The sequence below is a fragment of the Primulina eburnea genome, chromosome 8, assembly GCF_022965805.1.
Source record: "Primulina eburnea isolate SZY01 chromosome 8, ASM2296580v1, whole genome shotgun sequence".
In the NCBI taxonomy this organism is placed as follows: Eukaryota; Viridiplantae; Streptophyta; class Magnoliopsida; order Lamiales; family Gesneriaceae; genus Primulina; species Primulina eburnea.
In genome coordinates this window covers 40197215-40268150 of record NC_133108.1, presented here as the reverse complement: position 1 = coordinate 40268150, position 70936 = coordinate 40197215, and the positions used below count along the sequence as shown (strand labels likewise).

Here is a 70936-nt window from a genome sequence, read left to right as displayed (position 1 = left end):
TGATTTTCACAGGCGATTTAGAATCAGGAGATTTTTTTAAGAATTGTGAAAATTTTTACAAACCAATCTGTCTTGCTTTGTCCAACGAAGGGATGAAACCGATAAGCTCGGTTTATCACCACTTCAGAAAGTTTTGACTACGATCCGACTGCTTGCATTGATGTTTCAAGCGATGTTGTGGATGGAATACCTGAGGATGGGTGTATCGACAACTTCGGAATGTTTGAAAATATTTTCAGGGGTGTATGATATATTTACCGAGTAATATTTGAGGCGACCAACACATGTGAACGTTGCTTGAATAATTGCTAAAAATGCTGAAAGATGATTTCTCGAGATGTTTGGAAGCCCATGCACTGGCTTGGAAGAATTGTCCAACAGCTTGGGCAAGACAATATCAAAGTGGACACCGAAAAGAACATTCAATCATACCACATACTGTTGCGTCGAGAGATTTATGGGTCTGACATGCATATTTCGGCTTACCAATATGAAACAATGACATCAACGTGGTGGAGAGGTCCAATTTGTTCTTAAACCTTGCAAAGAGTGAAGCTTCTCCAGTGCTGTTTGAGGTGAACGGGAACAAGTAAAACATGTGTTACTAGCTCGCCGGTAGTAGTTATTCTTCTTGAACTGCCTTTGTGAAAACCATATCTCAGCCTTTTTACAAAAAACATAGGATTTTTTCACGGTATTAAGAGAGAGTGAGAAAAGATGTTGAATGAGTATTTGATATACTCCAAGCATGCTGGCATATAGTGAGAAGTTCAACTTGCATGTGTGATATAATTTATTAAGATTATATAATGAAAACTTGTATGATTCTCCATAAAACGAGTGTTGATGACGAAATGAATAATATGTTGAAAGATCATGATTTCATAACTCGAGATGATGAATATATACCCTCATATTCAACGCCTTTATGGAGCGACATGTCAGCATTCAGAACCGAGAATTACACCATAGACTCTAAAAGGAATTGGTCGAATATAATTGAGTACATGGAGATGCATAGTTGAATTATTTGTAATTTTTAATCACGAGTAATTGTATTCTTTTTATTATGTATTAAATTTTAGTTATGTGTAATTGTATTTTTTAATTGTGTGCAATCGTAATTTTTTTCAATTATATGCAATTTCATTGTGTTTTTTTTAAATACAAAGTAATTAAGTGGAATAAAAAATAATATTTCGATATCAATTTTGCAACATTATCTCACTATTGTAGAAACATACAATATTATCAACACTGTATCAGCATTATCTCATCTTTAAACATGCACCGAAGAATTTAATCAAGTGTCTAACACAAACACACCAATAATAACACAATGTTTTTATTCCTTTAATTCGATTTAAATTATCGGATTCAATTATAAATGTGTAAACTTTCTAAAAATATATTCTAAATCTCCGACTAACAAATATTTTGCAATTAAATTAGATTTAAATTCAGACTTCAATTAATCATTATTTTATTATGAGTGGGTCTCATGTGAGACCGTCTCACGGATCATAATCTGTGAGGCGGGGTCAATTTTACTCATATTCACAATAAAAAGTAATACTCTTAGCATAAAAAGTAATACTTTTTCATGGTTGATCCAAATAAGAGATCTGTTTCACAAATACGACCTGTGAGACCATCTCACACAAGTTTTTGCCTTTTATTATTATTAGATGTATACATCATCTCTTGGTAAACCCAAACAAAGTTTATTTCTAAAATAACTCTTCAAATTTAAAAAAAAAAAAAAAAAAAAACCCCCACATGCATGGAGAACAGGAGAAGACACTAAAGTGGATTCAACGATATTATAAATTATTTAACATGTCACAGAGAGAATTTTGATGCATCAGAACTTAGAAGTCAAGCATTCGATCCAAAATATAATGAATTCACGAACTTTTTCATACCTATCGAGGATTGAAGTAATATATAACTTATGATCATTCCATTTCTTACAAATTCAGGCAAAATTTTCTAATAATCTATTACATTTTTAGGATGCTAAACAAAGCGAGAAGAATATTTGAAGAATGAGTATTTATCCATCTTAGATTAAATACGACCTTACCATTGCGCTGGCTGAAATATATATTAAACACAAACTTATATAAAAATTTAAATATGACATATAATAATTTTTATATGATATATAATTTATAAGATGTATAATTTATTATATATACTATTACACAGATGTAGTGTTGCATGCTTATACAAAATAATTCATCAAGGTAAAATGAAAAAAAAAATATAAAAATATATAGAAATATATGATAAAGAACAGTTTGGAAAAGTGACGTTTTGTAAATTAATAGTCATCAAATGACAATAGATGTACAAGAATTTTACAAAAGTGGCATTTTCACAAATAAATAGTAATCAAATGAGAAAAAAAATGGAAACTGACGATACGAACATACTAAACCCTCCTCAAACTTACCGGAGTATTTAGATAGATATGTATTCTATGATGGGTGATGCGATTCGGGTGAATCGAGTGAGCGGAGTCGGGGTAATCCACCGGATCTGATGTGTGTTATGTTTAAGGAAATGAGCGAGGAGATGAATCTCTGAGCTATAGCTTCTACTATGACCTGCAGACTAGGAGATGAACTCGTGAAAGGGCGTCAGAGGGGTGTCCGGCGTGATCACTCTGATGTTTAAGTCAGCAGGTGAAGATGATAACCAGTGTGGTTTTCAGAGAAATCAAGACTACTTGTATAAATATGTGTGAGGGTGAATTCTCCAGAAAACCAGAGAGGGATCCAGAATCCAACCCCTTAAATGAGAAGTATACCTGTAGGTACCTTGTTTTCAGTGTCTACTTGCTAAGTATGGTAGGGCGGTTGCCCATACCTGATTTTGATGACTTCTCTGACACGTCAAACTTATGTTGTTCTGACAGATAATATTGACCATATCAATATACTCGAGTGTGGTGCGCTTCTCGAGGTAGCCCGGGTAGAAGTTTTCGGGAACTTGCATGAGAGCCCGGGCTTTTGGTTGCCCGAGGAGTAGAGCTCGGGCTTCTCCCTGCCCAGTTGCTGAAGAAAGCACTCTGCATATTGACCTTGTTTTGGGAATCCATTTAATATCTCAGGTAATTCATAACCCGGACTTTTATGGATGTATCAATGGAAATGTGTATTTTCTTATGCGCAATCGATAAACTCTGGATATATAAAATAGTTTGCAAAATGCAAACCCCACTTTAGATAAACATATCTAACACCAAAGAGATTAAAAAAAACACACACACACACACTTTTATGTTGCATTTATATGAATGAATTTAAAATATATGAATTTTAATTATGTATATTGTTAACGATGAATAATAGATGAAATCTTAAATCCATAACTTATTTATTTATACATTATTTACACAAAATTATGAATTTCAATTGCTTTCATAATTAACACGAAACATTATATAAACATAAAATTTATTATCTTGTTTTTTTAAAACTAAAAAATATATATTTAAAATCAATAAATTTAAAATACATTAATCCAAAAATATCCTGATAGAATTCGATTTGGAATTTTGGTCTCAAATTAACATTCTCTGCCGACATTCCTATGTTCCAAAAAAAAAAAAAGCACTATACTGGAACATTATGATATTATTATAATTATATAGACGTGATTTCATTATTCAAAAACCCCGTCTACTTTACGGGTACCACTCGGCCACTCCCCTCCCCCGCCGAACAGCACTCCACCGACGCAGAAGCCATGTGTTCCGGCAAGGTATGCAGCCACCACAAGAACGAGCAGCGCAATTCCGTGTTGCGGTGCTGCGCCTGCCTCCTTTTCTTTATCTTCCTCATCCTGCTCACAGTCCTGCTCATCTGGGCCATCCTCAAGCCAAAGAAACCCCGATTCACCCTCGAAGACGCCACCATCTTCACTCTCAACGTCTCCGCACCCAACGTCATCTCCACCTCCGTCCAAGTCACCATCAACTCCCGCAACCCCAACTCCAGAATCGGCATTTACTACGACAAGATGTACGTCTACGCCACCTACAGCAACCAGCAGATCACCTTCTTCACCGTCATCCCACCGGTCTACCAAGGTCACAAGGACGTCAACGTATGGTCGCCGTTTGTCTACGGGAGCGACGTCCCCATCGCGCCGTACAATGGAATCGCACTCTCCCTGGTACAGAGCAGCGGTGCCCCCATCGAGATGACGATCAAAATCGACGGCCGCTTGAAATGGAAAGTCGGGTCCCTTACAACGGGTCGGTATCATATCCATGTGAACTGCCCCGTTAGCATTAAGCTTGGAAATAGCAATAGCACGGGAATCATAGTCGGTCATGGAGTTAAGTATCAGATTTCACAGCGCTGTAGCGTTAGTGTTTGATCACAAACAATTTATATAATATCGTAAGTGAGAAAAATAATTTTAAACCTTTATTCTTTTTGGTGGTGTGATTTGATTTTCTTTGGTTTTCTTGTATATTATGCACAAGAATAAATTTCCCAGAGTATAAAATTTGTATGAATCAATTATTTATTTTAAAAAAAACTTTTTGATTAATATCGTTATTATTTGATCGGTTCTTAGAAGATGTGAGCTGGTTTTATCATTATGAACATTTGTTTCGAACGAAAATGACAATCCATGTGAGGGCATTGGTTCAAATTTAAGGCAAAAATTTGTGTGAGACGGTTTCACGGGTCGTATTTTGTGAGACGGATATTTATTTGGGTCATCTATGAAAAAAATTAATTTTTATGCTAATAGTATTACTTTTATTGTGAATATTAATAGGGTTGACCCGTCTATCAGATTAAGATCCGTAAGACAGTCTCCAATGAGATTCACTCCCAAATTAAATACGGTTATAATGACAAGTAAATTAAAGAAAAATTATAATCGATTTTAACAATTTCTTTCAATTATAATAATAATCCATCCTATTTAATTAATTTAATAATCATCCGTTTATGTCATGCTTGTGTACATAAATTTATCTATCTTGTTTGCACAAAAGGTCAAAAAAAAGGAAGACGTCAGTTTTTGTATCTTTTGACATTGCAATTTTGTTTTCAATCGGCAGTCGATCCACTTACGTAAAATAAACCATGCATTGGCAGCATAATTAATATACATTAATTATTGAAAAATGAAAATTTACCCCCAAAAAATTATGTGATTATTGTTTGTTCTAACAAGAATGATGAACGTTATCATAGTCCAATAAATCGCATCCAAATTCTACATTTATGTTTCGAATTTTTGTTTCTCATTATTTTTTTTTCAGAAAAAATATATATATATATATATTGATTTTGCGTGGTAATATGTCATCACATGCAGAAGACAAGACATTTGAAGTTGACTTGTCTATTATGTGGAGATGTAGGGGCCATGGGACTTGCTTCGATTCGTATAGAGGGTGGTGGGTTCCAATTTCACATGGCAACCTGCTGATATTTTTTGTTTTATTATTATTATCTTGATTATATATTGTCCACCTTCAATTTAAGATCCTGGCATATCTGAAAATGTTCTAAAATTTTAAAGCTATTATATATATATATATATATATATATATATATATATATATATATATATATATATTGTTGTGTTAAAATTTATCGACGCACGTGATGTTAAAATGGTCAAAATTATTATTTTTTAGCTGCTGATCAAATGATGATTCAAACAACGATATCCTCTCTTGATTACTTACTATTTTATTGTAGAATATAATTTGTGTTTTTATAAGAGTCGTTTGCAAAATATAGGTTTTATGTTTTGCTAGATGCACTAATTGCCATGTTCGAAAAGCAATCAAAATGTGACGTTTAGTGGATGAGCTGTTTAAAAAACTTGAATTATAATTTTATCACGAACTATATTTTTTAGTAAAATGAGAAAAGTTCGATTGTACAATAGAAAATATTATGTGAGTTTTAAAAGACGTGATGAAGAACTTCCAAGAGATATCGATGAACTCCACCACCAATTAGAAGTAAACATTTTCTTGTATTTGTTTGTATATAGGGGCGGAGATAATCCTTGGGTTAGGGTGAGCTCCAACCCCACCTATTATTTTTTTATAAAAAAATTAGTAAATTTAAATTTTAAATTTATGTCAACTCATCTTAAAAATAGAATAAGTTTTTTATTAGTTTTTTTAGTCTCGTATTTAAAAATTAAAAATAAAATAACTCTTACAAATCATAATTCATTATTGTGTATTGGTTATTTTATTGTCATATGTTATGAAATTATACAATTTTGAGATAAAAATTCAACGACCATAAAATTATATTGAGTATTTAGTTGTGATTATTCGAGTTGCAATAATATTGTTTTATGATATATAGGAATTTTAGAATTTGAATTTTTACCATAAAAATCTATTGTTGTATATTTTTGAAATAATAATCAATTAGTTGAAATATTTGATGATTATTGATGTGCAATTAATTATTATTGGGTTTGTTTTGTAATTTTTTATTTATAATAACCGAAAATTGAAGAAGTATGAAATTTGAAAAAAAATATTTGTTGTAAAACTTTTAGAATATTAATTTTTCTAGTTAAGTAACTCACGGAATGAAAAAAATAAAAACTATCAAGTTATTTTTAAACCAAATGAGCATATATCAACAAATAACGAGTACACATCAATTACATTTTATTAGTGAACAAAATATCGGTTTCAACCAAAATAATAGAATAAAATGAATTAATTTGAAAATTCGATTTGGTGTTGAGGTGCACTAATTGTCTTTACTCAATCGAGCGATCGAATCATTATGTTTGGGCTGATGTGCGATTTAAAATATTTGAGTTGTATCATCACCACCAGCTATAACTTTTGGTAAATCGACAAATATTTGGTCCTACATTCGGTTTATTCGAAAGTTCAATTTAAATTTTTGAAAATATAGGTTAGTTTGGTTCAATTTCAGTTTTTAATATAAAAGTTCGATTAACATAACAAACTACACTTTTATAATAAAATTAATATTATTAAATTTTTTAATAAAGTTTATAAAGATATAAATATGACCATTTCTAAAAAAAATTGTTAGATAATAGTATTATACTCCAAATTATTTTTAAAATAAATAAAATTTAAATTTATTTAATCCAATTTTTGTATTGCATATTAGTTAAAACATAATTATTTTTTAAAAAAATTCTAAAATTTCAGTTAATTTTGTTATTGACCGAAATAATCGATTTTTTCGATTTGATTTGTTATGTTTTCGTAGTAAAGTTCGGTCAGTTTAGTCTGTCGAAAAAAATTTCGGTTAATTCGATTTTAGAAAATTTGGTTCGTTTTTAACTAAACATATTACTGTCTAACACAAGATGGAGTCAATCATATGTACTTATGAATCATGGCTCCGCACGTGTTTGTATATATTCATGTTTGATGTATATATATACCGAAAATGTAAAGTTTGAAGCTCTTGATTTATTATTATGGAGATATTTGTTGCATCCGTTTTATGGATTTATCCATATACTTCTCAAGTGCACCTTAATAAACATTCTTTCTAAGTAATTGTATATGTAACAATCTATAAGAATCGAACACACAACATACGCGTGATACCAGATGTTTTCATTTATTAAAAGTGTTTTTTTACGAGATTATCACATTGATATTATCAATTGGGGTATGAACTTGTCGGGAATTTTTTGTTTTCCGATTAGAATTTTTCCGGCTCGTTTTAATTCATTTGATTTGTTTCGATGAAGTTGATGAACTTGATGACTCTGTTCTCATCGTTCATACTTCATTGGATTGCACTTATTCTGATATTTTACGTTAAATTTTTTAAAAATGGAAATTAATTTGTACATGGTTACGGACCAGCCAGCCCAAAACCAATTTAAAGGCTCTGGTCCACAGAAGCCAGCCCGATAAACCGGTCCTGATCCATTCGTTTATGCGAGGTTATGCTATTATCAAATATTGTTTATATTGTAATGTTACATTAAGATGGAGTCGTTGGATTTGATGTGGTATTTTAATTTGTTAAAATAGAATAAAAAATTATTATTAATATTTTCTTAATTAATTTTCAAAATCAATTTGTTTTTGTATAAATAAATCAGTATTCATGATGACGTATGTACTGATAACTACTGCTTACCGGGAGGACCTTTAACTGCTGTGAATATGGTTGTAAATGAACCAAACTGTTTGTGAGCTATTCGAAGCTCGGTTCGATAAAAAGCTCGTTTGAGTTTGTTTGTTAATCATATCAAGCCAAGTTTAAGTTCGATATTGATCTCGAAAATTTAATTAAACCAAACTCAAGCCTAAAAATATTCGGCTCGTGAACCAGCAAACATGTTTGATAATGAGCTCGCGAACTCGAGCTCGGCTCGTTTAGGTGGCTCGTAAGCTTGAGCTTGGCTCATTTGTTGAGTCGACAAATAAAAATATTAGTACTAATGTCAATGGAAGGAATTGAACACAAGACAAATAAAAATATTAGCAAGAATGTTATTATGAACTTTGCATGATAGTTGACTAGCTATTATTGAAGATTATTTTATAATTCCCGATTTTAATAGATTTTCTAACGTCCTTCATACTTTCTCACCAGACTTAGTTGAAGTATTAAAGGGGTGGAATTATTTCATTATTATTTTATGGTGATATCAGTGTATGATGAATATTCTAGATGTATTATTTTGGAATGTTCAATAATATACTGATTTATGTTTTTTTAACTCTCGTTTGTGTCTTTTTGGTTATTTATGAATGACTTTACATTTTTTGCCTAATTTAAATTATTTTATAAATATATTTAATTTTTAATAAGCTCGAATCAAGCTCAAACTGAAACTCAATTCAATGTTTTACGAGCTAGAAAACGAGCCTAGCTCAAGCCATGCTTGTTAAACATGCTAAACGAGCTATTAATGAATCAAGCTCGAGCCCGGCTTGATTAACATGCTAAACGAGCTTTTAACGAGCCGAGCTCGAGCTTTCCCGAACTTGGTAATTTCAAGACAAACCGAGCTCGAGCCTGATAATAAAAGCTCGAATCGAGCTCGAGCCGAAAACAATCTTAAACGAGCTAAGATCAAGCATGATACTATTTGGTTTTGTTTAGATCATTTACATCTTAGCTGTGAACATAAATAGAAACTTGAGTTTGAGTTCTTTCATTCATTCATTAAATAAATTTGAACATTCGAGTAAAATTTTTAGCAACAGATATTTATTTTCAAATTTTTTTGACTCGAACACAACAAACTTGAGCTCTAATTCGAACAACAAATTTTAAACTGCTCGATTTTGGAACAAATATGTAGCTCGAATATATCAATTCAAGCAGAATTTGAGCCTTAAAATTTCATTCATATTCAGTTCGATTAACTTTATCTACACATCTAATGCCCACTAAAGCAAAATTACAGACCAAATAAAAACACTATTTTTTTTTTGGATTTGAACAAAATTAAAAACACTACTTGGATCTAAACGATGCCGTTCTACGTCTGCTGATTAATCAGTTGACCAACTATTGACCACTTCGTGAGCTGGGGAAGCAGAGGGGGTGAAATACATAGGGGAAGCACAAGGAGTGGAAAACGGCGTCCTATCATCAATCTCCACCACTACCGCCGCCGGATCTTCCACCTCCTCCAAGCTTACCCTCACTTCTTTCTGTTCAGATGGCGAGTCCAAATCCTCCTCTTCTTCTTCTTTAATGGTGAACAAAAATCTCGGCGGCCCAAACACACTTTGTGTTTTCAACATATCAATGTCGATGAGTTCGATATCTGATTGCTGCTTCGAATCATGATCGCTGGTGGAATCGGTGGGAGTTATGGAGCTACGATCGAGGCGGTAGTTCGATCTAAGGCAAAAGAAGTAGAGCAGCTCCTTAGAGGAAGCCAACGAGGACGATAAAGCCTTGCCCGACGAACATCGGATGAGATTATCTCCGCCGGAAACTTCACTCACCGTGTTAGTTTTTTTCCTGAAGACACGGCGGCGCCATAAGAAGTAGTAGAGTTCGGCAAGGAGAACAACAAGCGAAACCACGAAGATTACAGTCAGTGCAGCACCTATCTTGCTTAACCCGCTGCCGCCACCCATTTCGGTAAGCTGAGGATATAGTTATCCCTCCGGTGGGTGGTTGAATGGTACTATAGTAGTGGTGTGCAACGGACTAGTTTGAGTATAGGTGGCGAGTGACGTGACATGCAGCCGTTTAAAAAACTTCAAATTTAATGCGCGCTTTCAAATTTATTAACAAAGAGACCAATTACACCAGTAGGTCAATAAAGACCGACAGGAGGTAAGGTGAGATTGATGTAAGCTAGCCCAAAAACCAATGCAGCCAAATTTCAACTGGTGAAGTTTTTAGTTTGATAATTTGCTAGACCAAGGGCCTGAATAAAGCCCATGAAAAACGGATCATTGAATTGTAGTTCTCAAGGGGTCCATAATTTAGTGCACTTCGAAAGGTGAGCAAGAAAATGTGTCTGGGACTGTGATAGTTTGCACTTGCGAACATAGGGCCTGCTATCGGCTACGACAGGAGCTTCGATCGACAAAGGAGCAAAGTTTTCAATGGCATGAACCACGTTTATGGTATATGTTTCCACGATCCATTGGTTCCCTCTCCAAAGCAAGCATCTTCCATGCATGAGACTTGCCCTGACAACACACACTTCAAATAGAAAGACCGAGAATCGTCCCGGTAAACAAGAGGCCTTCGCAAACAAAACCACCCCCTGGGAATCCCGAACCACAATTCCTACCCTGAACGAGGGAGTAATTTTTTTTAAATAAATCAAATTTTTTTTAAAGGAACAATTATTATTCAGAAACAGAGTAATTATCATTTCGTCATCTACTATGTTTTTTTTTTAAAAAAAAATTATAAATATTTCTCATATAATATAATATAATATAATATAATATGAAATTTAAAAGTCATTAGTTTATTAGATATACTAACGATGTTGTCAGTCAAATATATACATGAATATTATGTATTTAACATATCATTTTTCTCAAATTTTGATTTAGTTGTGATATACGATATGGGTAATTTTGGAAATAAAGAAAATACTTCGACAAAATTAATCAAGTATTGAGGTCTCTCTTCATTAATTGTATAGAATTAGACAATGACTAAATTGTCTTTTTAAATTATTAATATTATATATTTTTTATTATTAGAAGAATATATCACAAATTTTTTAGTTTTTTTTAAACACCATTCAATATAACTAGTAACACAAAAAGTATCATGAAACAGTTACTTTTAATTGTAAATATGGATCGAGTCGATCCATGAGAGCGTATCAGAATATACCTATAATTACCAAGCGATTTACTCACATTCTTTTTTTCTTCAGACAAAAACTTGTGTTAGACGGTCTCACGGGGTCGTATTTTGTGAATAATGCAACTCTTCATTGAAAAAGTACTACTTTTTATGCTAAAAATATTACTTTTTATTTTAAATATCGGTAGGGTTGACCCGTCTCACAGATAAAGATTCGTGAGACCGTCTCACAAGAGACTTACTATTTTTTTTCAGGCGGGTTCTCAAATTAAACTACTCACCACATACTCAATATATCTCGCAAGCAAAAACAAAAAAACTAGATATTTTTCTATTGTTTATTGTAGATTGAAGTGCATATATACGGGATCATCTAAATTCATTAAGCACTAATTTTTGTGATATAAAGTTGAAGACGATTAATTCACAATCTTTATTAGGAAGTAGGAACATGAGAGACTCACAAATAGGTGAGTACTAGTATTTTCACTCCTAATTAATTAATTAATTATTATTATTATTATTATTATTATTATTATTATTATTATTATTATTATTATTATTATTATTATTATTATTATTATTATTTGTTTTTTTTGTTAAATTTTTTGTTTTTGCATGAGAAAACCATTACTAAACTAATCTCAATAAGCTTGTTTCGCGACAAATTACTGTCTGAGTAATGTAATTGGTGTACACAACAGGATATCATCAATCATATCAACTTTATATGGGGAAATTGCAATTTGGTTTTGTATATGTCACTACAAGAAAAATGACTTTCCGCAGCACGTCATCAACAGCGTGCATTAAAAGCACGCTGCGAATACGACTTTTCACGGCGTGCACCGACCTGTGCGCCGTTAATAGTGTTACACTTGATACTATTAACGGCGTGCTTTAAAAGCACGCTGCGGATAGTACTATCGACGGCGTGCATATAAAGCAAGCTGCGGATAGTAACTTGATACTATTAACAGCGTGCATTAAAAGCACGCTGCGGATATTACTATGGACGGCGTGCATTAAACGCACGCTGCGAATAGTAATATTTGCAGCTTGCAATTTTGTGCGCTGTTAATAAATTATATAAAAGACAGCTCACAATAAACGAACGCCGTTAATAGAATTATTAACGACGTGCAAGTTTATGTGTGCTGTTAAAAATAAATAATTTTTTTTAAAAAAAATCGTGTTCAGATATTAACGGCGTACATTAATCGCACGTCGTTAATAGTATTATTCACGGCATGCATATTATTAGCAGGCTGCCGAAAATGAGGGAATTTAAGGTCACAATTAGCGACGGTTAATCTATAACCGTCGCCGCCTTACACGATTTAATGCCACATTTAGCGACGGGTTATCAACGACCGGTACAGCGACGGTTAACTGATAACCGTCGCTAATAGAGAGAAATCGGTGACGGTTTAATTAATAACCGTCGCAAAAAAGCTCAAATTATCTATTTAATCCGATCTCCGTTTCATTTCCTCCACACTATTTAACAACACTTAAAATTTTTCTATACTTATATGATTTTAGTTTCGATTTTAGTTTTTGTTTCAATTTTTGGTTAATTTTTTAATTTTTATTTGTTAAAATTTATTAAATTATAAAGTAATTTTTTTTTATATTTACACAAAATTTAGCGACGGCTTTTATAACCGTCGCTAAATTTTAACCGTCTTTTTTTTTTTAAATTCCGTCGCTATTTTAGCGACGGTGTTTAATTTATAAACCGTCGCTGATAGGAGACGGTTTTATCCAAAACCGTCGCTAATATTTTGTTTTTTTATGTCTAGTAACGGCGTACGCATGCACGCTGCGGAAAGTTGTATTAACAGCGTCTATATGCACGCCGTTAATAATAGTTTTAACAGCGTACGCTGCACGCCGCGGATAATTTTGAACTTTTAACAGCTTGTAACTTTGTAGCGTGCAATGCGCGCTGCGGAAAGCTCATATGCGCGCTGCGGAAAGTCATTTTTGTTGTAGTGTGTCTTTTTACGATTTTAGCTCTCTCTATCGATAAATTTTGGTTTTGATCATGTATATTTCAATATTTAATAATTTCAGTCATTTTTTTTTCTTGTGACACTATATACAGGGGCGTAGCCAGAATTTCAAAATATGGGGGCTAGAAAATAAAAAAATTAACTAGAAACCAATACAATATTTTTCACATGAAATAAAAATTATGTACAACCCACGATTTTCGCAATATAATCATCAAATCTGGATAAATATTTTTCAAAAGTTCAAATCTTAATCATATAATAGAGTACGCATAACAAAAAAAAAATACAACTTACGCCAAAAGAGGGTAAGTTTGAGTTTTTTGGTTTTCAATATAGATTTTGAACTTGACGGAAGAGGATCATTTGAAGTTTTTGATAACTGCTCATTGTCTTTTTGGATGAAATAATCATTAATGCTTCTTTTTTACATTTTGATTCATCTATAAATAAAAAACCTATAAACGTAATTTTATTTCACCTAAAAGAATACTCTTCATTTAAATTAAAAGATTGAAAAAAAAAATAATTTTGTTTATCTTTTGAGTAATCAAACATCAAAAACACTAAACTGATAATTCATGGTGATAAGATTTCATAAAAGAATACAATTAATTTATTACAAGTTTTTAATTTTGAACCCAGAATAGACCAAACTCATATGCAAAAACACTAGAAACAACAAGAATCTTGAGAAAAACATAAACCAATCAATCACAAATAATCTAAACTCGAAACCTAGCAAGAATCAAGAAGAATTATGCTTAAAAAAGATTAATTAAATTATTAGAAAGATACTTGACAAGTATCAAGAATTTAAAAGTGACGGGTAAAAAGAGTATAAGAAAGAAGGAGAAAATTGGGGGAAAAAAAGAACAAGGGGCTGTGAGAGAGTTTTTTTACTCCAAGGAGATACCTGACAAGGATCGAAGGAGGTTGATAATTGGAGAGGAATTCCAATTTCCACGCCTAAACTGTGAAAAGAGTTTTTTAACTTTTTTTTTTCCTTATTTTGTAATATATGGGCTTATGGCTATATATATATATATATAAACCAAAACTTGGCTGGGCTTGAGTCCATCCCAGCCCTTACTGTAGATACGCCTCTGACTATATACATCAGCGTCATCTCAATATAATGTCAAATATTATCATATATTACGGTGTGAAAAATGCTAAAATTGGAATACTAAAACAAAAATTTGGTAACAAAGATAACCAAAACCACTAAGAAACAAATATATATGTCCAAAATTACAATTTTCAGTTTATATATCTAAAAGGCATACTATCAATTTCCCAGTCTCACATCTCATTGCTTTTGTTATGGATTATTTGTTACAAAATATACCTAACATTCCTAAATATATTTTAAAACAATCTGATTTCAAGAGCTCTGTCAAGTTTAAAATTGAGAAAGTGCATGTACTTTTATGTGATTCTAAAATATGAGATAAAGTTTTATTAAAAAAAAAAATAAAGAAAAAAGAATAAGATAGAATGGCGCCCATGTGTTTAATCAATTGTTTAATTAAAGATTAAGCAAATTAGGTGTGAATCATGTCATATGTTCCCACCATGCAACTTCTTATATATATTACCCAAAAAAATTTATAATCTCAACAATTGTGGAATTTGTTTTTTAAAAGGCAAATGCTTTTAAAGGTACAAAAAGTTGTTTGGATTAAAGTTGTCTTTTTTTAATTATAATCCACGAGTTGCCAAAAAAAAAGTATTAACTTTGTGTTAAAAGGGCTGTCCACTTTCTACACTTGTTGCAAATTTTAAAGAGTAATCATGGAGTATCTTCCTTCCTACTTTTGAGGGAAAATTAGATTCCAAATGTCTTCAATTATATTAATTATTTAAAAATCGAACTATTCTTTCATCCTTTGATAGGTTATAATAGTTAAATTCCCATTTCTAATATTCTACAAGATAATAATTTAGTTAACCAACACAAAAATAAAAGTCTACAATGAATTAATATTTAAAAGCCCATACTCATATTTAATTTTTCCTTATTTAAATTTTTCCTCTAGTTTTGAGGTGATTTGTAATTCAAATTACAATTTAACATCAACGAATATCATGAGTTTAATTTATTATTTATATCTGATGTAATACTCACTTAGTTAGATATATATCCATCTCAAACAAGCTGAGTTTGAGTTGGATATCTGTTTTACTAGATCCATTGACATCCCTAAACGCGTCGCGACGACCGAATTTACTAACAAACAAAGAATTGGCTGGATGAAGTAGCGCATCTCTTTTCACTGGAAATTTCTGGTAGTTCATCCATCGTATTTTTTTCCCAATATTATATTGATGTTATTTTGAGAATAATATAATAAAAAAAATTGTATTAAATTAAATATCAAAATTTAAGAATTGACAAATTCCCTACTTATGCTTACATGTTATTTAAAGTCCCAATGTAGTAATCTTTTGGAGATTCTAAAGTAATGCTCATCTTTTTTAAGGTTTAAAGAATAAAGACAGATTCTTTATTCATGTTTTCCCTCGCTACATATTCTTTTTTTTTTTCAAAAAAATTTAAATTTAAACCCGTTTTTCATTTGAATTCGAAGTCTTGTTCTTTTTATCAGCTTTGTTATGCTTTTGCTATAGATAAGAATGTCGAGTTTCGAAAATCAAAGGGAAAAAAGTAATTCTTTTGGGAAAACATATAACAACGCGGAAGCATAAAAAGTAGTGCTTTCTTTTGTTATTTTCTTAGGGACGATTTTGGAAGTTTTTTTTTACAAAAAATAAATTATTCTTTTTTATAAATCAATTGTTTTTAATTTATTTCCCTCCTAATTCTAAAGTAAAAAAGTACTTATTTCTCGGTTTCTCCTTTCCACAACGGACATATAGGATTTGGATTCTCTACTGTGTTGAAAACACAACACTTGGTGTTGTGCACTTTTTACACGAGATGATCACATGATCATCTCGTTTAATATGACAATTTTTTAAATTTACCTCATATGGTGTGATACCCACAAGATGATCACGTGATCCTCTCGTGTAAAAAATGCACAGCACTAAATGCTGTGTTTTCATCACAGTAAAGGATCTAAATCTATATATTATGGGATTTTCATTCGTTAAATTTGCATTATGTGATCCGCCAATACTCTTCTTTTTCTTTTCTTTTTTCTTTGAAGAAGTGACTAATTAATTTTTATTATTATTATTTTATGAGCCTAAACAATTTCACTGGCTCATGAAAACCTAATTAAATCATGTAATTATTACGTGCTAATTTAAAAAAGAACTGTTGTACATGTAATAATTATGTTGAGCAGATTGGAACAAGATCGAATAATTAGAAAAATGCAATTGATTAACTTTATGTTCAGTGATAAGACTAATTTGATTTACCATGCTGAGTGGTTCAGAAATTATGATTAAAGTAAGACGATCTTACCCAGTTTAGTTAAATGTCATTATCGTTAAGAATTTTGATTGTATTTGAATTGGATTGAATATTTAAAAGAAAGATGTGAAGTGGTTCCATATTGAGATAGACACGAAGTTTACTGCAATGATTCAAAAAATAACTAGTTAAATTTTTAATATCCATTATAAAATTGTATAAAAATAGAATGTCAATTTTTGAATATTTTAGTTATTTTTCATCATGAGTGTCAACATGACACTCCATATAACTCCATATAACGCTATGTAAAAAAGACTAAAATTTAAATAAACAACAAAGATAATGAATTCTTTTCAAAAAAAAAAAAACAAAGATAATGAATTATGCATGAAATTTAATAATATAAAAGATTGAAATCGCTAAAAAACAAATACATAAGTAAAATTATAGTTTTCTTAATTTATTAATATGGATTTGAAATCCCAACTTCAAATCCGTCGATCCAAATGCCTCTTTTATAAAATTTATCTGACCAAAGTTCATACATATTTCCTACATAGGTAATTCAACAATAACTTTCACTTTTTGGCCTTGAAAAAACAAACTTCTAATTGAAAGAGAAAGCAACTTATTTTCCCCTTTAATTCACTTTTTATTTCACTTATTTTCGTTTTATTTACTTTCTTCCAGACGAGCTAGAGACCCCTTTTATGGATTCCCATTGTTTAAAAAAAAAAAATAGAGTTAAAGATCACTAGCCCATATATATATATATATATATATATATATATATATATATATATATATATATATATATATATATATATATATATTATATATATATATATATATATATGACATGTGAAGTTCTATTCAAGGAAAAAAATTCGATTCAATATAGCATTTAGGTCCCGATAATCTTCCATTTCTTTGGGTTTCAAACGGACGATTTTTATTTTATTTTTTAAGTTATTACTCTAAAATTTATTTTATATTTGTCTTTTAAGAGTCACATTCCTAAAAATTGCATCATAATTATGGGAATCCACTGGTGACTTGCTGAGATGCAATTTTATTTTAAGATCAAGTGCTTATCACATTAAGAATTTGATTAAGTCTCTTGTAAGATGGTTTTACGAATATTTTTCTGTGAGACGAGTCAACTCTACCGATATTCAGAATAAAAAGTAATACTGTTAGCATCAAAAGTAATAATTTTTCATGGATGACCAAATAAGAGATCCGTATCACAAAATACGACCCGTAAGACCGTCACACACAAGTTTTTGCCTAAAAATTTTAAGTGGTGATAACGATATAATTCAAACATTTTAAATTTCACCGCATATCTAAATATATATATGTCACATCTCGGTTGCTATATAAATTAGTTACTAGCCCTGTTAAATTCAGAGTACATCTTCTATGATACAGTCTCACGAATATTATTTCATGAGACGAGTCAATTCGATCCATACCTACAATGAAAATAATATTTTTTCACGAGTCTGATCGAGTTAGAGACTCGTATCACAAAATTGATCTGTGAGATAATCTCATATGAGTTTTTTGTGTTAAATTCTATAGTATAATTCCCTAGATAAATTAGACTTAATACCCTGGATAAATACTAAATAGACTTATGGAAAACATATACAGAGACCTAATTAATTCTATATAAATTTATTTTTGTTTTGCTTCAGGGAACTTCAAATATCATCATATTAACATATACCCGAAAAAAGTTGCCAATAACTATAGGTATATATAAAATTGTATGAGATGATATATAGAAAATTCAAGGGCTAAAGTTCATTGATCTTCATAGTTTTCCTGTATCTTGAACACTACTCGCCTATCAACACTTTTAAGAATCCCTAACTCATCAATCAACTGATCATCACCATCTTCATCAAAATCTTCAAATGAAATATTCAAATCCAATGAGACACTGCGACTAATATGATCCTCTTCCATTTTCTGCTTTGAAGGAGAACAAACTCTTGACCTAGAGCTGAACTTGTCGCAGCTCAAGACAACAATGGCGTCACAGAGACCAACTTCTTCACAATTTTCATCGCTTATTCTTCCAGTTTCAATAGCCCTTTTCACGGCCATTTGCGAGCAGTAATCCGCTTCCTCCAAATCTTCGATCAAGAAAACACGGTGTGGATTTGCTGACACAGCTTGAGCGAATCTTTCGATGTAGCTGATGCAACTTTGTTCGTCTCTCCCTCTTTTGTTTCCACGAACAGCCTCTGTTGAATCTGTTATTGTTAATGTGATGAAGCCGCTGATCCCCATTGATACAAAGTTTGAATAAGATCCGAACACGATTCTCGCTAATTCTCTGGATATTTTCTCTTTTGCCGCTGAATCATGGCCTAGGAAGAACAGCCACGTTTCTTCTTTAACGTCCGTTTTACTGTTTCTTAGGCTGTCTTTTCTTCTTAACATTCCAGACCTGCATTGCAGAACAGTTCCAACGATTTCAGGAATGATTTCTATCTGCCATGGAACCTTTTCCTCCAGTGCATTGCATATGATATTCAAGTTTTCAGAACTGAATTCTTTGAACTTTTGCTCGTACTGCATATCTATGGTGTCACTAGAGGAAGCTGAGTTAAGGGTTGAACTAGGAATTGATGAAAACATATATCTCAACTCTCCAGGCTCCGATATGTGTTTAGGATTCGAAGGGCTATGCTCAGGCAACATCGGGAAAATTTGGCTTTTGACTTGATGCGATTTAGGGTTCTGTTGATCAAATGAAAAGCAAGAAGTAGGTGAAGAAAACGATGAAGAGAAGATAGTTAAGGTTCTTTCGGGTGATTTAGGATGTTTTTGTGATGAACCGTCAAATGAGTTCCATTTCTCGTAAAATTCTCTACTTGAATCACCTTTCTGAAAATCATCAGAAGCAAGGTAAAAAAAGGCAAACACATCAGTTTATTAGAGATGGAATGATGAAAAAAATTAAAGTAGCATTTGTTCCTAAATAAGAGACTTTACTTAAAAAGTTTGGATATGTGGACAAAAACTATTACAGACAATCTGACTAATTCTAGTTTCGCAAACTTTAAAAAAAAAAAATAAAAATATTCTAGTTTCGCAAAAACTATTGAGATATGGTAAAACTACAGGAAAAGTGAAAGATTATATCCGGCTAAAAAGATGCACCAAAGATTTTATTAGTTGAAAAGTTATGGTAAGTTATATAAGATTATTACCTGATCATTGCTACCAAGTCTTTTGCCTTCATTCTTAAGCCAAGGAGGTAGGCTTGATAACGCGGGAACATCGGATTGCACCTTCCCAGTTTCGGCTTCGAAATTTGTTGTATAATCTGGGTTAAAACACATATTTTCTTCTCCATTTATGATCAGAAGTTTACAGGATCCACTTTTACCTCTGCCATGTCCAACTTCAATTTGTTCATCCCTGATTGAACACAAACAACCAATATTCAGTAAACCCGAGGAATATCAAATAGAGATATGCATGGTTATAGTTCTTTAAAATTTTAGTCAACAATTTTTTTGATTTGATGATGAAAATAATGAATCTGGCTAGAAAACATGAAAATTAAGAAAAAAAAATTTGGGTACCTCTCAGAAAGTAGACTCAAGCCTAAACTGTTGGCAGGAATTGTAACAGGATGTAAACCCCAAATAGCTTCTAGCGAATTCGAGCCATTTCTACACTTCATGTAAGTATGAAATGAAGCAATTCCCATTAACCAAAACCTTCCATTTATTTCTCCAATTCCGCTAACTAATCTCCCAAGCTCCATTATCATGTGCTCCAAAGAGCAGTAGTAGCTGCTTTGTTGCTCCAAGTTGACCCTATAATCACTGATCCACTTAAGGTCTCCTAGGTATAAAACAACTCCCTTTGTAGCACGACTCTTCAAAAGACAAGTTAATTCTCCCATTTTCTGCTCAACTTCTTTTCTTTGAAGATTACAGAAAGAGTAAAATGGTGGGAGAGTTATGAATTTTGCTTCTCTCAGGGCCTCAGGAAGTTCACCTTTATCAACCTTATGCATCAGCACTTTAACTGTATTTTCTATGTTAGAAATAGACTCTCCAACTATGACAAAACTCTCTCTCTTTTTGTTCGATAGTAGTGTCTCGATTATCATATTCAAGTCTTCGTTTCGGATTGATTCTGATGTTCTTTCTTCATCTTGGCTTGCCAAAGGAGATGCAGAATGAAGGGTTAAAAGGGTATTTCCTTTCGACTTATTAATGGTTGAACGAGGGGATGTAGAAGATGAGTTTTGAGACCGAAACTCCAAAGAAACAGATTTTTCGACATTGGTTTTCACTTGAGTACTCGAAAAACCAGCTTCCCTCATCACTCTACTAACACTTGGATCATCCAAGATAGAGATAATCAGCTGCTCGAGCTCGATTTTCACTGTTAAGACAGGCTGCTGCTGATTTTCAATGGATCCACGGCGCTGGTGGGCTTGTGCCCTCTTGAAAGCCGCCACAAGGGCATTAGAAATCAAGGGGTAATGCGAATGATGATGGCCGCCTAATACGGGGCTCGATGAAGAAGCTGGTAACCGATTAAGCGCCACGTTAAAGCAAAGCTCAAGGGCTTTGCACTGCAAAGGGTGCGAGTGGGACTGTAAGCAAGCAACTCGAAGCAATCCACTCGAAGCCGCCAGCATGGTGTTAGCCACATGTAGAGGCGTCACCTGTGCGTGGCCACACCGCTTAGCAAGCGTCACAGCCTGTTTCACTATGCCTGCTGCCTCAGCAGTTAGCGCTTGCTGCACCGCACAGTTCCCAGCTCTCATTCTTGTCTGGGAATTTTACTATTCTTGGCTAAAATCTTGATCGATTTTTCAACAATAACAGCAACAAAAAGGAATCTGACAAGGACTAAAAGCTAAGCGCGCAAAATCTTGACAACATAACTAGAGCAAATATAACACAAAACTAGTACTCAAATCAAGATCAGAAGATCACAGAAACCTAGTACAGAGACAAACTTCCGAGCAGATTAATATTTATACAGTAATACAGAACAGAAATATAATCATCAAGAGGTGAGAAAAAGAAGGAATTGGAATTAAGGGTTGTGTTCTTTTCTTGCAGACGAGGTAAAATTTGTGTTCCAAAGTGGATTATATTTTGCAGTGGAAAGTGGAATGCATGTGTATTGAATAGCTAACACCAGTACCAAAGGCAACTCAGCTTTACTCTTACTTCTTCATAGCTACCTATTTCAATATTTTTATCTATAAATTGAAATGGAATGTGTTCATATAGTGGGACTCTGCCTTTCATGCAGCAAATGGCATTTACTTTAAATAATATATTTATTTGTATATATGACTGGCAAAGGTATGAACATAGATATCAATCACATCCACCTCTAACTAAACAAAATATGTACGTATCTTTATAAATTCTATATAATCTTTTTTCTTTTCCTTCTTTTGCAGTCACCTAAGTAGTCATGATATAGCTTTTAACTAAATACTTTTTTTTATTCATCTCCAATTATGCAAAAAAGTTACATGCATAGACCTAAATTTTTACCATCACCATTATCTCCAACTGATATAATTAAATAAAGACACACACACACACACACACACACACACACACACACATATATACACACACACACACACACACACGATATGATTTTGCATTCCCTTTTTTCAAATATATATGATGTTTTAAATATTTACTTCTCATTGAATGGCAGTGCCATTAACACCCATTAACTTTAGGTAATTTTCACACTAAATAGACGAAATCGGTAAATATTATATCTTTGAAAGTTAAAAATAATATTAAAATTGAAAGAAGGGAGGTCAAAATTTTAAAACAAATAAAATTGATATAATTATTTCAATCGCAATTTTAATTTTTATAAAACCAATTTATAGCTATGTTTATATCTATTATAATTTATAGTGTCCATTACAAAAGTAAAATACCACATGTAAGAGAACTAAACATTCTGACATACTAAACTTTTTTCAAAAAATTTCTCATGTGATAAGCTGTATTTAAAGTAATTAAAATAATCTCAGTATTTATCATTATCTCCCAAATTATTCTCAAACTTATTTCTCTCGTCACTTTTTCTTTGTTTTTGGCTCATTTACTTGCCAACCACGTCTTTATCCAGGATTGGATCATCTACTGTAACTTAAAATACAGTATATGGTGATGTGCACTTTTTACACGAAATGATCAGATCATCTCGTTTCGTCTGAAATTTTTTCAAATTTATCTGACACTATGTGAGGTTGATCATATAATCAACTGATCATCTCATGTAAAAAATATATATCATCAGATGCTATGTTTTCAGCCACAACAGAGGATCTAAACCCCTTTATCCAAGACTATGATACCATAATTTGAAAATATGATATAAATAGACTAATAGCAAACAAGTTAAATTCTTTATGCATGTGTTTATCAGAAAAAGGGTAAACTGGAACTAAAAAAACACAGGGTAAATCGATTTACTAAAAAGAATCTGCACGAAAATTAAAAACCAAATAAATAAATATATTTATATTAGATGACTAAAAACATATGCTCAGCATATATAAAATTAGCAAAATTGGTCCTCTAAATGGTCTATTTTGATAATATTTCAGTTTTCGAAGATAAATTTATTTGTTTTTGCCTTTACCATATTTTCGTGGAAATACTATTGAAATGACAGTCACATTAATGATTAATACTCCAGCAAAAAATGGACCAATTAAAGTTACAAAAGGTAAAACTATTGCCATAAAATTGAAATATGAGTTATTAATTTGATGACTAAAATTGCAATAAGACCAATTTACGTTACAATATTTTTTATTTTACCCACGTAATTAAACTCTTATTTTTACATATTTAGAACATCATTTTAAAAACTAAATCCATATTATGGAATGACCCTTTAAGAAGAATGTGAAGAAAGAAGAGGTGGACAAATCACAGAAAATACGAGGACCTGAAAAGTGAAGGCAACGAAGGAGTGGGGGCTGTCTGTTTGGAGGAATCGGGAACTGTGTTCCATCTTCTTCTCAACTCAAACACAAAGAATAAAGCCTCACACTATACCTACCTTTACATGCATGCATACACGCACACACATATATATATATACAAGCAGTTAAGATTCTCGTATTATTACATCATAAATCCGATAATACTAGAACCAAATTGATTGAAATATTAATTTGTTAGAATCCCTTAATCTTATCAATCAAATTCGGGGTTTTTTTTTTCGTATTATCAAGATTATAAGTTGGTTGAATCAATAGAAAAGTTATCTGCAAGCCTGAACCCAATTATTTCCATCATCATTGCACGTACTCAGATTCGAATTCCTTCAGAAATATGTATAGGGACGATACCCATTCACAATTAATTTAACTAATTTGAACAAACCAATAGCTGTATTTATTTCTAACTAATAGCCATTCTTTTTTCTCTCTCGTATGAATGATATATTCGTTTATACAAAAACTTACGTGAGATTGTTTTACAAATATATTTTATGATACATATCTTCAAATCAATCTGATTTTATGTTGAAAATGTTCTTTTTTATTTAAATATAGATTGAGTTGACATGTGTCATAAAAATATATTTGTCAGACCATTTCGCAATATACATATTTAATTTGTTTGTTTAATATAGGTTTTAATGAACATTGATGGTTGAAAATATATATAATTGGAATGATTGAATCTAATTTTAGCCAAAGTAGTACCATCGATAATTAAATATCAAGATGATCAATTTTAAAATTATAAATTTAAACAAGTGAACCAATCTATCTTAAGTTTTTTAACAGTCCTATTTATGATTTACGAGCGGTTTATAAAATTAAATTATAATCTTAGTTTTGTAAAAATTTCCAATAGAGAAGGGAAAAATATATTATGTGCACTAGAAACGAGAGATCTCTCTCCTCTTCTCTTTTCTTTTTCCTTTTTTTGACCCTCTTTGTTTTAGACCTAATGGTTCATTAAACCAAAAGTAATGCGAAAGGGAAAAAAATCTTTACAAACCAAAGTTGCTGTGGAGACCGGACGCTAATCATCTTTTTAATCGTCATTGGGACTAATTATCAATTCAGATAAACAGGGTCTAAAATTTTTTTTTTTTAAATGTAATTGCGGAAGCTAATGGAATCAATCTATTATACAAACCAGTATAACAAATACAAATCTTGTACCTCATACATCTAGTTTAAAACTAAGGTTCAACTACTATGATCTAGTAATGAAACCTATCTACATCCAAGTCCGGAAATCACCACTCTAATCTTGATCTCTCATCTTCTTCTGAACCCCGATCATGTCCCACCTGTTGTCATGCACACATACAAAACAAGACAACAGCCGGATAACTCCGGTGAGATATAAATATCCCAGTATAAACAATGTATACATGCAATCATATAAAACATATATAAACGCATGACTTATATCTTGTCACATGTAACATAATCAACAACATGTATCAATACCAGTCTGTAAATAAAACATGAATCGTAATCTACGAAACATAAATTAATACGGATCTGTAAATCAAACTCTAGTCTTAATATCTAAGACTTGACTCATCTCTCATTCTAATCTAGGGATCCCGATCTAAATTAGACTTCGGTATGCTGTATCGAGTGTCTACATTAAACGTCGATCTACATTTAAGCGCGTCGATACACCGTAAGTCTAGAGTCTTATCGGTTCTGAGAAAGACTCGGCTGTTCTGCCCTAGCTAGGCTGTCTGCCCTAGACTCGGACTCTGACTCTGTTCTAAGTCAATACATGCACATATCAATCTGATAATATGCAAATATCAATGCAATAAAATAAAGTATGTGATTTAGGGAAACTCAAGTCAAACCTAACTCGAGTTGTGCAATCCCGAATCAACATTTATTTATACCTTTGTCTTCCCGCTCTGACGAAGACGAAGTCTCGTATTTTGATCTGTCCATACCCGGTCTGGCAATGACAATCACATAAATACAATATCAATATATAACTCAATTCAGAACCTGTTCTGATCAATACTCAAATCAGTATATAATCTGATCCATATCTGAACAAGGTACAATCTAATTCATATCCACGATATCACGTTACAATCGAAATCATTACTGAATCTGATCAATCTAATCAACTGATGTTTCGACGGCATAACAATATAGTCTTGATACCCCGTCAATCTCAACATCACAGATATAATACCAGAATTCATAATCAGGATCAGTACAATTTATAATCTCAATATCTGTACAGTCAAAATCAATATCAACACAACTCTGATATCGAATCTCAGTCAAATCAACTCTGAAATTCTTAACAATTACAGAAACAGTCTGTTCTTTAATCTGACTTCGATTATACAATATCTACTGTGGCAGAAACACTATATCTGGTTTCTATTCAATTCTGACAGTATTATAAATTCAAATCATGTCTAAACGTAATAAAACTTACGTCCATATGAAGCCTGCTCTGACAGGAACTCAGTACTGTAATCGGATTCAAAAACAGACGGACGGATTTCTCACGAAAGGCGTAAGGATTTTCTATAACCTTCCTCGGCCCTTTTCTCGATTTCTTCTCCTTTCTTCTGAAGCAAGAATCGTGTATATATATATATATATATATATATATATATATATATATATATATATATATATATATATATACTCACCGTGCATGCAACTGAAACGTGTCACAATTGCACAAACCTTCAGCGGCGCTCGGGCGGTAATAAACTACCGCTCGGGCGCCGAACATAGTGTTCAGTGCTTGACTTACTATCCATTGGCGCTCGAGCGGTAACTTTCTACCGCTCGGGCGCCACAAGTTCTGTCCGAATTTCTTCTTGTGATACATTGGCGCTCGGGCGGTGCTTTTCTACCACTCGGGCGCCACATATTTTGTCCGAACTCTTGGCTCATAATGCAACGACGCCCGGCTTCTTCATTCGAGTCCGTATAACCTCAATCATGTCAATTATCAGCAAATCGTGTCCAATTATAATAACCATTATCAAATCATTTCGGATTAACATGATACATTTCTCGGGCCTTACAGTTGCATTGATGAATTAAGCGCCAATCATTAAAAGCTATTGCCTATTGTATATTTGCATATAAAATTTAATTCTGGAAACATTACAAAAAACACCAAGAATGTTTTTTTCCATTCTAAAAAAAAAAAAAGAATTTGTATTCCTCAGGGACCCAATTACTGCTAGATGGATTCCTTGGAAGGTATATGGATAATCAATTTTTTTAAATATTCATTGTATTATTATGATTAAATATTAATTGCAAACAAATGTTTAATTTCTTAAAAATGGTGCTGAATTTCAAGCGAATATCTTCATAGAGAGGGTAGTATTCCAGTCAAAAAGCTTACTTCTCCCTTCTTTCTTTGATAGCCTGAAAAGACATACAAAGAGCACCAAATAATTTGAATGCGAAGCTTGCTGTTAAACTTGAATATAGAGGGCAAAAACTTATGTGAGACGGTTTCACAGGTCGTATCGTGTTAAACATGTCTCTTATTTAGGTCATCCAGAAAAAATATTACTTTTTATGCTAAGAGTATACTTTTTATGCTAAGTGTATTTACTTTTTATTGTGAATACTAGTAGAGTTGACCTGTCTCACAGATAAAGATTCGTGAGACCGTATCACAAGAAACGTATTCATAAAAAAGTGTTTCAACAGAAAATAAAGGAATATACATACATACATACATATATATATATATATATGTGTGTGTGTGTGTGTGTAAAGAAAGTAACTCTAAAATAATTATATACAAAAAATCAATTGTACGTGCATACAACATGTGCATATGAATATTTATTATATAGTAATTAATATTCATGTAAGTATTTGGATTGGATTCTTTTGGGCTTCTATCCTACCATCATTCTAGGCGGGTACGACAAAAAAATAAAAGGAGGTAATACATCTTTTCTTCTTTTTGACTAAGATTAATCGCTTAATATCATAAAAAAAATATAAACAAATGCAGAAATTATATTTAATTAATTAATAATCGAGGATTAGGAGGCCATTAATTTACATTTCTTTTGGTTAAAGTAAAGCACTAAAACATAAAGAACCTTTAAAAGTAAGGTGTGGCAATATTATCTATTTACTCAAAAGGGCTGCCGTTTTATGCCTTTCGAGTTTCAAATTAAATAGGCATATTTTGCTCTACGCAGCCATGTGATTAAAAGCATTGGTATATATAATTTCTGTGTTTTTCCCTGTAGATATACATACGTAGACATACAATCCAAAAATTAATATTCAAAATGTAAATACTATATTAATCTCAACACCACTCTCCATTATATATTATGTATATTGTTGTATTAGAGATGTAAATGAGTCGGAGTTTGAATTATTTTTTTTAAAAAAATTAGGATAATATATGTACGTTTTTTCGGGTTCGAGTTCGAGCATTTTATAGAATTATTTTATAGTTTATTTGATTCAATATACATTGGGAACAAATAAAATATCACGTCATAGTATTTAATTAATATAATAATTCATATAAATTATGCATGCATAAGCTGCTTACAATCTATGAAGTACGTTCATCTTATATTTATCACTTCAAAATTTCATGTTGTCTTGGTGAAACAAGTAAGACCTTGAAAAGAGCGGATGAGGCCTTGGCCCAATTGCTAAGATTGAGGCCCTAAGACATTTTTAATCTCGAGTTCGAGTTCCGTTGATTGCGGATAGATTTTTTAATTTATTTAGATAGATTTAGTTGTTTTTTGTATTTTATTTGCATGAAATGAGCACGTGTCCACACTCAAATCTCGTCAATAGTACGACTAATTACATTATAACTTGATGATTCGAAACAATATCATACTACTCAAAAAAATATATATGCAAAGTGGTGCTTATGCCAAGCAACTTTATTAGACATAAGACATAATAATATTTATTTATATATATATATTAAAGTTAACGAAGGAAAATTTGATCTAGACAAAACTCTTGTGAAACAGTATTACATGTTAATTTCCTGAGATAGATCTATAACTTTATCAAAATCATAAAAAAAATATTATTTTTCGTATTAAATATGAATCGAATTAACTCGTCTCATAAATATAAAGATATAAGACGATAACATGCTCCTATTTGACATGACAACCTTCTTAATGCAAAGGAGATGGAATTACGTAAAACACACTCCTTTGTTAGAAAGTTGTCATTTAATTATTTGTTCCATGTAATGTTTATGTTAACTTCACCAAAACTTAAAAGCCCACTATCATCACATAATTAATATGGAAAATTCTTAGACTTATTTCGAAATATCACTGGGACTCAATTGAAACATGCATAATCAAATGGTGGTGAACTCGAATTTTTTTTATATATGTATATATATAAATCAGTCGTAACGTAGTTACCAGATATGTGTGACGTTACGAGATTATACTCGATTTTTTGTTGAGATGTTAATTTCTATCCATATTTTTCAAGATCTGAATATAAAATTCTGATATGAAAGTTTAAAATGTATTATTAACATATTTTTTTGTAAAACCAAGTTTCTATGTAAAATAATTTATAATTAGACTATGAAATATACCACAATGTGAACTTATACAAAATTACGATTGGGCCCATTTGAGATAATGGGCCAAATCGCAAGATTTTCTATTGGACCTGAACAAGATTAGATGGGCCTAGCCACTAGATAATGACCGAAACAACCTCCAATGGAACGTTAAATTACATCTCTTGTCCCCAACTTTCAGTCAAATTTCATTCCATTCTCCATCCGCTCGACAGCGTACACCGGCGAAGGCGGAGCATCGCACCGGAGAGATCAGGTTCTACTTCTTTTATTATACGGATTTTTTCACTTGTTTTACTTTAAAACCCTAACCGCCCAGTCATGAATCGCGGGGGAACATGGTGCTTGGCCGGTATCATTAGCTTCACTGATTCGCTGACCATCAGCGATGCGTATCAATGGTTATCAATTAAATGGTCTTTCTTATTTTTGAAATTGTATTTTCGTATATTGTGGTTTGCTAGCTTCCGCAATCCAAGGGGTGGATACAGGGGTTCCTTTTTATTTTAGCTGCCGTGCTTCATGAAATTGGAGTAAAATGTCGAAATATTCTGGTAAAGGAGCCTCCATGAACGGGGGTTGTTTATGTTTGTAATTTGCACCCGGGGACGGATGAGAATATGTTGGCGGAGCACTTTGGTACCATTGGCTTGCTTAAGGTATCATATTGATCTACTATTGTTTAGAATACATGACATCGTATGCAAGGTACTTTATTAAGTTCGGAATTTAAGTGTTCTTTTTTAAATAGGTTTAATGCTGAGATGTATTGTTGATAAAGAGTGTTTTTTTACTTTAATTTCTTATCATTGCTTAATGTGAAGCAAAAGTAAGACCAAAATCACATTTTCTGACTTTTTAATCTTTTCTTTATTAAGAATATATCTCGAAAGCTTTCTCCATCAAAACAAGAACTTTGTGGTTACTTGATGTGAATATACCTGAAAAAATGTATGTGCTCTTGTGTGCGCTTATGATTATACACGTGTTTATGATTGATAATATGATCTCAATCTTTTGAGTTGTTTTTCGCTGTACTGCTGCTTATTAGAAAGACAAACGAAGTGGGCGTCTGAAGATATGGTTGTACCATGATAAAATGACAAATGATCCCAAAGGTGATGCCACAGTCACATATGAGGATCCTCATGCAGCCGCAGCTGCTGTTGAATGGTTTAACGACAAAGATATCCATGGAGCTGTAATTGGAGTTTTTCCGGCAGAGTCAAAGAGCAAAGATGACCTTGGGAATCATGCTGGTGATCCAGTTCTGGGTAGCGATTCAAATGGGCTTGAGGAAGCAGCTATGGATTTGAATGATGGGGCTGGAAGAGGCAGGGGTAAAGTGTGGTAGCAAGATGGAGATTGGCTATGTACAAATACAAGGTCTGTGATGTAATTATTGGTGAGCGGCTCTTTCTTGTTCTTTTAAGCCCTGTGGTCTTTAATATTTCACTTAAAAAGTGGTTGTGGTAATAGCTTCTCATACTTTTTGGTGGAAGCAGTTGTGGCAATGTAAATTTTCATTTCGAGGTGCCTGCAACCGCTGTGGAACTGCGCTTCCTGCTGGGGCGTCCTCCAGTGGTGCCACTAGAGGTGGTGGAGGCAGGGGCCGAGATGGGCATGAATTAGGAGGCCAGAATCACGCAGTCGGTGGTACTGGAGGAGGGCTTTTTGGTCCAAATGACTGGCCTTGCCCCATGTGAGACATATTTTGCCGTTTATTGTGTTTAAGTAAAATGGTATCTTCATTTACTGTACTCTTAATGGTTTACTTCATTGATTCTGAAGAATTAGAATTTCTCCCGATAAGCTATAGTGTATCGCATTCTAAGTAGGGAATGATAATCAATAGAGGTTTTCCCTTTTGGCCAACATATTATATTATTTTTCAACCATGTTTCAATTGGTCCATGAAAGTTGAGGTTTAGTAGATTTCTCCTTGCTATCTCCGTAACTTACAGAGAAGAACATCTGGTTTCTTCACTAAATATAAGAATGTTGAATCTCACATTTCTTAGTTATTCTGACAACATGCATTAAGAGTGACAAAATACTCCTAGGAATGGATGCAAAACTCTCTTTTCATTGCTGGATCTTTGGTGATGAAAAATGGGCTTGTGGTGCAGGTGAGAAGTGTGACATGGAAAGAAAAGAATATACAAGAAAAGTACTGACAGACTTTCTTTATATCTGGCTTATATCGATTTTTGCCTCAGCAGCAACCAAGAGTTCTTTCTATAGGCAGGATTTTCTCGTTTCTTGTTGTGTTAATAATTACTTGTGCATTCTGTCCCACCAGTGACCAGTTAATGTGATTATCTTTACTCATTCTTATATTTAGGTTACTGGAAACAGACTTAGCCCAATCAACAGCCTATTAACTTTTGAGATATTTTATTTGTATTTCTGAAGAATGGTGCAGTACTTTCGGTATAATTATTTTTTATGAGGATTATTGACTAAGTTAAGTCAGGAGGGTTAGAAATCTTGTGGCGCCTGGTGGTGTTTCCTTTTCTTTTTATGCAAAAATTTAGTCGTTGCTTTTCATTCAACACTAATATAGATGGCGATTTTTTTGTTGTTGAGAACAATTCAAGTGTTAGATTTGTACTGCATTGGATTATTAAGGGCAGGATTTGGCTAATTTTAACTAATTTCAACTTTCGCAGTAAGATGGCTCTTTCTATGCCTTTTTTGTTGGCTTTCATGTTTCTTCGGACATTGAAAGTTGGTGCCTGTTTTCCTCAGGTGTGGAAACATTAATTGGGCAAAACGCCTAAAATGTAACATCTGCAACACCAATAAACCTGGACATAGCGAGGGTGGTGTGAGGTATGTGGATGATGTTTTTAGCCTTTTGGCTGTCTGCTTTATATTCCTATGTCATTTTATACAACTATATGGGCTGTATGATATTGAAGCACTTTGTAAACTCTGTTAAATTTCTCGCTGAATGATCTTGTTACAAAGAGATGAATACATAATTGATTACTATATTGCTGTTCTTTTCCTCCCTCAAATTATCATCACGTGTAAAATCTTTTTAGTTGGAGAGGAATGTATGTATGGGTGGATGAAATTGTTCCTTCTTCCTCACAAATTAGCAGAATGATGGTCTTGGTAATATATTTTGATTCACTTCTAGAGGAGGTCGTGGCGGAGGCTACAAAGAACTAGATGAAGAAGAAATAGAAGAGACCAAGCGGCGCCGAGAAGAGGCTGAAGAGGTAGTGTAAATATTCTCTTAGATATGTAGGTGCATGCGATTCAAAGCTATTAATTAGATTGCTTTCCATGATATCAGGATGATGGTGAGATGTACGATGAATTTGGAAATCTTAAAAAGAAGTTCCGTTCTAAAACACAACAAGCTGAAAATGCTCTTGGAGTTCCTGGTGTTGGACGTGCTGGATGGGAGGTTGAAGAACTAGGTAATTTATGATTCAGTGAATTTTATGTTCCCTCATGATTGAATTTGAATACATCTTGTCAGTTCGAAATGTTACATTTTGGGAGACAAATGGATTTGAGTCATTTGACCAAATCTTGTGGATGTCTACTCTGCAATTTGTGCTGGTCTACGTAAGCACACAATTTGATTTACGTCCCCAAGTTAGGTGGTGGATGTTTTTGTTGGCGTCTTATATTTTTCATTTTATACACCTTAAGAGGTGCAATAATTAGAGACCTATGAACGGAATATCTTAAACAATATATGATGGAAAAGGAATGAAGAGATAGTTATCTTTAACCAAGCAAACAGCTTAGCATAGGGCCATTTGATTCTCTGGGAATCTGTTAAGACTTCAATATGTCTAGACTCTCGTTGCTTCTTTGTGATGATTTCATAAATTGGGAATGTTTTTTTGGGAATGACATTTATCTGAATGGACAGCATCTGGCTTGGTTTGTTGTTTTCCGACTTAAAATTTTGGATGTCTAATTATGCCCTGTCCTTCAAGAAGATATTGGATTTCACTGTTGACGAGAATTAGGAAAGTTATTTTATATAATTCCTTTTGAAGTATTTTCTGGTCTGAAGCATTATCTTTCTATGTATCTACTAGTGAGAGGATATCCAATCATCGCGCCGCATAATTTGTTCTTCTTTATCAATTACTTGTGGTAAAGTTTGCACCAAGGTTATGGCAACTATAAAGTTAAAACATTTTTCTGCTCGAGATGAATGTAGTCCCAAGCTTCCAAGCTTTAGAATTTCATAAAGAATTCCCTTAACACTAGGGATCCTTTTCATGTTCAGGTGATTTGCTCTTTGATAGATCATTACCCGTTGGAGTGCGCTCCAGAATGTGCACCTGCTTTACATGTGATTCTTTGGGGTCAAGGCAAACTTGAATTTACCCGAAAGAAACTGCGAAACTTCCTTTTTACTTAAAAATGCCCGGTACTGTGGTTGTTTCACTTCAAAGTACTTAAGTTTACTCTTGTAGTTGTTTTCGTAGACCATCAATCGGTAATGTTCTTAGATGTTTAAAATTGTTAATATTATAATAACGAAATGTTTGCATTATATATCCTCTTTTCTTCAATCTATTGTCGCAGGCAAAGAATACCACTACAAACTCCTTCCTTCCAAGCAACTTAGAAACCAAAATGCTGGTGATTATCCAAACAATCTATACATAATCTTGGCTCATCACACACTGACTTCTTATTGGAAGGGAATTGGTGGTTTTCAGTAATAGGCTATGAAGATTTGAGTTGTTTTATATATTTAGATCTGGCCATGAGGGTAGATGTATAATGCTTGGATTATCTACGAAGGAATGGCGTTTATAGTATTGGGCAAATGAAGAGAGCATTATCGCTGCAAAGGCATTTGTTTGACAGTGTTATGTTAGCGACAGGTACTGGTGAAAGGGACCGATCGGGGGCGAGAGCGTGACGAGGTGAGGGTTCGGCATAGAATTAGAGAACGAGACAGGCTTAGAGAAAGGGATCGAGACAGAGAATATGGGCGGGAACGAGAGCGTGATAGGGACCGCAGCAGCAGCAGGTATCGTAATTGAGTTTGTTAGCATTTAAGAGTTGTTGTTTTGTCAGAACCATGGTTGTTGATTCAAAACATGAACGTAGCTTGATGCTAAAAGAGGGATTTACATTTTCCGTAACAATAAAAGCCAGATCATTCTCAGAACTCAACACAAGCATGCTATAGTTACATGGTTAAAGAAAAAAAAAATTCAAATGACCTCTCAATAACACCAATACTTCTTTCAGACTTGGAATGAATTCTCGGGTTAAATAGCAGCAAAGTATTCCTTGCTGAGAATAGGATCCGGCTTCATGGATTTCTCCCCAGGCTTCCATCCAGCAGGGCATACTTCGTCTGGGTTCTCTTGAACATATCTCAAAGCCTGCACAAGAAATTAAACATACAAATATAATTTCGATTAACAAACACATCGATTGAATATTTATCCAGTACACAAGATTCTTATCGTGTTTTATGAAGACTTTCTAATCATAGGATATGTGACAAAGCAGCAGAAGATTTAGAACTGTATTCGTTTTGTTCTGATATTTTACGTCACCTGAAGAGTTCTTAACGTTTCATCGACACTTCGGCCAATTGCAAGGTTGTTGATAGTAGAATGTTGGATAACCCCATCCTTGTCTATAATAAAAAGTCCTCTTAATGCAATTCCCTGAAATGGTAGAACAAGTGATCAAAATCATCATTTGCTCTTTCCTAATCATTGATCCTGAGAATATGGTAAAATCATGAATACTAAAATGGATCGCTCAATAAATGATTCTCACCATTACAAATTAATCTCTCCACTCATAATTTATGGATTCGTAATCCATGCTTAAAACTCGATTTATGAATTGCATGCCACCAATCAGTAATATATATTGTGTACCTGATCTGGTATCAACACGCCATATGATTGTGAAACCGATTTTGTCACATCAGAAACCAATGGATACTGCAAATCACCCAAACCCCCAGATTTCCTGTCCGTTTGAACCCATGCGAGGTGCGAAAACTACATATTAGTTTGAGTAGTAAGTGTACAAGTCAATTAACACAAAAGGCTCACAAATTCATCTAGGATAGCATAAAACAAGAGTTGATTGTGAAAAATACTCATAGCTGGAACTCTAGACCATATAAAATCAAAATATGGAATGTATACATAGATATCCACTTATGTAGATACAAGAAAAAAAGTTTTAAGACTCACCACACTGTCTATAGATACACCCAATATTTCAGTGTTCAACTTCTGAAATTCGTTGTATCGGTCACTGAAGGCAATAATTTCTGTAAAATAAATCATAAATAAATCATGAATGAGTCGAACATACATCAATCAGAAAAGACAGCTAGTTCAAAGATGAGGAAAATGATATGGCCGCAGGTTCAAGAATCAGATTCACCAGTGGGGCAAACAAATGTGAAGTCCAGAGGGTAGAAGAAGAGAATAACATATTTTTTCCCAATATACTCGGAGAGTTTAACCTGCGGCAAAAATTAATCTTGATAAGTATTAATATCCTTACAGATGAAAGGAGATATTGCACTATGTTGCACATGAGGTGTTACAAAAATGATTGAGCTGAGGTAGAGCTTGTTTCAAACAATCCATCCAAAGGTTAAAAAAGAGGTTAAGGTTATTCTGAGACGTGTTTCTTTTCATAAACCTTTTGTTGAACATCTTGGAAGGTAGTCTGTAAAGGAAGGTTCACCGACTCATGTCACTCCCATTAAGGCAAACAAGGAGGTGCCTATGCAGACACACAAATGGAACATGCAACACGTAGGTCTACCCAAACCAACACAAGAAGTTAAACGCAAAACTCCAAGGTAAAAGTGTGTTTCCATGGGAAAAGTCTCGTTAAAAAAGAGTAACTTTTAGAAAAAGTGGTAATCGGTAGAACTCTTATTTAGAAAATGCTTAAAGAAACCAAGATCAAAAGTCCAAAAAAATGTGACTTGGGGCTTCTCTTTCAAATTCTCTATTTTTAAAAATAAAAGTTATTCTATAATGCATCAAAACATTAAACTACTGATACTTTTTCGTAAAGAGCACTTCAGAAGCCGCTTAGACTGTATTTAGATAGAGAAGCTACATTAAGAAAACATGCTATTTTTCCCTACAAAAAAAATTCTTCAAGAACAAAAAGCTCTGTCCCACTAGTTTTCTGCAACGTCGAGATAATGTCAACAGTCAAACAAGGCATTCTTGATCATTTTACCTTAGTAAATTCCTGATCAAAAACAGCCTCCGCCTCAAAGTCTGGAGCTTTATTTCCAACCAGTGGAAGTTCACTCTGTCAAATCAAGACAATCCATTCAAGAATTACCATAAGCGCAGATCACAGGTGATATCAAACTTCCACAAAATTTGGTCACAAACATATTTACAAAGGTTTATTTAGACAAGAATAATGTAGTTATTTATTATAGTTAAGTCGAAGTTTTAAGATTAAAAATTTGAATTCTTACATCCATGAACTAAATTCTGAACCCATTACAGCGATGGATAACATAAGCAGCAAAAATCATCTCAAAGTCGGACCTTCACAAATAGAATTACGAGTCCAAATATAGTAGAGGGTCTTCCCCAAAACAAACTCACAGGAAAACCCAACAAATTGTAACCCATTTCAAGATGGACGCAAATCGAAAAATAAAGGCAAAAAAATAAAAACATGATTGTGAAAAAGAACGAGAAAATCAAAGCGTGACCATGGGAAGACTTACAGCACGGACAACAAAACTGCATTTTCCCGAGGAAGAAGATTTGCGAACTCCACCAAATGAAGAAGGTTGGACAAGTGATGGGAATTTATTGGGGGATAATCTTGAAGAAATGTAAGCTTTGGTATTGGGATTAGGATTGGCTGGGAGAAGAGCAGCCATAGAAGTGGCAGATGAGTAAGCCATTTTTGTACGTCGAATGGAAACAGGAGCGTCTCTACGTATAAACAAGGGATCGATCAGGGTTCTAAGGTTGAGAGTAGTCGGTGAGAAGATAAGTTTACGCCATGGAGTAGTTGTCCCTTTCTGGGGATATTCTCTCCATTTGCAATTGAATTTGATCACCGATGTTTCTGGAATTCAATATATTTTTATTTTACAAATCTATTTTAATTATATTTTAGGCTAAATTGTTTTAAATTCCCATACCTAAATTTGGGTTTATGGTCATTCATGTTAAATATAAAGCAAAAATTTGTGTGAGACGATCTCACGGATCATATTTGTGAGACGAATCTCTTATTTGGGTCACTCATTAAAAAGTATTAATTTTTATGCTAAAAGTATTACTTTTTATTGTGAATATGGGTAGGGTTGACCCGTCTCACAGATTATGACCCGTGAGACGGTCTCACATGAAACTCACTCTAAATATAATATGTGTTGATATTCTCTCGTCCACGAAAAAATGTTTATGCACTCTTTGATTTCAAATGTTTTATTCGGGATGAAAATTGATATAATTATTGAAAATATGATATTGATATATGATATTTGAATATCAAATATTTCAGATTTGGTAATAATATATGTTTTTGAGTACCCCAAACATTGCATAGCAAGTATTTATATTAATTGACTCGTCTTTTTTCAAACAAAGATCCGTACAAAACATTGAAAATATGATATTAATATATGATATTTGAATATCAACTCTTTTACATTTGATACTAATATATGATATTTGAGTATCAAACAAATATAACAATTGTTGATATTAATATAATTATTCCAGTTTTATAGTCAAAATCTTATATTTTGTATCATATCTAAAATAGTTGGTACTCAAATATTATAGATTAGTATTATATTTTCAATATTTGTACCGATTTTAATCCAGAAAAAATATGTAGGATTAGAGAGTGCAGAAATTTTTTTTTTTGTGAAACATAGATTGCATATTTATGTTAATTCGTATCAGATTTTTAAAGAGTTTATACTAAGTTTTATATAATTTTCATATATTATTCATCAATTGTGTCTCATCTTTCTGTTCATCACTATGATAAAACTTACATAATAGAAATACAATTTTGATATATTTCATAACGTATAGCGGTTGTGCGTCAGCTCAATAATCACACGGCATATCAAAATTGTAGTTTACATACCATTAAACTTTATAGAGGAGGTTATGTACGTTTTTTCGATTTTACAATTGGGGCTAAATTCGATTTTGGCCAGCAAGCACCGTACCATGTGTATCAAAAAGGTTGTTTGAAAACAACGAGGACGGATTTTAATTTATTTTAATGGGCCAGCGTGGAACTGGATCAGATTTAACAGTTCAACCAACAGGCAGGCCCAGCCCACTCCATCACCGCTCGGAGCCCAAGTACTAAGTTGACTGCAAATAAAATATAGTGGACATACAGTGACATTAAATCCAATAGTTCATTAGAGCTACAAAGACCATATAATCGTCGGCCTTACAATTTAGAATACAATAATATCACAACATTTGCGATGCCTGTACCAAATAAATATATCTCGCCCATCTAAACGTGAAAGTTAAACCAAGAAGAAGATACACACAATCATCTCTATCGAATTAGTTTTCGGGGTTGAGTTAGATCCAACGTATGGGTCACTCTAAATATCTTGTAAACTTTACGTTCCAGTTGTTTATTTTCAATCTCATCGTCCTATTTGAGCTAGCTTTCAAGGGTCGAGTTTGACCCAAAAAGCTAGACAATAATAAAATTTCTAGTTTGATTGTTATTATCGTTGAAATAATGAATGGTAAGGAATCATTTTACTATGCTATTGCATAATCAAAATTGGACCAAAACTTTAAGTTGATTTCGACTCGAGCATATATATTATATATATACCCAAGATATAACGATTTTTTGGTTATCTCATGGGACTCAAATTTATATTTTCCGACTGATCGCTAAATGATATAGTAGAGAAAATATTCTACCCAATAAGATCAATACTTCGAATCCTACTAAGACAAATAGGAAGATACTGTCAATCAAGAGATCGTCTACCAAACAAAGAATAATTATATACATTTTTCATGATTTTATTTTTTAGTAAATTAAATTTAACAGACATACTGAAACAACAATATCATAATCACGATATACACAAAAAAATATTCGTAAGAATGCCAAAATAATAATAATAATAATATTAATAATAACACACACAAATATCGACACACATATTTGTAAACCTTAAGGTTTTGTGTCACCTTTTTAATGTGATATCTCCTTATCATAAAAATTGACGATAGGCCTTAGCACACGATGCATGTTATGATCACGTACGTCTAATTTGTAGTATATATATATATATGGCAAATTATTGACTTTAATTTGATTACAACTTTTCATTTTATCACTTGTCACTATTTTCTACGTTTATTTTTACAAAACCAGACATGTACTAACTTTTCGTTTTATCGATTTTGTCGACTCGTTTATGTGTCTCGAGTTCGTTTTTGGTCCAATCACGATACGTACACACTTATCATAGTACATCCATTTACAAGCTAGTAGTACTTTTTTGTTTCTGAAATTTCATTCACTTGTCAAAATTCAACTGCATGTGCTATCCTCGATATATTTTAATAATTTGATCATCTTAATTCAAAAAATATATATAAAAAATTTACCATATGATCAATTAATCATCATATATTACGGAATGATGCATTGTGTTCATTCACATGAAAAAGTAAATATACACTTAATTTTTCTATATATCCAGAAGAAAAGATTACGTGCCTAGGGGATCGAATATAGTCTCATCTCAATTAAAAAGGAAAATATATATGAAAGCAAGATAATCTTAGAAATCCAAATTATATGCACATTCATGATGTAATTACAAGGATCATCAGCTAACAGAAAAAAAAAATATCACATATCCCGTTGATTATAAATTGATGTAATTATTGAGAGGATGATTGTTGTGAAGTGTTATCGTTCTAGCAAAAGAACAATCTATCGATATGTGATGTTTAATTAGGCGATTTGAACTGCATTGACGTACAGTCAGTCAACGAGTACATGACAAATTTTAGGATCGTCGGCCAATTGGAAATTAAACATAATTCATTGTTATTATTAATATTATTATGACACCCCAATAATTAAATAATTTTTTTTTAGAAAAAGGTGTATGGGAAAATGAATGAAACAAAACTTTCCAATGAAGGAGTAGCTGAGCAAGAATGTAAAGTTAGATAAAAATAAATAAATAATATATTATGTATGTTGTAATCGTGACTAGCTAATTCACGTGATATTTTGGTTACCAGGTGTGTGGCGGAGTTAGCTTAGTAGCAGACGCTGGCCACCGTCCCTATCACGTGGATTGGCCGGCACCGCCCTTTTTGCCCACCGGGAAGCACAGTTGGCTCCACCTGTATACATATATATACATCTAGGCTCTAGCTAAATCTCGTTTAATTTGACCTTTTTTCTGAAAGAAAAAAATAAGATTAAATATTATCCATTTTTTAAATGTAATATTATCCATTTTTCACTCCAATCAAATCAATAAAAAAATTCTAATATAGATTCAATGTGAATTTAATATAGAGCACCGACATATATATATATATATATATATATATATATATATATATATATATATATATATCTCATTTAGGGTATATATTATAGGGAGCATACATCTGGCGATGCATCATAATCAATATCTAGCTAAGCTGCCACGTTGTCTTTTTTTAAGATATTAATTTCTAAGTGAAGTTTTTTTAAAAAAAAATAATTTTTCTTCTTTTTTTTTAAATCTTGAAAATTTAACTAATAAAAATGAGGTAATTAAACTGTTAGTAATACTTTCTGAAGTATGAATGATGGTCTCCTTTAATTAATTATATTTTTTGGTGATGGAACAACTAGCCGTTTAAGACATTTTCTTCCATGGAGAATGATTGTGAAATGTTCATCCCCGGTAATCTCGATCAAAAGATGCAAAATTATGAGAATGATGAAATTATGACGAAACATATGTTTTATTTAGCAAATTTTGACTCGAAAGAAAGTGCACATATTGTATCTTTCAATAAATATACTTGGAATTGGAATGACAATTTTCTCCGCAGGAAAAATCCTCCGAAATGAGATGGATTTAGGGATTTGAAAAATATCCAAAGCAAATCGGGTACGTGCATGAGAATGTTATCTTCATCATATTCCCAAACCCTACATGAGGTGATGTAGATAATGATTTAATTCATGTCAGTTCGGGGATTATGATGACAAATCCGAGACTCGTTATCATTTCTAAATTATTTGAAGTGAGGATGATGACTAGAATGGAGGTTTAATGTTCGCGAAGTACTCAGGATGAGAATTTTCATGTCAATAAAATAAAACCTAGAATGAGGGTCCGATGGAGAGTTAATCTCCACGGCTTGAGCCACCTCATCCCATTGTTATTCTAGGAAGGTTACTATAAATGATACTGCATTGAAAAAAAAAATGTGAGTTCAAACTCATGTAATAGTTAAATGTCCAAAACCTAATCGGATTATCATCATCATCATGGTTATTATTATTGTTGTTCTTGTCGTCCTCCTCCTCGTCGTCGTCGTCAAAATAGAAAAAATCTTTAAATTTTAATATAATTTTTATAAATAAATTTGCAAATTTTATAGCTTCAAGATCATTATAATCTTTAACTTATGTATATTTAAATTTTCTATTAAAGTGAAACACAGCCAACTTTTCGTTTGTGTGTGTTTCAATGATTGTGGTTGTTATGTGAGGCTAAGTCAAAAGATAGAAGTGGTACATGATTAGGAAAGAACCAAATAGATGCCCTATAAATGAGGAAACCTCGGATGAAATTTGGCCGCAACCTGATTCTTGACAGCATGTAAATGTCACGTCCAGGCAGCGCAAGCACCTAATTTATAATTAATTTGTATAAAACAAAAACCTATTAATATTGTCAAATTTTTGATTGGATAGATATGAAACCTAATTGTTCATGTTTGACAAGTAAACCATGTATTTATATAAAGTAAATGAGACGGTCTCACGAATCTTTATCTGTGAGACGGATCAATTTTACCCATATTCACAATATAAAGTAATATTTTTTCATAGATGACCCAAATAAGAGATCAATCTCACAAAATACGACACGTGAGACCGTCTCATATAAGTTTTTGTCATTACATAACTGAGATACTTCATTCCACTATGAACCAGAAAATCATTACACAAAATGAATCAAAACATTTTACCGCTACTGATTAATACCTCGTTCCGATGTGCCGGTCGTCTCATCCTTTCTTCCGGCGATATGCTCCTATTTTATTAATAATTATTTAATACACACAAATTTAATTGATATTCATGTGACACTTATGAAAACACAAGGTCATATCCGACGGCCCCAACATGGATCCCATGATCCCAAACGCATTGGGGCCCGTTGGATCTGGCAACTCTAAGGACATCATCGGAAAACGCGGGTTGGACGATGATAACAGTGACTAATTGTATGCCATGATTAATGGGGATGGGAAAAATTGTCCGAACACGTGTACGGTAGAGATGAATGACATTGGACTGAAGTTGATTGCTCATTTGTTTTCGGTATAGTACACTTGAAAAGTCCAGACTAGTTGACAAATAGTTAGAAAAGGTCTTGATAAAGTCTATATAAACAAATCTTGTTAATTATTTTAATTTCCAAGTTTTCTAAATTTGTATTCTGTGTATTAACTTTGAATATTTTTTTCATTCAATCATATTTATCGAACTATTGACGTGACATTAGAAAATGAGTTCATGATCAGAAATCGATGGCTTGTTTTGTTATCATGTTAGTGATTGAACTAAAATAACTAAAAATTAAAAAGATTATTTTACTAAACTGAACTTTTTTAACGTGTTTAAAATCTAAAAATAAAAGAGCGGAATTTTTTTTATTTTTTTTCATTTCTAATTTTCAAGTAAGAGCGAAAGCTGATCGAGAACTTAACTTTTGCTTCTGAATTTTGGTATTATAAATAATTTTTTTGAAAGATCTTTTGCATCAAAATAAAAATAAAAATTATTTTAGTACACGATTTATTTCGAACTGAGAGATATAAACTTCCCAATTAAGTTCGAACAAACAACGTAAACTTAAATTTGGAATCTAAATTGACTGAAATTCAATTTAAAAATAATTTAGGCTTCAAGTGTAATTTTTGCAACCGTAGAAAAATAATTGATATTTTAAAATATACGATATGCTTATATATTATGAATATAAAAATTTAAAATGTAAATCCCTCCCAATTAAAATGAGGGGTATTTGTGTAACTTGAAGATTCATTGGCTTTTATAAAAGAAATGCAAGCGCGCGAGTTCCCTTCAGATCGAGAGACTTTCCTTTCCTTTCTCCTTTCATGTCATTTACACAACCTCGCTCCAAATTCAGCTGTAAGTGTACTACTTTTCATTAGTTGAATATCACAAACAAAATATGCAGATTTTAGGAAAATAGTAGGATGCCTGTTTTTTGTTGTAAAATCCATTGTAATAATAACAATATTTAGCAATTATATATTATATACAATCTTGAATTCTCGTGATTGCATGCAGAAAACGATCCACAGCTATTATGGCGATGGAGAAAACAAACTCCACAGTCGGTCTTCTACGAACAAAATCCGATCAACTAGTTGAGGCGATGGCAGCGGCGCTGGCTCCAATGAAGTCTGCGTTTTCGTCTAGCGAGGCAGCGGCGACGGGAGTTGCGGTGCCGGCGTCTGGAGGTGGTCCAGAGGGTGGTGGCAATCTGTCAAGAAAGTCAAGCAGGAGTTTCCTGGCAGCTTCGCCTGGGCGAAGCGGCGGAAGTAATGGGAAGAACACACACATTCGGAAGTCGAGAAGTGCACAGATGAAATTCGAAATGGAAGATTTGAGCAGCGGCGCCGCCTTGAGCAGAGCTTCCAGCGCCAGCTTAGGCTTCTCTTTCTCCTTCACTGGCTTTACCGTTCCACCAGATGATATTGATGATTTGAAGCCATTCAGCGACGATGAAACTCGTAAGTCCTTTAATTTTAAATAGGATCAGTACAAGTGATAATTATAAAGAAATGTTAATGCACATTACATGGTCATAAAATATATAATCTGCAAACATACCGTTCTGTTGATCACATAAGTATACACGAAAACATACGTTTTCAACCGACTGTGTCAATCTCTGTGCACACCGATAAAGTGTCACTCATCAGTTGAATGTGATGAAACATATCAAAAATGTATATCCAGTAGGTGTCTATCACCTCATTAGTGGGCACATAAGTTGACAAGATTGGTGAATAACATAACAAAATTATATATGAACGTAGAAGTGAGATTAATGAATTTAATTTATAGTGAGCCATCTGTCTCGCCATATTTATCAAATCCTATGTTAGCATAGATGCCAAATTTAGGAAAAATGTATTATTTGAGGGTCGGAGTTACTGATTACCTTCGGTTGGATTATTTTTAGTAATAAGAATTTTCTAGAAATTCGACTTTTAGACACGGAAGCATTTAATTTCAGTGTTGTAGTCCCATGTAAAAAGGCCTAAGTAACGTGGTTCACAAAATTTCCAATAATATAAATCTTTTGGGGAATAATAATTTTATTATCCTCCATAAGTCTCGTCGTCTACCCTATTCTCCAGGCAAGTTATCCTGCCCAAACAACAAATACTTGCTTAAATGTATATATATATGAATTTTTAAATTATTATATGCTCAAGATTTCGATCACTTAAATGTGAAATTAATTAATTGAACTCTGAAATACACAATCTGATCACTTATTCAATTTATTTAAAATTATTTTGATTTTTCAATCTTTAGACATATTAGCTGACTCAAATTTCAGTCACTTTTTTCTTGCAAGGTGCAGAAATTGCTTGTTTTTTTTTTAATATGACAAGGTGTCTATCTGATTCATTGTCGTGATTGTATGGTCTGAATTTCTTGCAAAGCATGAAAATGTACATTTCTGTGTAACATTCCTGTACAATGTGTTAGCAGCTGAAGATCTCGAGGCAGGCAAGCGTAGGAAGAAATTTCACGCAAGTCCCACATTACCAGTCTTCCTCAAGGTGTGTAACACGACCCCGTGAACTAGACGTGCTCGTTTTTTTTTTTTTTTTTATGTCAAAAACATCGTTAACTGATGATCATATTAAACTCAATCCCGAGTTCAATAGTCGAGCCACGATTGATTGATATTATGTATTTGGGCAGGAAGGAATCCACGGTATTTTACAGATCAATACGACTTATTGAACATATCGCTATGGTATCAGGTTCAGTCTTGTACAGAATTTCATTTTACATGGCATCTTTGTACAAGACTCCCCCTTAAAACAAGAACCAAATTAATTGAAGGGACAACGTAATAATGAGTTATATAAAACAGTGTATTACCAACAAAACCACCAAAAATGACAAGATTATAAGGTCGTAGAGATGAAAGTAACAGAGGATTCCTTATTATAATGGAGTATGATTAGTGAAATTCGGGTTCGTCCACCTAAAAACGTCTATTTTAAACCATTGATGCAGTTCACGGATGTGACATACAAGTTGGTTCTCAAAGGAATAGCTTCGACGGTGGAGAAGGATATTTTAAATGGAATCACAGGCTCAGTTGTTCCGGGGGAAGTTTTAGCATTGATGGGACCATCTGGAAGCGGGAAGACGACACTGCTGAGTCTACTCGGAGGGCGAGTAACAGAGCACTCAATCGGCGGTTCAATAACTTACAACGATCAACCATATTCGAAATCACTAAAAAGCAGGTGAGTATCTTGAATCAGTTCAACATACTTAACATAAGATCTGTGCGTGTATATTATATTATGCAGCTCTACCCGGAAAAAAATACGTAAGAATAAAGCTACAAGAAAGTCACGGGGACAATATTTAACACTCAACTCACCAGAATTTCATATATTAACAATTTGATACTATGAGGGATAAAAAAAAACGGGTCACAGAAAAAAACCATAGTAACCCATTTATACTGAAATACATTATCTTCTTGTTGAAACAGGATTGGGTTCGTGACACAAGACGACGTTCTATTCCCCAACCTTACTGTAAGAGAAACACTTACATACGCGGCTCGACTACGACTTCCAAGGACATTAACAAAAGAGGAAAAGGAAAAAAGAGCAATGGATGTTATACTCGAGCTGGGACTTGAGAGGTAACTACAGCGGCTTCCTCTGACACTTTTAAGTTCAAGACATATTGTACTTCCTTAAACAGAAAAAAGATGTGAATGGTTCTGAAGCTTTTCAACAAACCTGATATAGATCAATGCAACACTTAATTTTACTAGGTGTCAAGACACAATAATTGGTGGCTCCTTCGTTAGGGGTGTTTCAGGTGGGGAACGGAAGCGCGTGTGCATTGGAAACGAGATAATAATCAACCCATCACTGTTGTTCCTTGATGAACCTACTTCTGGCCTGGATTCTACCACGGCTTCAAGGATAATCGAGACCTTAAATGACATAGCAGAGGTAGCAATTCTGAATTCTTTCCCTGACCCTCACTACAGCTCTCCAATTTTATTTTTGTGGATCTTAACACATTGTTTCTTTCATTTTAAGGATTCCAATAGTATAACTCCTTATATAATATGTCCAATACTGTGGCAGGCTGGAAAAACAGTAATTACCACAATCCATCAGCCATCAAGCCGACTTTTCCTTAAATTTGATAAGTTGATTTTACTTGGTAAAGGGAGCTTGCTTTATTTCGGAAAGGCATCAGAAGCAGTGACTTACTTTTCTACTATAGGATGTTCCCCCCTTATAGCAATGAACCCTGCAGAATTCATGCTTGACCTAGCAAGTGGAAATGTAACAGATATTTCCATCCCATCAGAATTGAAAGATAAGGTGCAAATGGGAAACTTCAAAGCAGAAACAAAGGGTGGAAAGATTGACCCTGCAGTTATACATGAGGTAAAATATATTTTGACACAACAAATGAGAAATTTAAACTGGTGGTTGGTTGATTTTCTTTACGTAGCTAAAAAAATGCAAAAGATAACGAGTTAACATTGCAAGCTCTTTATAGAAAGAAATTTTTCTCATCCAGTATCTCGTGGAGGCCTATGAGGCACGAGTTGCTGTGCATGAGAAGGAAAATATTATGGAGCCAGTATCTATGGATGAAGAAATGAAGTCTAAACTTAGTTCTTCCAAGAGAGAATATGGAGCAAGCTGGTATGAACAATATTCCATATTATTTTGGAGAGGACTTAAAGAACGGAAGAATGACTATTTCAGCTGGTTGAGGATTACTCAAGTTCTTGCAACAGCAACTATTTTGGGATTGTTGTGGTGGCAATCTGGTAGTGATAATCCCAAAGAACTTCAAGATCAGGTAATATATTTTAACTTTTCAAAATCATTAGCCGATAATATACAGATTAGAAGTTACCCACACTAAAACAGTACTACTAGTACTTAATCCCCCTAGAAACAAGGTATCCGTCACAATCTAAAAGATATTTTATTGCAGGCAGGATTACTGTTCTTCATAGCTGTTTTCTGGGGTTTTTTCCCAGTCTTCACTGCCATATTTACGTTTCCTCAGGAAAGAGCCATGCTAAGCAAGGAGCGAGCAGCTGACATGTATAGGTTAAGCGCATATTTTGTGGCTAGAACCACAAGTGATTTTCCACTAGACCTATTGCTGCCAGTACTTTTTCTTCTTGTTGTATATTTTATGGCAGGCTTAAAAATGAATGCCGGCTCCTTTTTCCTCACAATGATGACAGTTTTTCTTTGCATTATAGCAGCTCAGGTGCGCCTTTCTTCCATTTACCTGATCATCTCAATACTTCAACAAGATAATTCCCAACACAAGATTTACTTAACATGTGTTTTGAAATAGGGACTTGGGCTAGCCATCGGAGCTACACTATTGGATATGAAAAGGGCAACAACCCTGGCCTCAGTCACTGTGATGACCTTCATGTTGGCTGGGGGATTCTTTGTGCAGGTAAGTCCCAAAACTTTAAATACAATGGTCGTACCATTCTACCATCTAAAAAGCATCAAATTCAAAAAATAACATGTGATTCATAATTTGTAGAATGTCCCGGTGTTCATATCATGGCTTCGTTATCTCTCCTTTAACTATCACACGTACAAGCTTCTACTCAAAGTGCAATACCAACATATCAGCCACTCAATTAATGGGATCAGAATAGACAGTGGTTATGAGGAAGTTGGAGTTCTGCTAGCCATGGTCTTTGGCTACCGACTCCTAGCATACTTATCTTTGAGAAGAATGACGGTCCATCCAGGAGCTTAGATGTTCTAGCATCCATACAAATCACAGATGGTCACATAAGAACCAATCTTTTGGTTTCATGACTTTTGACGATCCATCAGGACAAGAAGATAAAAAGAAGCATAATTACGTCCTTACATATTGGAACATTTTCGCCTCCAAAAGAGGTTCAATTCCAGAGTTTGCCTTAGGTTAGGAAAAAGTATCCATTGTGAAGTCGTTGAAGACAAATTTAGCATGAAGTTTGACCACCAAGTTTCTTCATCTAATAAGTTGTACAATGAGGCTGACATATCACTTTTAGCTTGAATTGAATGACATCTCCTAGAAAATTAGCCATTCCACATATAGTTTTTGTAAAGTAGCTGATAAAAATTTTGGAAGGCTCCAATAAAAGGTTATCTACTAGAATATATAAAACCCAACCTGCCATTTAGTACCTCTATCTGCATTTATCACCATTCTATCAACAGAGAGCAAAAGAAGCGGTTGACATTTGATGGCATGCTCTTGCTCATCGTGACCATACAGGAGCAACTAACGGTTTTCTGTTCAAAAGCCACATATTTTCTTCGACTTCATAAAGGAATATTATGCAAGAGTTCTCAACCAACCAAGTAGCCGAAGAAGAGCAGCATCGAGAACAGCATTTTTCTTTTCAAAACCTACATGAAATCTCGAAGAAAACATAAATCAACTGAATCCAAAGAAGCAAAGCAAATCAATTTTTCAATCCATCAAAATCCTTTTGGTGGTCAGACATATATTTGTAAGCTCGTGAAGCTCTAATTGATTCATGATCTTTTATCAAGCTAGTAATCTGCAACGATTTCAGGAAAATAAATGGTTTGAGAAAATCAATTACCTCCAGTTTTGTTCTCTTAATCTTATTTCCGCAATAGATTGAAATTTAAAATTGTTTTCAAAGAGAAGAGTATTCTTCTACGTCCTCAAAGCATAAAAACAAAGTGCATATGCATTGATTACATAAATCCTTATCTCCTTTGACTATTTGCATCAGAAAACACTTTTTCCAAGTAAATAAGGAAACTAATAAAATCTCTTACCTAAATCAGCCGCTACTCTGTGTGCACACATAACTCCTGAAAAGGCAACAGATATAACACCTTGCCCTGGAAAGCAACTGTCTCCCACACAATACAAGCCCTTTATAGCCTAAAAATTCATTAAATGTCCAAAGTTAAAAACTAAGATTAATTGGAATAAGTAATAACAACTTTCCATCATGGCTCGAAAAGTCGCAATGAGTGACAAATGGATTAACTAACAGTTGTATTGAATGGCATTCCTAATAAGCCTTTTGGGGTATTGCGGGGCATGGGGCCGTAGGTACCACTATCACGAGCCAGGTACCGCCTATGTGTCTTTGGGGTTCCCACCTGTCATATATAGAAGTTGAGCGTTATATCTGAACAATCCCGACGTTTGAACTAAAAGAAGTGACAAGAACACCGAGTAAATTAATAAGTGTATATATACATACAGTGTCACGTGATTGTGTTTAGAAGATGCAACTTCCCAGAACAACAATTTCAACATATAATCAGATTATCTGGTAAATAATTAAACAATCAGTAAACTTTGTGGCAATGTTTGGGAAGAAAATGTCATACCTCCTTGAAAACAATAGATGACTGAAGTGCAGGGAATAATTTCTTCTCAAGCCTGCAAATTATCTTTTCTGCCACAAGTTCCTTCTTGGTTTCATAATCTGTTCGAGAGAGACCCTAAAATAAAAGAGTCGTCATCATGGTTCCCACTAATATAAAAGAGAAAGGAATTGATCATGGGAAAATATAATGCTCTTATTTGGGGGGGAAAATTAAGTCAAATACCTCCCAGTCCTCAATGGAAGAAGTTGTAAAAATGTGAAGGATGTGCTTTCCTTCTGGAGCTAATGACGAGTCAAGAACTGTTGGAATGCTCAAGAATATACTTCCATAAGGATCTTCTAAATATTTCCAATCATCCTACAAACTCGGAACAAATCAAGAAAATAAATAAGAGGAAAACTAATTCGGATCCTCTGATATAATCATTGTACCTCGAGGACAAAATGGTGGCAATCTGTATTTGGTGGCAAAACTTCCGCTTTAACCCCCAAGTGAATAGAGAGAAAAGATGGTGCTTTAACATAGGCCTTTTGAAATTGTTCTTCTTCTTTGGGCAAAACCTCCTTTTTCAAGAGCTTTTCTATATAAAAAAAATCAATTAACTTTCACCAAAATACTACTAAGTCTATTATGAACAATTGCAACAAGTGAAGTTGATTTTCAAGATCACACAAATTTTTGTGCATATACCAAAAGTATCCCATCTAGTGGCATTTGAAATTATGGTTTTAGCATAGAATTCCCTTCCATCAGATAGCTTAACCCCAACCTACAAGAAAGTGAAGCAAAATATGTAACTCCTCACGCAAGATGATACGAGAATAACCATGAAACACCGCAAAGAAAAGAAAGTTTGTGCTCAATCTTACTGCTTGTCCATTTTCAATCACAATGTTGGTTGCGTTTGCCCTGTAGATTATATTGCTCCCATGATTAATCAAACCTTTTGCCAATGTCTTTGCGATTTCCCCAATTCCACCAACAGGATAGTTGATTCCCCCAAAATGTCTATCACATAAAACCTGTGAGAAAGAATCTTAGAAATCAAATAACACATTCTATGATAGGATTTGATATTATTAAAATTATCATGTATTTTTCAGTGGTTTTATAGCTTGAAAAGATTTCCTAATATATTTGTCACAATATAATTTCAATTATATAAAAAGGTGATGGCTGTAGTGAAGACTAAGGTCAAAACGAGTTTTACCCTTTTGGGAATTGTGTCGTGCACATCGGTGTTTATGACCGAATCATCTAAATCTTGTGTTGTGTTGACTGCTCTATTTACTATATTTCTGCTATTCATATTCAACGCAAAACAAAATAGGAACATGATGGATACAAATAAATGAAAGAGGCACAAAAACTTTTAAACAAGATTACCATGCTTGCATTGATCATAGGTGTTCGTTTAGCATTGACTGTGCTCACTATAAAACACTGTCAGCAAGAAATCCAAATCAAATAACTAATAAAAAAGAATCAATTAAGTTGATACAAAGCTTCACATTCACACCTCAGTATCAATAAAGGAGAGCAATTCAGGATCCTTAATATACTTCCGAGCTATATCACCTGTGTTCTGAGGCAGATAGTAGGCTGAGATGAATAACATAAACATCCATCAACGGCAGATGTTGGCAAATTTTGGAATTATATGTGAAAGCAGTATGACAATTGCTGAGTCTTGTGATGCCATTTTGATTTACCACGGATCCTAAACATAAATCTAATGCCGATGGTCTTTCACTTCTATGATTTGGTAGAGGCTTTTGAACAATAGTAGTGGTTATTTAACCTGGCCCAAAAATGTTCTTGTTTCAAGACTCACCGGTGAGGTCATGCGTAGATGAGTTTCCTATATTTACTTCACACTGTACTTTCAGGTTAAATCACCAGGTTTACACAATAATGAAGGGGCTCTGCTCTAATCAATTGACATGCAAACCTTTTGATGATCAAGATAAGGTGATAGCCTAATCAAATTGATATATAGAATCAAGGTGATGAATAAAATAGACTGCAGACACCGAAACAGAAAAAAATATATAAACTACCCAGAGTCAAGCATTCAAGAGGCTTCTTGAAAAATTGTCCAAACAGATAGATAGGCTCCTCTAAGGATTTCAACTCCAGCGAGTTCAAGGCATTAAAGATCTACCAAAATGGACATTGAAACTTCAGTGTTAGTTTCAATCAACAGAGTGAACCACCAAAAATCATCTTAATCAACACAAACCTTCCAGCATTCTCCATAGAATTTGAGAATTCCTTCTTCCTCGTGGGGAAATTTAGCGACAAGTTCTGAGATAAATTCACTATAATTCCTATGCACTTGGATAGAAAAACCATTAGGTAAATGAAAATGAACCGTGGTTGGGTCTGGTATGGATTGCATCCTACATCCAACTGCTTCTAGTGCTCGCGTAATCAAATTTAGATTTCCCTGAAAGGATTCATGATTTCTGTTTAATGAACGATAATCACTTACAAAAAAAGATATAAATTGTAATAATCACATCTATAACAACCAAAAGAAGCAAGGACAGAACAATTGAGGCAGCACGACCCAGTGGTTGAACCACCTTAAACAATTTATGATCATGTACAGCACAGTAAAAGTCTGCGCCCGCAGAAGTGTATCCAACTTTTCCAAGACTTTGAATAGAGAACCACTTTTTAAATGTCGGAAAATAGTGCTAGTTAAGTAACATTGAAGAATTCTTACATGTTGCAAACTATGACACAAATATGATATTTGATGAGAAGCAATTGCTACGGGAATCAGCTGAAGCTACTTCAGAGATTCCTTTTTTTTTGTTTCGGAATAAAAATAATTGGAACTGGCTTTACCACTCAGAGGCTTCTTTTGTTTGTCATAATTCTTGGCCATAATTTTGTAGATCATATATTAATCATCAATACAAAAAAAAAAAAAAAAAAACGCACTATCTTTTCGAAGTAAGATAATTCAAAAGCATAATATAAACAATGGCATGCACAGTAGTATTGATATGGAAGCAAAAAAACTTCAAATGAAACCTAAAGAGGCGGCAATAAAATAACTAAGTCTAAACCAGCTACAAGTCACAGCCCCTTCAACAATTTAAGAATTTAACAGTGGATAAATCATGCATTAATGATGGAAAATTATGCTCATAATGACCAACCTTATCGCTGAAACCGAACATAACAGATGATCCAACATCAAATGTGAATCCATCCCTTTGGTAAAACCCAGAGCTTCCTCCTGGGATCACATACTTCTCCAGAACCAACACCTTAGCCCCTCTCACTGCCAGCTGCGTTGCCGCCACCAATCCTCCAATCCCAGAACCTATAACTATGGCATCATAGTAATAACTTTTCAAATCACCTTCTGTCTTTCGACCCTCACTTTCCACCGTTTTTTCTGCATCAATCACTGATTTCAACCTGTAACGATTGCTTCTTTTTCCACGTTTAGCCCTGCCAACGACGAATTCCGGGTCGAGAAACTGGTAGTCGTGGAAATTTTGCCGTTTTAAAGAATCAAAACATACAATTCGATACTTTTGATTCTCGGGCTCTCGTCTGAAAACAGATTTAGTCCTCCATTGACTGATGGACGACTGGGATATGGGATGCCCAAAACTTAGGATGTCCATTTTGCAACTGTTCGTATTCTTTAAGGTTAAAAATCAAGAATTCGGGACTACGGCTGCTGACACTGTCACGACTCTGGACATCCACAGTTGCTAGAGAGGTAATTCTTGAAATACCCAAATTCCACTTTCTTGTAAATTTCACGCAAGACTGAACTTCGGACAACAAATCAGAAAAGCGAAATCTTATTTATTTCTGACTGAGAGGTTGACAATAACAAGGGGTGACTGGGAGTGGAAAATTTGGGTGGGCATCTGGTGCAGGAATGTGTTTGGATTTTGGTTGATTTTTGTCCGGGAAAGTAAGGTGGAATTAGGATAGATTAGCATCACTTTGGACAATGATTCCTCGTTTAGATGCGACAACTCAAATCAAGAATCGTACCACCCTCGAAAAATTTTGTTGGCTTTGTGCTTAACGTTCGTGTGTCTCTATAATGATAAATTATGCATGACAAATGAAATAATTGCTCTTATTTTTCAAAATTTAGTTGGGTTTATGGGATTTCATTAAAAAAATAATGGAATAGTTTTGAATAAATAATACAACATGTTTGGTTGGTTTGATTTAAATTTGAGATAAGATAATAAATTATATATATTTTTAATAATCAAATAAATGAAGATATGAAAGATAATATTATAATTTTATATTAATGATTTTATGGATGTTATCATCAACAGATAAAATCACAATCAAATATTTGATGGAATTGGATTATCAAGACAACCAAATATTACTTTAAGGTATCATAGTATAACATATTCTCAACAACAACAAAAAATATATCATGTTTCACAAACCAATAAAATATTTTTTTGACAAAGATTAAAAACTTTGCAAAATATTTCACTGGAAATTTCAGTTCTTAATTTGAATAATTAGGTGCAAGCTGAGTCGTAACTGTGTTTAATCGAACCTGGAACGAAAATTTTAAAACGGGTAGTTATGATAAATAATGCAAAAATTCGGTTAAAAATTAATAAATAATATATAAATATATTAGAAACGATATATTACATTAAAAAACAAATCAATAAATATTTGAAATAATTACATCTAGCTCTTTTATAGGGAAAAAAATTATATCAAATTTGTATCATCTATTTTTCGTATCATTTCTTTGTCAATCAACAATATAACTAGCTCATTTAGTCTATCTTGTGATATTATTGATCGAAGATAAATATTTATTAACTTCAACTTCAATAAGTTTATTTATGTTTAAACAATTATTACTGGTATGATTAAAAAATTTCTTATAGGCAATTTAATATTTGAAAAAAAATTATTCAGTTTTTTCAAACATTGTAGCATATTCAAAATGTGTTGAAGTTTTATACAATATTGCACAAGCCAGTTAAATGACTAACTCTTTAATTTTTCTAAACTCAATAAATATCTCAAAATCTCTTGATATTGTTTAAATTGTTCTAGCCAAACTTGAAGAAAATATCTAGTTTGATCAATTATAAACAAAAATATATTCAATTTGTAGGACCGAGTGCTTACCGCTTTACCAAAAGCTATAGCTAGTAGTAATAGTGCAACTCAAATCTTTTAAACCACACAACAGATCAAGCACCACGGTTCGATCACTCTACTAAGCGTAGAGACAGTTATTGCACCCAACAATCTCCCTCCCAATAATTGCACTCCTTCCAATCAATATGAATCGAACCCGTGACCTTGGCTCTGATACCAATTGTAGGGCCGAGTGCTTACCGCTTTACCAAAAACTATATCTAGTAGTAATGATGTAACTCAAATCTTTTAAACCGCACATCACCTCAAGCACCAAGGTTTGATCGCTTTACCAAACAGAGACAATTATTGCACTCAACAAAATTAATCTTTTTTATTTAGTATTGAGTCTTTTTTTTCTTTTAAGTAGGTCATCAAATCAAAATATAAATATTGAACCTCTTTCAAAATTGGACCATGAGGTAATGGCCTCCTTCGTCTCATAAAAAGTTCGGCCCTAGGTGCAAGATGAAGGGACCGAGTCTCATGCTACAGTTATTTTATAACCAAAATATTTTATTTTAGTCCGTATGGTTTTTGTAGCATATCGAAGTTAGTATGTTATACGTGTAATTTAGTCGAACCTAAATCTGAACTAGAAGTCCTTTCCTTTTTTATTTTTTAAAATCAAAGCTCATACAGTATAACAATGTCAAATGTTGGGATATAATAAAATTTAAAAGTATATTTGGAATTTCAAACATTCAAATAATAACATAATTAAATGTACTTAATTATGTGACTCGACTTTTTGAATTATTTTATACATTGTTATTTAACTGTTAATTAATATAGAAATTCTTTTATGATTTGTTTGGTTTAGACTTTCACGTACGGTATGAAGGAGACACGTGTACGGGTAGATGAAAGCATCTTGTTCAAAAGTAAAAAATTATATAAACTAATTAATTAATTGGCTGCCACTCTTTCTCCTTTACCCATTTAAATTAAATATTGGGTTTGGGAGGAAGAATCCAGATACCAAATCCTAATCCTGGATAATCCCCCCTTCACTCTCCGCACGTTGCCCTAAAATTCACATTCTCCGCCTTTGAAAATGGCTCTTAGACTCGTATACGGACTCGTCTTTTTGTCTTTCTCCACCGCTTGTTTCCTGTGCCTCCACCTCCTCCTTCAGCCGGTCTTCTACTTCACCGCCTCCTGAATCCTCGACGGAGCTCATGGACCTGTGAGTTTTTTTCTGGATTCAATCGAACAAATGTATGCGATACGAATATATCTACATATATATGTTGGTTGTTGCTATATGTATTATGTATAGTGGATCTAAGCTGCTTTTGTTGGGGAACAATTTGGGTTTGTTTTTGACTGAGTATGGATTAAGGCTATGCCACAGAATCAGGTTGTCTGATCTAACGGCCTGAATTGGTGTTTGCATGCCCATTTTTTGTCTATTATTTTTTTTACTTAGTATTTACTCGTCCGTAGTAATTTTAATGCATTTTTGTTCTTTATTTAATTAAGTTTTATCAGTAAGGAAAGTTTAAAAATTCATCACTAATGGAGATTTCTTCTACAATTACATTCGTAATTTATGGAGAAAAATAATTTCTCTTCATACGAATGAAAAGATGTCAGCTTGAGACATTGCGGGAGAGGAAAAAACGGGGAAAAATTCTGTATTCAAGTAATACAGTGTATATATATATATATATATATATATATATATATATATATATATATATATATATATATATATATATATATATATATATCTGACTTGAAGCACATCAATTATGGTAATCTAAATATATAATTTTAGTATAAATGATGGACAAAATATCAATATTATACATATAAAAAAATATATAATTTTGAAATGATGGTGTTTAAGTCATTTCCAACATTGATAATACTTTTTTTATAATATTAAGTATAATTATGTGTATGTTTAGATATAAAAGAAATTAAATTAGTTTTAATTTTTTTTAACAAAATTGTGTTAAATATTACTATTAGTATTTTTATAAAATTTAAATATTAAAAATATTTGATAATATAAATTTTTTTAACAAATAAACTCCAAAATATTATTTAGCAGTTGCTAATATTCAAAAAATGTCTAAGATTTATTAATTTATTCTTAATTTTTTATGTTCACGTGTTTTTAAATTGAATGACTGACTTAATATAATTAAAAAATTTACGTTTTATTTCATTCTAAATTATTTTATATTTGTAAATTTTGAAGTTTGATCTCGACGTGATGACTATTCGCGTTTTGGTAATTTGAAGTGAATATTGTCATAATGTTCTTTTACTTTTTTTTAGCTAATAATAAACAATATTAAAATATATAAAGAGGGACCAGAATATATGCAATGCAAAAGAAATCAAAATAAAGAAAAAAAATTATTTTTAGAGTCTGGATCGATTTTCTTGTATGTGCAGAAATAAATAGATAAAGAAGATGAGAGTGGCGTGTTAAGGCAAACACAAGCCAACAAACTGTGGTTTTAATTGAGCTTTTGATCTCAAAAAATTAAAATCAGGAGCCTGTAATTCTTTCTTATTTCATGTTCCACCTAGGACCTTTTCAGTGCGGTCAGGCGCCTAAGCGGTTGCCTAGCCCGAATTTTAGAACACTGTCACAATTTTTGATTGCATAACTAACGGTACAGAGAACACTGTCTTTTCTTCTCACCGTTTCCTCTTTTATTTTCTTCATTTCTACTATTCTGTGATGTGATAAAAATACAAAAAATTCAAATCCATCTCAGAAAACTTGGTTCTTGAATTTTTTTCTACACAAAAACTTGAGGTTTGTCCCTGAAAATCGGAAATAATAATAAATAAATAAATAAATAAAGAAAAAAAGTTACAAGAGTTCGGCTAGCTGTAGTACTGTACCATTTTGTTTGCACGGTTACGGCACCGCGCCACAACCGGTATAGTACCGGTTGGAGCGTCAACGTTCATGTGGCTGCTCTCGTTGGAGATGGCCTTACATAAATAATATATCCCATCCCGTCAACCACTTATTATCCGTTACAATAAATGATCAGTGGATAATTTATCATTTAAAATATTTAGTTAAATCAATTTCAAATCCCCAGTGTTTAATTAATGAACCCAACTGTTTGCATTCATTTCTAATTCCTCGCAAACTTCGAACCAAGGATTTCACCATGTGGTGCTAGCTAATACAATTTACAATTTTAAAATTTAAATATAAATTTTTTAAATTACATAATAGCTGTCATCCCTCTTCTAAGAATAAGATATTTGGGAGTGGGTTTAATTTTAAATATTATTTTTTTGTAAATTGATGTTCCTTTCGAACGGTTGGAAATGAAATGGTGAAGATATAGTTAAGTGAGAGTGCTTTTATTTATAATAATTTAAAAAAATTAAAGTGAGACGGTCTCACAAATGTCATCACACATGTCATGTATGTTCGTATTTACAATAATAATTAATGTTTTTAGTATAGTATTTTTTTATGAGTGATCAATATTTATCTTATTGATTTGTGAGACTGTTTCATAAAAGTTTTTGTGATATTTTTTTTATTGTAGAAAGAATAAATATTTAGCACATAAAGTAGGCAAAAACTTCAGTGAGACGGTCTCATAGGTTGTATTTTGTTAGACGGATCTTTATTTGGGTTATCCATGAAAAAGTATTATTTTTTATGCAAAAGAGTATTATTTTTTTATTGTGAATATCAGTAGAGTTGACATGTCTCACAGATTAGAATCCGTGAGACTCACTCTATAAAATATCGGGAATAATTTTTTTTTTCTATACGTCATATTTTTGTCATAAATTTTGATGTGCGTAATTTTAATAGTTGTCTGTTTGCAAAGGGACAACGGGTTGGCCGATTTTAAACCATCATACTATCTTCATCTTACTGCACTACTCTTCTTCAACTCATGAACTCTACTCTATAAAAGATATTCTTAATATTTATATTATCCATGAAGATATGATAATAACTACCTAGGGGATCCGGATCCCCTGCTGTGCACAGCATCATGCTGTGCACAGCTTGACTTTTTTTTTTATTTGTTTTTTAATTTTTCTTTTTTCTTTTCTCTTTTTTCCTCTCTTATTCTCTATTGTTTTCCTTCTAATTTTCATCCTTTTTTTTTCATCTTCCACAAATATTGGACAAAATTTTATATGAAATAATATAAACATTTTAATTTTTTTATGTTAAATTAATAATTTTGCAATTAAAAATTACTATATTAAATTTTTACGTGTGAAAAATCGTATCATTTTTTTCGAATTTGATGAGTATTATTAATTTTTTTCTAATGAACAAAATTTTTAACAATATAAAACTATTAACATGTTAATGCTTAAATTAAAATTTAGAACATTTCCATCATGTATTATCAAAAACTAAAATTCAACACCACATTTCCATACAAAATAAATAATTCATACATTTTTAAACTTAATATCAACTAACAATGTTAATCGGCTATTCTTTAAATAAAAAAATACTCAAGAGCATTATTGGATATATCTCCATTGAAATCCATGGCTTCAAGAGAATGGTGAGGATGATCAAATTGTGCCTACATTAAATAAGAATAAATATTATAAAATCAATTTTACCATATAAGAATTAATATTTTTTTGGCTTAAAATTTTTACCAATTAAAAAATTTCTAAATATCATTAAAGTTCATACCATTAATAATTCAGTGAAATTGAATTGACCTCCAGTTGTTTGAAGACATGCATGAGGTACCGGAGGTGCTGAACAAGATACGGGTAATTCATCATGTGTTCCGATGTCCTACAATGATTGTAAAAATAAGAAATCTAGATAATTTTTATTTCAAAAAAGTATTAATATAAGTTAATTTACCTCGACTCTCAAATTTGTTTTTCTTCGTTTTGCTTGAAGTTCTACCCAACTCTTCAACCTTCTTGACTTTTTCACACCATTTCTTTTCTTGAATCCTTTTGCTTGTATCATAGAAGGTCCTATCGATGATGTCCTGACACCACTATTATTGTCTTGGCTCACTTCAGTCAAACGCATTTCCATGACTTGCTTGGTTAGATCACATACCGAATTATGCACCAAAGAGAAAGTTGATTGGTGGACGGAGGCTTCGGTTGCCAGTCTTACGAGCATCATACAAAGTTTTCTATATCGTTCTGTACTTTCTCGTTTGGGATCTTCTTCGACTTCATTGCCCATACAATCGTGTACCACTCCACTCCTAGCTTTTCTCGTCCATCTATTCAAGATATAATGCTCTGGCAGTTTTTTTACGTCCTGCACATCATATACTTTCACAGCATGACAACACAATAATCCAGTCATCTCGAATTTTCGGCAACTACATGAAATCATCTTTGTGCTAGGATTAAATGTCACCCTCCATTCTCCTTCTTTATCAATTCGCCCGACAACATATTCAAATAATGGTTGAGTTTCATTTTTATATTTTATGTAAGCAGTTGCGAACAAAACAAACTCTACTTGAAATAGATGAAAGATAGTGAGGGTATAAATTTCAGAAAGTTGACGCAACATAGGAGAACTCTCTAGCTTTGATCTCGGTAATTTTTGACGTGTCTCAAATTCACATCTTAGCTCATTGTACCGCTTTTCCTCCAAGACCTGTTCGAAGTGCTTAAAAAATTGCATTATATCTAAGTCGGGTTTCATACAACTCTTGACATCAGAATTGACACTTTCACTGAGTTGTGTGCTTCTCATACCAAGTGTGAAAGCCTTGTTCAAGTAACAAGCTGCCCATTTCTCCTTTATATTGTAAGTGGATTGCAGCCATGTGTTTTCTTGAATATTATATTGTACTAGTAGAACACTCCAAGCCTCCTCGAACCGGGTCTCATCGTCAATGCCATACATGCATCTCTTAAAATCAGTTAAGAAATGAGAACCATCTTTCATCAAGTTTCCCAAGTGTTTGATACCATTTTGCATCAAATGCCATGTGCACAATCCATGAAATACCTCAGGCATCACCTCCTGTAAGGCCTTTGCCATAGCTTGATCCTGATCAGTGAAGATAGTGAGAGGCTTTTTTTGCTTGTGTGCCTCTAAAAAAGTTTCGAACAACCATTTAAATGATGAAGCAGTCTCATCATACAAAAGTGCTGCACCAAAAATCACTGCTCCTCTATGATGATTGAAACCTGAGAAGATAGCAAGTGGTCGGTATGCACGGTTCGTACAATACGTGGTATCTAGTGACACAACATCACCAAAATACTCATAGTCGATTAGCATTCTCGCATCAGCCCAAAAAACATTTGTTATCTGTTCCTCCACATCCATCTGATTAGCATGGTAAAATGATGGATTTTTAGATAATTGTTGTTGAAAATATCGCATCAGACAACCAACTTCCCCATATACCATACTTCTTTGTCTTTTGGATCGAATATAATTTTTAGCATCCAACCTTGTATAACCAAGACCATCTATTCCCCCTGCATGCTTACTCATCAACTGAAAATTTGATTTTTGTTTAAGCCCAACATCCTCTGCCAAATCAATCTCATAGGCTTGAACTTCTGTAATTTTACGTTGGGAAGACAACATATGAACTGTTTCTTGAATATGGAGTGAGTGATTATGCTCTTCGATAAACTCATTACTTTATATTTATTATCCACAAATGTGACACCCATTCTTACTTTACAATTTGTTCGAGTCTCAAGCCGAGGATTGAGTGTCGATGATTCTCTTTTGTCATTTTTACGAACACCCTCCTTGCAACAAACATATTTATACGAAGTTATAAATCCGGTGTTCTTGTTCTTGTTGAAATAATGCTTCCTAACTCCAAATCCAGTTTTCCCACCATATTCAACCCAAAACTTCCAAGACTCGTCTAGACTATCAAATTCCATACCAATCTTAGGCTTGAATTCGATATTTGAATTATAATCCATTAAGAATCTGAAAGTATCAATAAAATTTTTGGCTTATTTCAGATCAATAGCAACATAAAAATAGAAACCAATAAAATCAAATAAAAAAATAGATAGCTAAACAATTAGAAAAAAAATTAGACATTTAAAAGAAGAAAAAATCGAACCTTGTATGTTATAGTATTTCCTGCAAAAAAAATAATAATAAAATTGAGTGAGATGAAAAACGAGAAAAAAAAGACGAGATGAAAACAAATGTTTATACTATTTTCATATAAAAGTGTGTGAATAATGTTTGTGGAAGAGAGAAAAATGGAGGGAAAACAAAGTAGGAAAAGAGAGGGAAAAAAAGAGAAAAGAAAAAAGAAAAATTAAAAAACAAATAAAAAAAAAAGTCAAGCTGTGCACAGCATGATGCTGTGCACAGCAGGGGATCGGGATCCCTACCTAGGAAGGACATCATTTTTTTTTTCCAATTTTACCATTATATGATATTAATATTACACATTTTTTTTTCCCGAATTTCAACGTACTTTTATTTTTAATTTTTTATATTTCAATCATTCAAATATCAATTTAGTCCCTCAATAATTTGTCAAATTTCACTTTAGTCTATCGATAATGATAAAAAAAGATTGTACACATTATATACTATATTATTAAATGTGATAACATGATAATAACTACCGAGAGAGGACACGAACATTTTTTTTTTCTAATTTTACCCTTATATGATACTAATATTACACTTTTGTTTTTTGTTTTTGTTTTTTTAAAAATTTCAACACTTTTTTTTTTATTTCAACCATTCAAATATCAATTTAGTCCTTCTATAATTTGTCAAATTTCACTTTAGTTCATCGATAATGATAAAAAAATATTGTACATCGTTGTAAATAAAATAATATTAAACAGTAATTATTCTGCACACGTATTTACAACAATTATTTTATTTACAACAATTATTTTATTCCATTAATTATTTATTTATTTATTATTAAACTATCGATTTAAGAAAATCTCGTGCTCAAATAATTAGAAAATTATTTATATATTTAGAAAAAATTAACTTCAACTTAATTTAGTCTAATAAAATAATGAATTCACATAAGTTCGCGAAAAATAGAATACTTAAAATCATATCAAACAAATGATTTGTAAAAACAATATAAATTAAATACAAATTATTTAAATATAAATATTGAATTATTTATTAAAATAAATCTTATATTTTTAAGACTAATAACGAAATTATATAATGCACAGTTATAAAAGCTGCACAAAAAAAAAAAGCTGCACAAGAGAGTAATTTAATATGAATAACTGTGTGCTGAAAACTCGAAGTATGCTAACTCTGCAAATAAAATAGTTATTTAAAATCTTTCATTTTTTTATTTTTCTGAAATTATTATTATTTTTTACATATACAAATACTAAAAGTTATAAACCTCCAAATTTATGCCAAATATGTTAAATAGTGCAGAATAATCGAGGAATTCAATACTCTCTCTCTTCATTTTGGTGGTAATGTTGACTTTTCTGTCGACAACCCAGGCACTTCAATTTCTTTTTCCTTTTTCGGTAAATTATATTCATATTAATTCATCTATTATTTTTTTAAAAAAAGATTATATCTCGTAAAATGAATCTAATTACATAATTATTTTCTCCAACTTATGATCACAAAGTCGAAGAGAGCGAAACTATATTTAATATTCAAAATTTGAAATTGCTCATAATTTTTTTTTTATATACAATTGCGTAAGTAACACTCGAACTTAAAATATTTATTTATAAAATGTTACAAATCTGAATAGCTCTCCTCCGTCTCATTATAGACTATATAGACTAGAGACGTTAAAAAACATTATCGACGAACTAAAGTGATTAGCCCGTGGGCAGGGGCGGAGTCACCCTTGGGCTAGGGTGGGCTCCAGCCCCACCTAAATTTTATAAAAAAAAAAGTTAGTTTTTCTATATTTTTTTTAGTTATGTCTTATTTTTGTGTTTTTTTCTTTATTTTTTTGATACAAATTTGAAATTTCTTTTTTACAATGAGTACTTTTTAAAAATGATTTTCTGCAAATATATATAATGAAATTTGACTTGTGCTCACATTTTGCTCAAAAGGTTGAAGAATTTGATGTCAGTTATTTTTAAAATTGGCTTTAAGTTTCAAATATAATTTTAGACTATATTTACTATAACACATAAATATATTAAATTTAGCTAATATGATAATAGAATTATACAATTGCTACATATTTTATTATATCTTTATTTAATTTTTATTAATATTAAAAGTTTTATAGAATTTTAATTTTTTGATATGAACTAGTATATGTTTATAATAATTGATTTTGAGAAAAATAAAGTAATGATTTTGAGAAATTGCGTATATTTTCCATGTGAATCATAGTATATGATATTATATGATTTATCAATGATTTAAATTTCGTGCATAATGACTTAAATGATGTAACAAACTTTTTGTTTTCTATTAATGTTCATATTATTCTTTGATGTTTGTCAATGTCATTATTTTTTTTTTACCATTGGTTTCAAAAAATGATGTGAAATGGCTTTAGCTTTTGATCACAATAATTCTTTAGAGTAAAAAATTTGAAAAATCTTTTTTGGAATTAAGATATGGCAACACATTAATTCAGTCTACGAGTGAACAAAATATCGATTTCAACCCAAGTAACTCATCGAGCTGAATTAATAATTAATAAGTTTTATTCCAAAGAATCGAAGAGCACAACTTCAGTAGTATTTTAGCTTCATATTTTGAAGATATTAAATATTAAATACCATTGTCCTATGTTTTCATGAAATCAATATTTACATATTTTTAATTTTAAATTTTTTAGTTAATTATTTATTTTATTAAATACAGTATGAGACGGAGCCAACCTCAGGTAATTTTGAATCCTGGCTCCGTCCCTGCCCGTGGGTCACGGGTTAATGGCACAGAGTGGGAGGATCTAATCTTATTCGAACACAAAATCTTAAAGTCGAGCAAGATCATGACACATACAAAAAAATTCATTACACAATCAAAATAAAACAGAAATAATAATAATCTCACGTTTATCCTAAAAATTGCGACTTTGCAAACGAAATAGTGAAAACTTGGTGTCTCCATTCCCACTTCAAAAGCAAAGACTGCTGCAAAAATTGAAGTCCAGTCACGCTATCCTATTCCTTTGGATTCTCAATCCATTATACCTTCGTGTAACATTTTTTTCCCGAATGAAACATTTCAATCCCTATTATTTTCTCTTTATAAACGTACATGTACAAATATATATATATATATATATATATATATATATATATATATATATAGAGGGTAGTGTATCTATCATTCATTTATTATTTTGGTGGTTGCTTTGTCTGGAAGCCAACCGACTTGTCTTCGTTCTCACGCGCAACCGCTTTTTTTTTTCTCCAAATCATGCTAAAGACTGGATCTTTTTTCACGCTGTCTGCCATTTTCATTCTGTAAGTGGGTGGTATGAATGTGTCTTGCTTGCTTTGATATGTTTTCAATTAAGTGCACGTTTGAGCTCTCGCTTATTTAGTACCGTTAAATCATGGGCAACCACCTTTTTTCGATCCCTGTCCCCCTTCTCTATCAGAGTTGGATGGAGAGGCAATAAATTGTCATAATTTTGCGAGTTTACAGAGATACATTTATTTATTTTATTTTTTGAGAAACAGATATACATTTATTGGGAAATTAAATCTGTAAGTGTACCTCTCATTTTGTGTTATATTACCAATTCGTTAGGCCATAATGTGTTGGTAAGTGTTTTGTCGATTGATAAATTGTGCTGTTCCCTTTCGAATTATATTGTTTTGCAATGATTACGTTTTATGTTTTCCATTATATGCAGATGATCCACTGTATGGATGTTTCATAGGAGTTTGGGGATGAGATTTAGGAAAGTTGTGTAAACTACTGTCTTGGAGTAAAATGGAGGAAACTTTTGATGAAAAAGCATTCAAGGCATGGTCATGGTCTGTTGAGCAATGTTTGAAAGAGTACAATGTGAAACTTGAAAAGGGTCTAAGTACCAGCGAGGTGGAGAACAGGCGAGAGCGATACGGTTGGAATGAACTTACGAAAGAGAAAGGAAAACCCCTTTGGAGACTCGTTCTCGAACAATTCGATGATATGCTTGTGAAGATACTCTTAGTCGCAGCCTTCGTTTCATTTGTTCTGGCTTACTTGCATGGAATTGAGAACGGCGAGTCGGGGTTCGAAGCATATGTAGAACCTTTTGTGATAGTCTTGATATTGATCCTTAATGCTATTGTTGGTGTCTGGCAAGAGGGTAATGCCGAAAAAGCCCTTGAAGCTTTAAAAGAAATGCAATGTGATTCTGGAAAGGCATTAAGAGATGGATATTTGGTGCCAGATCTACCCGCACGTGAACTTGTACCAGGAGATATTGTAGAATTACGAGTTGGGGATAAAGTTCCGGCGGACATGCGAGTTGCCGTTTTGATGACATCGACCTTACGAGTCGAGCAGAGTTCACTGACTGGTGAGGCAATGCCGGTGATGAAAGGAACCAATCCCATATTCTTGGATGATTGTGAGTTGCAGGCCAAAGAAAACATAGTTTTTGCTGGAACCACGGTTGTTAATGGTAATTGCATCTGCATCGTTGTGAACATTGGAATGTGTACCGAAATCGGCAAGATACAGGCACAAATACATGAGGCATCGTTGGAAGAAAATGAGACCCCTTTGAAAAAGAAGCTAGATGAATTTGGTAATAGGCTTACTATTGCAATTGGCCTTATTTGTCTCATGGTGTGGATAATAAATTACAAATATTTTCTCACATGGGAGGTCGTGGATGGATGGCCTCTTAATTTCCAGTTCTCTTTTGACAAATGCACTTATTATTTTAAGATAGCAATCGCCCTGGCAGTTGCTGCCATCCCCGAAGGTCTTCCTGCTGTTATTACCACCTGCTTAGCACTTGGTACAAGAAAAATGGCCCAAAGGAATGCTATAGTACGGAAGCTTCCAAGTGTCGAGACCTTAGGATGTACAACTGTTATTTGTTCAGATAAAACTGGTACCTTGACTACGAACCAGATGTCTGTGACAGAATTCATTACATTGGGACAAGATGCTACAACATCAAGAATTTTCCGCGTGGAAGGTACAACTTATGATCCCAACGATGGAGGAATAGTTGACTGGAAATGCTGTGATATGGATGCCAATTTGCAAGCTGTGGCTGAAATTTGTGCAGTTTGCAATGATGCTGGAATATTTTGTGATGGTCGTTTATTCAAAGCGACTGGATTGCCAACTGAAGCAGCTCTTAAGGTTTTAGTTGAAAAGATGGGAGTTGCAGAGAGCGACGCAAGGAACAAGATCCGTAAGGCGAAGCTTTTGTCGAGCTATTTGATTGATTACAACACAGTTAAACTAGGTGAGTGATCATATCCCATCATTTCTGCGGACCTTTTTCTGCAACATTACTCTATATTGAATCACTTTAACTTTAGTGTGTTGCGAGTGGTGGAACAAAAGATCGAAAAAAGTTGCTACACTTGAATTTGATCGTGTCCGTAAATCAATGAGCGTTATTGTCCGTGAGCCTAGCGGGCAAAACCGACTCCTTGTCAAGGTAAAATATATATATATGTGTGAGTTCATAACCATTTTGATAGAAGATCTAATGAGATAGGGGTGCCAAAATATTGAATATTCACACAGGGTGCGGTTGAGAGTATTTTGGAGCGTAGTTCCCATGTCCAACTTGCTGATGGATCTATCATCCCCATCGAAGATCCCTGTAAGCAACTGCTTCTATTGAGACACCTGGACATGAGTTCAAAGGGTCTGCGATGCTTAGGTTTGGCTTATAAAGAAGAACTGGGGGAACTTTCAGACTATTATACTGATAATCACCCAGCCCATAAAAAGTTACTTGATCATTCCTCCTACTCTGTTATAGAAAGTGGACTAATTTTTGTAGGGGTAGTCGGCCTAAGGGTACGTTTCATCTTGATGCTGTACACTAATTATTCATGATAGCACCTTTATATCTTTTTTATACCCTTCACTGGTTACATAATAGGACCCTCCTCGTGGGGAAGTTCACAAAGCAATTGACGATTGCCGAGGAGCAGGAATTAAGGTCATGGTGATCACTGGAGACAATAAGTCCACAGCTGAGGCTATTTGTCAGGAAATTCAGTTGTTTTCTGAGGATGAGGATATTCAAGGAAAAAGCTTCACCAGCAAAGAGTTCATGTCCCTTTCTCGCTCACAACAACTTGATATTTTGTCAAAACCGGGTGGCAAGGTTTTTTCTCGAGCCGAGCCTAAGCATAAGCAAGACATTGTGAGGATGCTAAAAGACATGGGAGAAGTTGTCGCAATGACTGGGGATGGTGTCAATGATGCACCTGCACTGAAACTTGCTGATATTGGAATCGCAATGGGAATTACTGGAACTGAGGTAATGGTGGTGTTATTACTAGCTAACTTTTTTCCTTTCTATTATTTATTTTCTTTTTCTGATTTTGTCTCTTTGGACATCATTTCTTGTTAGGTTGCCAAGGAAGCTTCAGATATGGTTTTGGCTGATGATAACTTTAGTTCTATCGTGTCAGCGGTTGCAGAGGGTCGTTCAATCTATAATAACATGAAAGCTTTTATAAGGTACATACTGTCCTTCTCTAGTTGAACATTACTGTATTAGCACATAATCAAGGATAACATGATAATTGGATTAAGTTGAGCCAACCACTAAGATTGAAAATTATTTAACTTGCCCACAAATATCATAATAAGCCCGCAGGAATAATGGCAAATCTTCAAATGTACTCGTACTTTAGCGTCTGATAATCATCCAGAAGTGTCATTCAAAATGTTTTTTTATGTAGGTATATGATCTCATCTAATGTTGGAGAGGTCGTATCCATATTTTTCGCCGCTGCTCTTGGATTACCAGAATGCATGATACCTGTGCAACTACTGTGGGTGAATTTGGTTACAGATGGCCCACCTGCCACTGCCCTCGGATTCAACCCTGCTGATGTTGATATAATGCAAAAACCACCCCGGAAAAGCGATGATGCTCTTATCAATACTTGGGTTTTCTTCCGTTATATGGTCAGCCATTTTACAGTTACTGTCATTTTTTAGAATGACGACACTTTTTCATTTCATCTTTCGTGTATTTATATTCAACCAGGTGATTGGTTCATATGTTGGCATCGCTACCGTGGGAGTATTCATCTTGTGGTACACTCAGGCTTCATTCCTAGGGATAAATTTAGTTGAAGATGGGCACACGCTAGTCGAACTATCTCAACTTCGCCACTGGGGAGAATGCTCTTCTTGGTCAAATTTTACAGCTTCCCCATACACGGTTGTGGGCGGCCGTTTGATAACGTTTTCAAATCCTTGCGATTACTTTTCCATTGGGAAGGTTAAGGCAATGACACTGTCCCTCTCTGTTTTGGTTGCCATCGAAATGTTTAATTCTTTGAACGCTCTCTCAGAAGACAACAGTTTGATCCGGATGCCGCCATGGAGGAATCCTTGGCTTCTTTTGGCCATGGTGATCTCTCTTTGCCTGCATTGTTTGATACTTTATGTACCGATTCTTGCAAACGTGTTCGGCATCGTTCCATTGAGTTTAAACGAATGGCTGCTGGTACTCTTGGTTTCTGCTCCTGTTGTCCTTATAGACGAAGTACTTAAATTCGTGGGGAGGAGAAGGAGAAGATCATCGTTGGTCACCAAAGCAAAGAAAACATGATTGATGTGTTTCGTTTCTGTAGCTGACAAGTGTAGAATACATACTGTTATCATATGTTTGAGCAAATAATGAATAATGCAAAACTTTGATAATATCTTTTTAACTTGTTCGATCATAAAGAGATTTTATTCCCCATTTCTAACATTGTCTCATTTTGATTTTGGTGAAAATCTTGTCTTGGATGAGACAAGTTTTACTCAATCGACGCCTAAACATGAGATGGAATAGAAAGACGTATATTGTGAGAAGTCTAATGCTGGCACATAATTTTGATGTTACGCTTCCCCACTCAATCAATATTACATAACGAGGGCCAGCTGTTTTGATTGTATAATGATTTAGCAAATACACCAAATTGTGACAAAAAGACAAAATTCTCGAAAGAGAGCTTTTTATTCGAAAATATGTATAATGTGTAGGTCTGTTGTGAGATGGTTTCACGTATCTTTATTCGTGAGACGAGTGAACTCTGCTCATATTTATAATAAAAAGTAATATTTTTTCATGTGTGATCCAAATAAAATATATCATTACTGAAGAAAATATATATCGGTCTCCGATTTGAGTTAGCATACAAGATTACATAGTAGAGTTAATATTAAGAAGATTTGAGTGTGGGAGTTGTATGATCAAAATGATATTCACTTCTTCGGCCAATAATTTTTGGAAAAAAAAAACTTATTCACAATATCTATTAAAAATCACTAAATTTAATATAAAAAAATACAAGGAAAAACAGC

General features: G+C 33.1%; 8 protein-coding genes and 1 pseudogene across 12 annotated transcripts; 4 read left to right on the top strand and 5 right to left on the bottom strand.

The window, feature by feature from the left end:
• Positions 1–3677: 3677 nt before the first annotated feature.
• LOC140839736 (NDR1/HIN1-like protein 1) lies at positions 3678–4463 on the top strand. The gene has a single exon (XM_073206660.1). The coding sequence runs from the start codon at positions 3757–3759 to the stop codon at positions 4390–4392; it is 636 nt and encodes a 211-aa protein (XP_073062761.1). The 5' UTR covers positions 3678–3756; the 3' UTR covers positions 4393–4463.
• A 5060-nt stretch (positions 4464–9523) lies between these two features.
• On the bottom strand, positions 9524–10120 carry LOC140839268 (uncharacterized). Its single transcript, XM_073205907.1, has one exon. It carries the CDS (start codon positions 10118–10120, stop codon positions 9524–9526), a length of 597 nt encoding a protein of 198 aa, XP_073062008.1.
• Positions 10121–18520: 8400 nt separating this feature from the next.
• LOC140839735 (protein SMAX1-LIKE 3-like) lies at positions 18521–21988 on the bottom strand. Its single transcript, XM_073206659.1, has 3 exons — positions 20339–21988; positions 19961–20171; positions 18521–19634 (listed from the first exon to the last, which is right to left on the bottom strand). Exons 1-3 carry the CDS (start codon positions 21538–21540, stop codon positions 18543–18545), a joined length of 2505 nt encoding a protein of 834 aa, XP_073062760.1. The 5' UTR covers positions 21541–21988; the 3' UTR covers positions 18521–18542.
• A 7539-nt stretch (positions 21989–29527) lies between these two features.
• LOC140839733 (transcription initiation factor TFIID subunit 15-like) lies at positions 29528–34398 on the top strand (annotated as a pseudogene).
• A 53-nt stretch (positions 34399–34451) lies between these two features.
• LOC140839734 (2-Cys peroxiredoxin BAS1, chloroplastic-like) lies at positions 34452–37438 on the bottom strand. The gene is made up of 7 exons (XM_073206658.1): positions 37104–37438; positions 36596–36670; positions 35777–35858; positions 35581–35660; positions 35257–35382; positions 34924–35037; positions 34452–34746 (listed from the first exon to the last, which is right to left on the bottom strand). The coding sequence occupies exons 1-7, from the start codon at positions 37284–37286 to the stop codon at positions 34630–34632; spliced, it is 777 nt and encodes a 258-aa protein (XP_073062759.1). The 5' UTR covers positions 37287–37438; the 3' UTR covers positions 34452–34629.
• Positions 37439–43671: 6233 nt separating this feature from the next.
• LOC140839730 (ABC transporter G family member 22-like) lies at positions 43672–49035 on the top strand. 4 transcript variants are annotated; one of them, XM_073206654.1, is made up of 11 exons: positions 43672–43801; positions 43964–44409; positions 45404–45474; positions 45941–46176; positions 46431–46586; positions 46722–46905; positions 47044–47352; positions 47489–47776; positions 47990–48199; positions 48290–48397; positions 48491–49035. In XM_073206654.1, the coding sequence occupies exons 2-11, from the start codon at positions 43983–43985 to the stop codon at positions 48710–48712; spliced, it is 2211 nt and encodes a 736-aa protein (XP_073062755.1). In that variant the 5' UTR covers positions 43672–43801; positions 43964–43982; the 3' UTR covers positions 48713–49035. The 4 variants fall into 4 exon arrangements, with proteins under 4 accessions (XP_073062755.1, XP_073062754.1, XP_073062756.1 ...); XM_073206653.1 differs by having other exon boundaries at positions 47915–48199; XM_073206655.1 differs by lacking the exon at positions 43672–43801 and adding an exon at positions 45620–45674 and having other exon boundaries at positions 44257–44409; positions 47915–48199.
• An 86-nt stretch (positions 49036–49121) lies between these two features.
• LOC140839732 (prolycopene isomerase, chloroplastic-like) lies at positions 49122–54334 on the bottom strand. Its single transcript, XM_073206657.1, has 13 exons — positions 53499–54334; positions 52568–52774; positions 52386–52485; positions 51845–51927; positions 51712–51768; positions 51195–51347; positions 51016–51094; positions 50757–50905; positions 50548–50682; positions 50326–50439; positions 49981–50091; positions 49759–49867; positions 49122–49356 (listed from the first exon to the last, which is right to left on the bottom strand). Exons 1-13 carry the CDS (start codon positions 53973–53975, stop codon positions 49283–49285), a joined length of 1848 nt encoding a protein of 615 aa, XP_073062758.1. The 5' UTR covers positions 53976–54334; the 3' UTR covers positions 49122–49282.
• A 2199-nt stretch (positions 54335–56533) lies between these two features.
• Positions 56534–62059, bottom strand: LOC140839267 (protein FAR1-RELATED SEQUENCE 5-like). Its single transcript, XM_073205906.1, has 4 exons — positions 60347–62059; positions 60167–60274; positions 59977–60050; positions 56534–56684 (listed from the first exon to the last, which is right to left on the bottom strand). The coding sequence occupies exons 1-4, from the start codon at positions 62057–62059 to the stop codon at positions 56534–56536; spliced, it is 2046 nt and encodes a 681-aa protein (XP_073062007.1).
• A 3697-nt stretch (positions 62060–65756) lies between these two features.
• LOC140839729 (calcium-transporting ATPase, endoplasmic reticulum-type) lies at positions 65757–70325 on the top strand. 2 transcript variants are annotated; one of them, XM_073206651.1, is made up of 8 exons: positions 65757–65898; positions 66294–67853; positions 67930–68051; positions 68141–68419; positions 68505–68888; positions 68982–69091; positions 69316–69544; positions 69627–70325. In XM_073206651.1, exons 2-8 carry the CDS (start codon positions 66374–66376, stop codon positions 70194–70196), a joined length of 3174 nt encoding a protein of 1057 aa, XP_073062752.1. In that variant the 5' UTR covers positions 65757–65898; positions 66294–66373; the 3' UTR covers positions 70197–70325. The 2 variants fall into 2 exon arrangements, with proteins under 2 accessions (XP_073062752.1, XP_073062753.1); XM_073206652.1 differs by lacking the exon at positions 65757–65898 and adding an exon at positions 65918–66201.
• Positions 70326–70936: the final 611 nt, after the last annotated feature.

Excerpts from the sequence above, each read along its gene's own strand:
- LOC140839736 (XM_073206660.1), top strand. The coding sequence starts at position 3,757 with ATGTGTTCCGGCAAGGTATGCAGCCACCACAAGAACGAGCAGCGCAAT.
- LOC140839268 (XM_073205907.1), bottom strand. The coding sequence starts at position 10,120 with ATGGGTGGCGGCAGCGGGTTAAGCAAGATAGGTGCTGCACTGACTGTA.
- LOC140839735 (XM_073206659.1), bottom strand. The coding sequence starts at position 21,540 with ATGAGAGCTGGGAACTGTGCGGTGCAGCAAGCGCTAACTGCTGAGGCA. Across the intron at positions 20,172-20,338 it reads TTGAGTCTACTTTCTGAGAG|GGATGAACAAATTGAAGTTG; the intron begins GTACCCAAATTT and ends GTGTTCAATCAG. Across the intron at positions 19,635-19,960 it reads GACTTGGTAGCAATGATCAG|AAAGGTGATTCAAGTAGAGA; the intron begins GTAATAATCTTA and ends GATGATTTTCAG.
- LOC140839734 (XM_073206658.1), bottom strand. The coding sequence starts at position 37,286 with ATGGCTTACTCATCTGCCACTTCTATGGCTGCTCTTCTCCCAGCCAAT. Across the intron at positions 35,859-36,595 it reads TTGATCAGGAATTTACTAAG|GTTAAACTCTCCGAGTATAT; the intron begins GTAAAATGATCA and ends TTTTTGCCGCAG. Across the intron at positions 34,747-34,923 it reads AAACGTTAAGAACTCTTCAG|GCTTTGAGATATGTTCAAGA; the intron begins GTGACGTAAAAT and ends TTTCTTGTGCAG.
- LOC140839730 (XM_073206653.1), top strand. The coding sequence starts at position 43,983 with ATGGCGATGGAGAAAACAAACTCCACAGTCGGTCTTCTACGAACAAAA. Across the intron at positions 46,587-46,721 it reads CTCGAGCTGGGACTTGAGAG|GTGTCAAGACACAATAATTG; the intron begins GTAACTACAGCG and ends TAATTTTACTAG. Across the intron at positions 47,353-47,488 it reads ACCCTGCAGTTATACATGAG|TATCTCGTGGAGGCCTATGA; the intron begins GTAAAATATATT and ends TTTCTCATCCAG.
- LOC140839732 (XM_073206657.1), bottom strand. The coding sequence starts at position 53,975 with ATGGACATCCTAAGTTTTGGGCATCCCATATCCCAGTCGTCCATCAGT. Across the intron at positions 52,775-53,498 it reads TGTTCGGTTTCAGCGATAAG|GGAAATCTAAATTTGATTAC; the intron begins GTTGGTCATTAT and ends GAATCCTTTCAG. Across the intron at positions 49,868-49,980 it reads GAATGCCATTCAATACAACT|GCTATAAAGGGCTTGTATTG; the intron begins GTTAGTTAATCC and ends ATGAATTTTTAG.
- LOC140839267 (XM_073205906.1), bottom strand. The coding sequence starts at position 62,059 with ATGTTGTCTTCCCAACGTAAAATTACAGAAGTTCAAGCCTATGAGATT. Across the intron at positions 60,275-60,346 it reads AAACAAATTTGAGAGTCGAG|GACATCGGAACACATGATGA; the intron begins GTAAATTAACTT and ends CAATCATTGTAG. Across the intron at positions 56,685-59,976 it reads ATATCCAATAATGCTCTTGA|GTCCATGAGCTCCGTCGAGG; the intron begins GTATTTTTTTAT and ends AAAAACTCACAG.
- LOC140839729 (XM_073206651.1), top strand. The coding sequence starts at position 66,374 with ATGGAGGAAACTTTTGATGAAAAAGCATTCAAGGCATGGTCATGGTCT. Across the intron at positions 67,854-67,929 it reads TTACAACACAGTTAAACTAG|TGTGTTGCGAGTGGTGGAAC; the intron begins GTGAGTGATCAT and ends CTTTAACTTTAG. Across the intron at positions 68,052-68,140 it reads AAAACCGACTCCTTGTCAAG|GGTGCGGTTGAGAGTATTTT; the intron begins GTAAAATATATA and ends ATATTCACACAG.